At 44.1% G+C, this 62,829-nt stretch overlaps 1 protein-coding gene and 2 pseudogenes across 3 annotated transcripts; 1 reads left to right on the top strand and 2 right to left on the bottom strand.

Annotated features, from left to right (window-relative positions):
* Positions 1-1,834: 1,834 nt before the first annotated feature.
* LOC310772993 (centrosomal protein of 135 kDa pseudogene) lies at positions 1,835-4,846 on the bottom strand (annotated as a pseudogene). The gene has a single exon. The product of its transcript is annotated as a centrosomal protein of 135 kDa pseudogene (transcript).
* Positions 4,847-12,309: 7,463 nt separating this feature from the next.
* Positions 12,310-13,212, bottom strand: LOC310772992 (nucleoside diphosphate-linked moiety X motif 6 pseudogene; annotated as a pseudogene). The gene has a single exon. The product of its transcript is annotated as a nucleoside diphosphate-linked moiety X motif 6 pseudogene (transcript).
* A 9,927-nt stretch (positions 13,213-23,139) lies between these two features.
* abcb6a (ATP binding cassette subfamily B member 6 (LAN blood group) a) lies at positions 23,140-50,587 on the top strand (the record flags this gene model as incomplete). Its single annotated transcript, XM_083633407.1, has 20 exons — positions 23,140-23,309; positions 23,826-24,343; positions 26,896-27,036; positions 29,737-29,926; positions 33,144-33,236; positions 33,907-34,099; positions 34,739-34,860; positions 36,028-36,137; positions 37,046-37,111; positions 40,752-40,877; positions 41,444-41,520; positions 42,098-42,161; positions 42,286-42,371; positions 43,773-43,830; positions 44,059-44,163; positions 46,009-46,183; positions 47,110-47,222; positions 50,010-50,104; positions 50,258-50,326; positions 50,431-50,587. Exons 2-20 carry the CDS (start codon positions 23,828-23,830, stop codon positions 50,585-50,587), a joined length of 2,556 nt encoding a protein of 851 aa, XP_083489533.1. The 5' UTR covers positions 23,140-23,309; positions 23,826-23,827.
* Positions 50,588-62,829: the final 12,242 nt, after the last annotated feature.

Below are 62,829 nucleotides of genomic sequence, written 5' to 3'. Positions count from 1 at the left end.
TTTGATTAATAATTAGTGGGATATGTTTTTTTTCCCACAATCCACAAAAAAGGTGTAGGGTACATGCTGGGATAGCTCGAGACGACAGAGACAAATAATGTTACATCTTTAAACTAGCCTGTTTTGAAAATGTAAGGCGTATAAAGTACAGATATTTGTGTTAAAATATAGGGAGTAAAAATAAAAAGTTAGAAAAATTCATACTAATAAGTTCGTTATTTATGGAAGGGGTCACTGGAGGAAAATAGGGGAGGGTGATGCTTTTTAAAATTTACTCAGGGAGGCTACACTGTTATTAATTTGAGTCCAGAGGAGGGTCATACAAATTTGAATCGATCAAATATATAAAATTTTATTTTATCTATTCATTTATTTTTGCATTTCGGAATTCAGCAACTATACCCAACGACACCCCTCCTTGCCAAACTTTTTGGTATGACCCGGTGTATCGTTTCTCATGTGGAAAAAAATAAAAGACTCAAGTTGTCGTTGTCGATATACTGTATGTAGCCTTCAAGCGAGAGCGAGGGAGAAAAACGCGGGTTCGGCACCTCAAATTGAGTTATAATAAACACTGGCTATCAAAATACATCATTGTTAATACCATCGACATAAAGATGGATGCCATATCAGATCCCTTTTAGTGAAGCCGCAGCATGTTAGATCGCCGCTCTGGCGATCTAACAGTTTCGATGCATGAGATAAGCATGTCGGGTTTGTCTAATTAATGCTCGTCATTCCTGTAGGGAAATAAGGCTTGAGGACTGAACTCTTAAATTTCCAAGAAAGAAAAACAAACTCCTGAATATATGATGTCAGGGGGAAACTGGAGAGCTGCAGACACGCCTGTTGGATGAACGGTGGATGGCGGCAGTATCAAATCAATTGGCAACTTTGATGATATTTCATCTGCCGGTCTCTTCCTGCGCGTAAAATACGGCTCCCCTGATCCAGTGGCTTTGATCTCTGTTACAGCCCCCGAATGGCACGCTACAAGCTGAGAATATGAACTTTCATATTGCTATAACACTCGACTCGGCGTGAGAATACATTCACATCGGCAACTTCGCAAAAAAACAGTATTCGTGTTATGGAACATCTCTAGCCTATCAGCGGCCAATAACGATGCCACTACGACAACTGAGCCAAGTTAGAGAAAGCGTGTTGTAAACCAGAATATACTGGACGGGACTATCTAACGGAGAAAACAAAACAAAAATGAAACATCCGAGCTGGAGAGGTTATGTTGTGGATGCGTAGTGTGCATGGAGCGCTGCACTGGCTGCCTTGACCCAGACGTGAGCGATGCTTCGTTTCAATTTCGTGGCCAGATGTGGCCTTTATTATCTCATAGTGCAAGTCCAGCTGTTTATGTGCTTTAATTGCCTAATTTTGTCCCATGCGTGATGCCCTAGCTCCATGATTTTACTGAACAGAATTGTTTCAAAAGCGAAAATAGTATAACATTTGTTCAGGGAGGGTCAATCACATTTTTCCAATCACTTGTGGAGGGTCAAGGAAATATATTTTTGGGTCAGAGAGGGGCCACAGCTTTTTATTTCAGAGCGCACCAAATCCCTCCAGTGACCACCCTTCTAAATAACGAACGGTCCCTAAAAAGTACAGATACCTGGAAATCCTACTCAAGTACAGTAACGAAGTATTTGTACTTAGTTACTTTCCATCTTTGCATTCAAGTATAGGGCTTTGGACGGACACATTAAGCCAAGTGTTAATACCAAGGGATATGCAGGCCTTCAGAACTCATGTGCAACACGAGACTTCAAACAGGCCTCTAGAGGTTTCTGACTCCACTCATCAATTGCATCGATTGCTAGTCTGTGAAGCTCACACTTTTCTCTGACGATTTATCAGTGAAGCGATGGCGGCGGATGGACTGTTGTGGGGAGGCGGCATCAGGGCTGAGAGGGGAGGAGCTCCACAGGGAGGAGGAAGACACACCCTGTCTGTGCATCTCTTTCTCACTCGCAGTCAGGTGGGTTTGGGACTCCTTGTGCCAATTGGTGGAGCTAAGTGTCTCCAGGTTACGAACAGTCAACCTCTCACTGGCCAACTGCTTCTTCAGTAGCACTGCCTCTGACTGGACATCCTCTAGTTCTCCTGTGACCCTTTCCAGGTCCATGCTCTTGGAGGTCAGCTGGCGTGCAATGAGCTCCTTGCCAGAGTCCAGTTTGATGCAGAGTTCTCTGACGGCGGTCAGCTCAGAGACTAGAGCGGCTTTGTCCGCCTCCAGTCGGGACATCCCTCGAACCAGCGATGATACCTGGGACTCATATGCCTGAAGGGCCTGCATGTGGTGCTGGATTTCTCTCTCCTGGTGGCTGACGGTCTCGCGGAGATGCCTGCGTTCTGTGTCTGAAGACACCAGCTCCAAACGTATGGAGTTGTCAAAGTCTTCAGCCTGCTGCAGCTTCTGCTCCCGAACCTCCATCTCATTGTTGGTCATCCGGAACCGCTCCAGCATGTCCCTGTTCTCCTGCTCCTTTGCGGCCATCAGTTTCTCTATTCTGGACACCTCAGAGATATAAGAGTGAACCCGCAACTTCAGCTCATCGTTCTCATGAAAAGCCTCTTCAATCTTTGCGTGTACAGCTTGGTTCTCTCGGGTCATTGCGGCCAGGTCATCCTGCAGCCTGCTGTTGTCTCTGAGTGTGATCTCTCTGTCTCTCCTGAGTGCAATCAGCTCCTCCTGTGAGGCATCAAGCTGCCGCCTCAGACTGGATATCTCCCTCTCACGGCTGTTCAACGCTTCCTTCAGCTGAGCTAGCGAGTTCTTCATGTTTGTGACTGTGAGTCTCACATCTTCAAGAGTCTTTTTCTTTTTTGATAGCTCCTCCTGCAGCGCAACCAACATCTCAGTCTTCTGATCCACCTCATTGTGCAGAACATCTTTCTCCCTATCCAGGTCAGAAATGGACTTCTGAAGAACAGCCACCTCCGCCTCGTGATTGGAGCCCTGCCCACTCAGTTCCACTATGCTCTCCTCCAGTTTCTCAATTTGCTCATGGGCAGTATGCAGCTCATTCATCTTCACAGACAGTCTGTGTTGGGTATCACACAGCGACTGCTCCATCTGCTCCAGAACCTTCAGCTCCTCCTCCACAGCATCCCTGCTCTCCTTCAGCAGACACACTTGTGACTGCAGGTCCAGTCCCTCCTGCTCCAAACTTTTATTGGCATTCTCCAGGTGTAGGATCCTCCTCTCGCCTTCCTGTCTCTCGGTGAGAGATGAAGTCTGGGCAACCTTTAATCTCCCCATAAGTGTGTCTCTTTCAGAAGTCATCTGTTGGAGTTCAATTTCTCCCTGTTTCAACTCTTCCTTCAACCTCAAGATGTCAAAAGACATATTTGTAGTAGTAGATTTGGCCTGCCTTAGCTCCTCTTGCACCTGTTTTAACTGTGCTTTAGACTGGTCTCTCTCAGCATTGACGGTCCTCTTGTAGCGCTCAGTCTCCTGACGGTAGAAATTCCTCTCTTCCTCTAGGCTCTTGACAAATGCATCCAGGCGTGATGGGGAGCACTGCTTTCCACAAACACCATGCGTAGCACGCAGGGTCTCTAGCTCCAGCACCAGGTCTTTGTCATTTGTCATCATTTTCTCCATTTTGTCCTGCAGCCTACTTTTCTCTTCGTCCACGAAATTCACCAGTCCCCCCATTTTCTCATTCTGCTTCTTGAGTTCCACCAGTTGGTCCTGAAGACGGTCTTTTTCATAGGCACCTTCAGACTGTTCCCTTCCTATTTTTCTGATAATATTCTCCAAGTCCTCAATGGTTTTCTGTTGCCTCCTAAATTCTTTTTTCATTTCTTGCAGTTCCATGTCAGCAGTTTCCAACACCTGCTCCTTGTCCATCTCTAGCTGTTTGGCGAGGTGGTCTATGTGAGTGAGCTCTTCACATAATTCCTGGTTCTTTAGAGACAGATTAGTCACTTCAGTGGAAGCATCCCGCCCCTTCTGCAGCAGCCCCTCCACTTTCTGCTCCAGTGTCATGTTAGTCTCCTGCAGGGATTCAATCTGAAGGTTAAGGTGGGCCATCCGGTTCTCATTGATGTTCTCAGCGTCTTGGGAGATGACATCATGAGGATGTCCTCCATCAAGTGCACGATTCAGACGCTCTATCTTTTTGTCTCGCTCTTCCACCTGTGTGTTTAAGTGTGCTATAAAGCCCTGAGCATTTTCCAGCTCCAGTTTGACTTTTATGATGTCTTCCTGTAGCTCATTGATCCTTCTGTCTGCCAACAGGTCATCTATGTATGGTTGATCAGGCTGCAGCGCGTGGTAAGCAGAGGTAGCAGAGGGAGGTAGAAGCTCATCAATCTGCATTCTCTCCCGTCTGACTGGAATGCTGCTCTTTCTTCCACCTGGTGTCTCCACCACAGCTGGAATGTTCTGCAGCTGATGGAGGCGTTCAGCTGTAGCCTGGCTATCCTTCTCCAGACAGCGAACCTTCAGATACTGATTATTTAAAAGCTTCAGCTCGGATGTCTCAAGATCCAGTTTCGTCTGGAGCTCGCTCATCTGGAGAAGCTTGCGCTGTAGCTCACTGTTCTCCCGGACCAGCCGGACATTCTCCGTCCTGTAGGGCTCCAGAAGGGCAACAAAGTTTCGTCTTTCTTTCTCTCTCTTTCCTGCTGACAGTTTGGCATCGTGCAAGCTTTCAGTTGTGTGGACCAGATCCCTGAACAGTTTCTCCACTAGTGGCACTGTCTCACTTCCCAGTGACTGCCGATACCCCAACTGGTACAGACGTTTCCTCAAATTGATGAATTTCCTCTCTGCATTGGTGCTAACGTTAACCTTGCTAACGTTAAGTTCATTCAACATCACTAACAAAGACCACCACCCTTGGGGCAGTTGTATATACCGAACCCATCGTTTGACAGGATGGCCGTGGCCACAAGGGGCCGATGACATCACAATTGCTCGAGTGACATCACCAATGATGTCACAATGTCTATATGACATCATCAGTGTTACAAATCACAATGCACAGAGCCATTGTGACATCATCAGTGATGTCATAAAATCTTTCTCTACCTATGCTGCATTCATGTTCTCCTTGGATGGTTCTATTTTCCGAGCTGGCAAGTCTTCCAGCATTTGACAAGTTCTTCTGACATTTGTGTGTCCATGTGCTTGTGGTGTCAAAATGATCGGAATGTGTAAACCAAATCACGATTCATGCTAATAGGTAACTTTTCTAACTAATCAAGGCCACTCGACATGGATGGCAACTGTAATACCATAATTACAAATCACGTGAGCAAAATAAAATGTTTCTTGCCACCAACAAAGTATATCTACTTTTGTCCGGGATGTTTCTGCCTCTATGGTTTCTGCATAATGACGTCAAGTCGGTAAGTCATCTACCAAATGTTCGAGTTGCTGAGTTGTTGCGACTTGGGCATCGGTCACGGGAATTTTCCCAGTCGGGGTCTCATTTTTCCGATTACAGCTCATTACGCACGTGCTTATCACTCACTGATGACATCACTCAATGATGGCATTACTCGAGTGACATCACTGGTGACATCACAATTGCTCGAGCGTGAATGTAGAATATACTCCAACCCACAGTATGACATTATGACATCATAAGTGATGTCATCATTGATGTCGCAATGTCTATTCATGAGTGAGATCATCAATGAGTTAGGACATCACTGATGATGTCACAATGTCTGACATCATCAGTGTCATGTCACAAATCACTTACGCAGAGCAATCAGAATCACTTTCATTGCCACAATATTCAAGACTACATTATGATAATGCAGTATGCAGCCTAGCGGTCATATCAATATTCAGAGATGACATCACTGATGACATCATCACCGTTATCCATTCCTGACTCAATGAATGACTGACTCACCCTAAAACGCCCTCTCTTGAACACGTGCTGCGCAAGTGATAAAAACACATTGCAAGTGCAGTCCAATACAATATAGTGTTAAGGCGATAGGAGTGTTAGGTATAGGCATTAAATATGTATTTACAGTCCAAGTTACAGTAAATAGGCATTAAATGGGAATTTAATGCCAGCTGTCAGCTGTCAGCTGTAGCTTGACAGCGAACCCAACCCACAGTATGACAACATCATGACATCATAAGTGAGGTCATCTCTGATGATCATCATTGATGTCGCAATGTCTATGCATAAGTCACATCATCAATAATTTATGACATCACTGATGATGTCACAATGTCATGGCACAAATCACTTACGCACAGAACAATCAGAATCAGAATAACTTTCACTGCCACAATATTCAAGACTACTTTCTGGTATGCGGTATGCAAAAAAACTAAAAGACAAAAACAACATTGCAAGTGCAGTCCAATACAATATTGTTAAGGGGATAGGAGTATTACGTATAGGCGGCATTAATGTATTTACAGTCCAAGTTAAATAGGCATTTACAGTACAAGCGGTGCGCAATGTAGCTAAGAGTAAAATTGAGTAGAAAGTTCTGGTAGTAGTAGCTATAATACTTTAATGTAATGAGTGTAGCCCAGCTGCTGTTACTGTAAACGTATGATGGGGGGTCTCATTGGGGGGGATTAAAATGTGATCAGGGGGTAGTGGGGGGGGGGGGGGGGGTTGTAGGAGTCCTTAGTAGAGTAGATGAGGCTTTCGGGCCTTGTTGATGAGGCTGATGGCAGTTGGGAAGAAGCTGTTCTTGTGGCGAGAGGTTCTGGTCTTGACAGACAGCAGTCTCTTGCTGAGGGTGAGTATTTCAAAGACTTTGGGTCTGGGGTGGGAGGAGTCGGCCACGATTTTACGAGAACGCTTCAGTGTCCTGGCAGTGTGCAGGTGCTGAAGGGATGGCAGGCTACATCCGATCACCTCAGCACAGCGGATGATTCGCTGTCTGTTCATTGAGAGTGGCAGGAGTGTACCAGATGGTGATGTCCATCGAGGATGGACTCAATGATTGAGGTGTAGAAGTGCACCATCGTTGCCTTTGGCACTTTTAATTTCTTCAGCTGCCGCATGAAGTACACGCTCTGTTGTGCCTTCTTGGTGAGAGCTCTGATGTTCAGCTCCCATTTCAGGTCCTCATGATGGTTCCCAGGAAACAGCAGGACTGGGGAGTCACACTAGGGGGAGGGTGAGACTATGTTCCTCTAATCCACAATCATCTCCTGTCTTTTGAGCATTTAGGACCAGGTTGTTTTGACTACACCAAGTCACCAGATCGACCTCCTGCCTGTATTCTAACAGAAACCCAAAAAGTGTTTAAATCCACAAGAGTATTGTTAGATTCCTCCACAATGGAAAGGGCAAGGCTGTAGATACGAGCGTACTCATTACAATACTGTTCATGTGAGCTTTCAGGGCATAAATAAACAATAAATAAACTTGAGGTTTAGCAAACAAATTGTGACATTAACATGAAGGAAACACTTGGAGTCAGTGATGTATTCAATTCAGATAAAACAGCCAAAAATGAGTGACTTTTATGAGATGATTAATTTTGTGATTAAACCTCTTAAAATGTCATGGCAGGCCGAGCAACTTTCTGGAATGTTAATGATTAGTGGTTAACTAACCACTGACTGAACAGTGCAATGTTTGGTTTGCTGTAAAAACAACTCCAATGCAACTATATCTCTCTAAGTGCATACATGTTAAGTGTGAGAAATCTGATCTGGGGCAACCAAAACCTATAGAAAAATTAAAACACGTATGACGGAGGCCGGGTACTTTGCGCGGCCGACACGGGTTCGAATCCGACCCGAGGCCCTTTGCTGCATGTCATCCCCTCTCTCTCTCTCTTCCCACCTTTCCTGTCTGCCTGCTGTCCCCCCCCCCACACCCCCCCCAAAAAAATAAAACCATTTATGTCTTAGATGGGTTTCAGACAAGCTTGAACGCCGTAAAAACTTCCAATCATTGCTTAGAGCCACCAAGTCATTCGGATGTTTTTCCGATACAATATGAATGCAGCATATTGCTTGTTCAAACCTTGTTTCTTGTCAACAATGTAATAATCATACTAATAAAAAACAACGATAAAATACTGTTGAGCACTGAAAATGTGTTGTGAACTACAACTGCCATAATTCTGGTCAGACATCTGGAGGTTTCGAGTACCGTTCTGCTGTTGTATTCTGAGCATTATTTGTGCATAGAGTACCGTATATAAAAACTGGTCTATTGTTGTCATGATTCCCGCTTTACTTTTTTCTTGTCCCGTCTCAAATACGTACTGATTAGTAGGCTATTAATGATGAGTTAATTAATGATTAATGATCCCAAGGGAAAATCCAACAGGGATCCTGTTACCCACAGGACTCCCAAAAAATGTCAAACTCAATTAGCAACCATGTCTATAAAGGGCAGTTTATATAGTACAGTGATTTATGATGGTCACCAACCATGATCATTATGCTATTATCATCGATGTCCATGATAACAGAATATGATGGTCGGTGGCGACCGCCATAAATTGTTGTACCCTTAACACGGCTAGCCATGTTATGCTAACCCGTACAGCGCTGATGCGTAACCCGTACAGCGTTGACGCGGTAGTCTACGTGCACTCTGAGGGCCAGCTAGGATTTTAACGTCGGAGGAAGTTGCCTGTGGTACAGCTGGTTAAACATCCCCGAGTAGACGGCAGGAAGCTCCTCCATCGTGAGGTCGATGTTGTCGAAGCCCTGGTCCAGGCCGTGAAGCAGGAGCCTGGCTACGCAAGTGGTGATGGGCGTGGCTTTGTCGGTCTTGGCGAGCGCAGAGAGGTGCATCCACTCGCAGCGCAGACACTGCATTCATGTTCTCCTTGGATGGTTCTATTTTCCGAGCTGGCAAGTCTTCCAGCATTTGACAAGTTCTTCTGACATTTGTGTGTCCATGTGCTTGTGGTGTCAAAATGATCGGAATGTGTAAACCAAATCACGATTCATGCTAATAGGTAACTTTTCTAACTAATCAAGGCCACTCGACATGGATGGCAACTGTAATACCATAATTACAAATCACGTGAGCAAAATAAAATGTTTCTTGCCACCAACAAAGTATATCTACTTTTGTCCGGGATGTTTCTGCCTCTATGGTTTCTGCATAATGACGTCAAGTCGGTAAGTCATCTACCAAATGTTCGAGTTGCTGAGTTGTTGCGACTTTGGCATCGGTCACGGGAATTTTCCCAGTCGGGGTCTCATTTTTCCGATTACAGCTCATTACGCACGTGCTTATCACTCACTGATGACATCACTCAATGATGGCATTACTCGAGTGACATCACTGGTGACATCACAATTGCTCGAGCGTGAATGTAGAATATACTCCAACCCACAGTATGACATTATGACATCATAAGTGATGTCATCATTGATGTCGCAATGTCTATTCATGAGTGAGATCATCAATGAGTTAGGACATCACTGATGATGTCACAATGTCTGACATCATCAGTGTCATGTCACAAATCACTTACGCAGAGCAATCAGAATCACTTTCATTGCCACAATATTCAAGACTACATTATGATAATGCAGTATGCAGCCTAGCGGTCATATCAATATTCAGAGATGACATCACTGATGACATCATCACCGTTATCCATTCCTGACTCAATGAATGACTGACTCACCCTAAAACGCCCTCTCTTGAACACGTGCTGCGCAAGTGATAAAAACACATTGCAAGTGCAGTCCAATACAATATAGTGTTAAGGCGATAGGAGTGTTAGGTATAGGCATTAAATATGTATTTACAGTCCAAGTTACAGTAAATAGGCATTAAATGGGAATTTAATGCCAGCTGTCAGCTGTCAGCTGTAGCTTGACAGCGAACCCAACCCACAGTATGACAACATCATGACATCATAAGTGAGGTCATCTCTGATGATCATCATTGATGTCGCAATGTCTATGCATAAGTCACATCATCAATAATTTATGACATCACTGATGATGTCACAATGTCATGGCACAAATCACTTACGCACAGAACAATCAGAATCAGAATAACTTTCACTGCCACAATATTCAAGACTACTTTCTGGTATGCGGTATGCAAAAAAACTAAAAGACAAAAACAACATTGCAAGTGCAGTCCAATACAATATTGTTAAGGGGATAGGAGTATTACGTATAGGCGGCATTAATGTATTTACAGTCCAAGTTAAATAGGCATTTACAGTACAAGCGGTGCGCAATGTAGCTAAGAGTAAAATTGAGTAGAAAGTTCTGGTAGTAGTAGCTATAATACTTTAATGTAATGAGTGTAGCCCAGCTGCTGTTACTGTAAACGTATGATGGGGGGTCTCATTGGGGGGGATTAAAATGTGATCAGGGGGTAGTGGGGGGGGGGGGGGGGGGTTGTAGGAGTCCTTAGTAGAGTAGATGAGGCTTTCGGGCCTTGTTGATGAGGCTGATGGCAGTTGGGAAGAAGCTGTTCTTGTGGCGAGAGGTTCTGGTCTTGACAGACAGCAGTCTCTTGCTGAGGGTGAGTATTTCAAAGACTTTGGGTCTGGGGTGGGAGGAGTCGGCCACGATTTTACGAGAACGCTTCAGTGTCCTGGCAGTGTGCAGGTGCTGAAGGGATGGCAGGCTACATCCGATCACCTCAGCACAGCGGATGATTCGCTGTCTGTTCATTGAGAGTGGCAGGAGTGTACCAGATGGTGATGTCCATCGAGGATGGACTCAATGATTGAGGTGTAGAAGTGCACCATCGTTGCCTTTGGCACTTTTAATTTCTTCAGCTGCCGCATGAAGTACACGCTCTGTTGTGCCTTCTTGGTGAGAGCTCTGATGTTCAGCTCCCATTTCAGGTCCTCATGATGGTTCCCAGGAAACAGCAGGACTGGGGAGTCACACTAGGGGGAGGGTGAGACTATGTTCCTCTAATCCACAATCATCTCCTGTCTTTTGAGCATTTAGGACCAGGTTGTTTTGACTACACCAAGTCACCAGATCGACCTCCTGCCTGTATTCTAACAGAAACCCAAAAAGTGTTTAAATCCACAAGAGTATTGTTAGATTCCTCCACAATGGAAAGGGCGAGGCTGTAGATACGAGCGTACTCATTACAATACTGTTCATGTGAGCTTTCAGGGCATAAATAAACAATAAATAAACTTGAGGTTTAGCAAACAAATTGTGACATTAACATGAAGGAAACACTTGGAGTCAGTGATGTATTCAATTCAGATAAAACAGCCAAAAATGAGTGACTTTTATGAGATGATTAATTTTGTGATTAAACCTCTTAAAATGTCATGGCAGGCCGAGCAACTTTCTGGAATGTTAATGATTAGTGGTTAACTAACCACTGACTGAACAGTGCAATGTTTGGTTTGCTGTAAAAACAACTCCAATGCAACTATATCTCTCTAAGTGCATACATGTTAAGTGTGAGAAATCTGATCTGGGGCAACCAAAACCTATAGAAAAATTAAAACACGTATGACGGAGGCCGGGTACTTTGCGCGGCCGACACGGGTTCGAATCCGACCCGAGGCCCTTTGCTGCATGTCATCCCCTCTCTCTCTCTCTTCCCACCTTTCCTGTCTGCCTGCTGTCCCCCCCCCCACACCCCCCCCAAAAAAATAAAACCATTTATGTCTTAGATGGGTTTCAGACAAGCTTGAACGCCGTAAAAACTTCCAATCATTGCTTAGAGCCGCCAAGTCATTCGGATGTTTTTCCGATACAATATGAATGCAGCATATTGCTTGTTCAAACCTTGTTTCTTGTCAACAATGTAATAATCATACTAATAAAAAACAACGATAAAATACTGTTGAGCACTGAAAATGTGTTGTGAACTACAACTGCCATAATTCTGGTCAGACATCTGGAGGTTTCGAGTACCGTTCTGCTGTTGTATTCTGAGCATTATTTGTGCATAGAGTACCGTATATAAAAACTGGTCTATTGTTGTCATGATTCCCGCTTTACTTTTTTCTTGTCCCGTCTCAAATACGTACTGATTAGTAGGCTATTAATGATGAGTTAATTAATGATTAATGATCCCAAGGGAAAATCCAACAGGGATCCTGTTACCCACAGGACTCCCAAAAAATGTCAAACTCAATTAGCAACCATGTCTATAAAGGGCAGTTTATATAGTACAGTGATTTATGATGGTCACCAACCATGATCATTATGCTATTATCATCGATGTCCATGATAACAGAATATGATGGTCGGTGGCGACCGCCATAAATTGTTGTACCCTTAACACGGCTAGCCATGTTATGCTAACCCGTACAGCGCTGATGCGTAACCCGTACAGCGTTGACGCGGTAGTCTACGTGCACTCTGAGGGCCAGCTAGGATTTTAACGTCGGAGGAAGTTGCCTGTGGTACAGCTGGTTAAACATCCCCGAGTAGACGGCAGGAAGCTCCTCCATCGTGAGGTCGATGTTGTCGAAGCCCTGGTCCAGGCCGTGAAGCAGGAGCCTGGCTACGCAAGTGGTGATGGGCGTGGCTTTGTCGGTCTTGGCGAGCGCAGAGAGGTGCATCCACTCGCAGCGCAGACACTCCTGCGGGCAGAAGTCGATGTGGAAGGTGAGCGGGCTAAGTCGGCAGATCATGTACATGTCGGACATGCCGAAGGCGTCGGGATGGTTGTGCTGCTGCAGGATGCTGAGGAGAGACCTGAACTCGGAACGAACGCCGGTTTCCTCGAACACCTCACGAACCGCAGTGGCACAGATATTTTCTCCTGGAGCGGACAGGCCACCGGGGAACTCCCAAGCATTCTTCCTCTTGTTTTTGTCTTGTACGACGAGAACCTTTCCGTTGGACTCGTCAACAACTGCACCTGCCACTCCAATCTGGTGAGTTGCAAATCCAGGCAGCATGCTGTCCCCCTCTCCCAGCCAGAGGGCCAGGATGGCGCGCTCGTGTCTTGCATGGTGGAAGGTGAATCCGTGGACGGAGGCGGCGGCGGCGCAGCGGCTCAGGGAGATGGGGACGTGAAGCCACACTGCCACCGTCCCCTCCACTTTCCACCGGTCCAAGGAGATTTGCAGTAAGTTGCTGAATGAACTTTCGCTGATGTCCTGTGGTAAACCGCTGTGAGCCAGGTCCACTGTCACCCCACCGAATCGGTCCACTCTCCCAGTCAGAGCGCTGCTTCCCTCGGCTCGGTGCGGTGGGGACCGATTTGAAAACGCACGGACCGTTGTGTGTGCGGGACAGTACGCCTTGCTGCAAAGCTTGCTTCTCATCAATTGTAAAAGTCTGACACCAAAGGCAGCCATATACCTGACTGCCCACCACACCTGTTTGTTCTGTAGGCACCGGTTCTACTTTGCAAAGGAAGGATTTATGAGATAACTGATGACATCACAATTCAGTCTATGACATCACTGATGATGTCACAGACATACAGACATGTGTGCATTACATCACTGATGATGTCATCATCTGTGTTGTTATGGCATAATAATATTACGGACCATCTGTCCATCCGTCCGTTATGGCACAGAACATCTGTCCATTATGGCACAGACCATCTGTCCATCCGTCCGTTATGGCACCGACTACCTGTCCTGTGGGCCCCAGCCCCACAATCGCCGATCGGTGGCCAGAGCGATGATGTCATTGTCATCATTGTGGAGTGGTGGCCAGTGGTGACTGATGATGTCATATTAGTAAGCAAACACAATCCATCAACTGAGCATGCAAACACCCCGACTAATGATGTCATACCCACACTGATGATTGTAATGCCCCACACTCCCGAGTGATGTGACTGATGATGTCATGTCCCACAATCATCAAGTGGGCCAGTGGCGACTGATGATGTCACAATGTCTATGACATCACGGAAACCCAACCTGGAAAACCTGCACCGCTTACTTCTCACTTGGGTGCAAGTATCCAAATTCTCAACTGTTGATTTGATTTGCTATATCACACATGGGCAAAATACGGCCCGCAGGCCACACAGAATTGAAAAACAAAACAAAAAAACAGGGCACCTGAACACATCATGCAAGATACCCGCTGAATAAGTGTCCAAATGTTCATGTCATTCTGGCCAATACTCCACTTCTGTTATAACATTTCAGTCTGGAATATGGAATAGGCTATCTTTCAATAATCTTTATCAATAAAAGGCTAAAAGTAATCTCATGTGTAAGAAATTACTGTTTTACAGTCATTTCTTGCGGCCCTGGGCCCTGGGGCCTGGGGCAAAATGTGGCCCCAGGGCCCGACTCAAAGAAAGACAAATGACCCCCAAAAACTCAATAAAAGGCAGAATTATGTTAATAAATCTCATCTGCTACAGCCATTGGATTTGTATCACTACTATAATAGGGGATTAACACGTTCACTGCCAATGACGAGTTGACTCGTCAAACACAAGCCAACCGTTCACTGCCAATGACGAGTTGACTCGTCAAATTTTTTTTTTTTTTTTTTTGACGGTGCTACGTGGATCAATGCCCCCCACGTCTCCTATAAAAATATTGGAAGTATTGAATGTGTATAATCTATTTTACCGACCAACTAAGTGGCGACAGTGCTCTCCCGACAGAGAGAAAGCCAACCAAAAACAGCCGCGGGAGGAAGCCATTCTCAAGGAAATGGCTTGGCGATTTTACAGTCATCAGTCACCAGACTCGCCCGAGAGCGGCCGCGCCAGCAGCAGCACACCGAGAGCGGAGAGCGGTGCTGGCGTGGGGGATTGCAAATTTGCATAATAGATTATGGGTGAAACACACTTTGAAACACCCGCAGAAAGGCCAGAATCACAGGGTTTTCGGAATGCGTGCGGCATTCCGAAAACCCAGAAACGAAAGAGCCTCATTCTCATACTGTAGGCGAAAACGCTTTCACGCTGCTGCACACGGGCGCACAACGGTGGGGGGTTCCAAAAATAGACTGGGTGGGCAGCATAAAGCCTAGAATCGCACAAAGCTTCATCAAAGCTCTCAACCGAAAATCCAAGAAACGATTGAGCCCCATTCACAGTCCACACTCGCCACACTCGCCGACGAGGGGCCGCCAGAGAGGGAGGCTGCTCACTGCTCAGACAGGCAGGAGAAACTGGCTTGTGACAAACGCCACCAGACACGCCCACGGAGGGAGGAGTTTGAAGGAGAGGGTGTTCAGAACTATATTGTTCAGATGTCTGATCTCTCACTGATGCCAAAAATAAATTGTTAAAGTGACTGTTCTGCCTGTTTGATTGAATTTCACAAAACTGCGATTATCTCAGCTTCCTGTCTCAGACGCTGAAACCATGCTGTACTCAACGGCTAATATCTACATAACTACTAACTCTACAAACTAACTCTTTTAGACAGAGAAAGCACACATTCTATTAGTACTTTTGTGAACTTTGTGTTCACAAAGTCCAAGCAGAAAATTATCCTCGGCTCTTGTAAAATGAGCCAGAATCCTCAAAAAACGGCTTGGCAGAAGCTACCTACAGTAAAAAAAAAACGGCTGGCAGTGAATGTGTTAACAAGAAATTACCAATCACAATGGGAGAGAGGGTTAAAAATAGGGAGACTCCCGCGAAAATCAGGAGTGTTGGCAGGTATAATCTCCAATGTGTGGCCCTTCGCTTACTTGATGTAAGTCAGTATGGCCCCCAGGGGAAAAAAAATTGCCCACCCCTGTGCTATATAGTCCACTATAAAATACCCACATTGCAGTGCGATTTCTAGTGAACAGCCAATGTACCCTACATTTTCTCCCATATACCACAATGCAATGCTGCGGGGTTTACCAAAGGAGAAGAAGATTGAGGTAGTGTGTGAAACTCGTTTGATCATACCCCCAAATAGTTCACTATAATGATAAATGTAGTCATGGGGAATTGTGAGTGAGTGAATGTGTGAACCATTCCGAACACGGCTGTCTGACAGATTAACCCACAAACTGACTGCTCTGCTGGGACGCCGATGTGGTTCGTTATCTCTTGCCATCTACTCTCTCCCTCTCTCTCTCTCTCTCTCTGTCTGTATGTCTGTCTGTCTGTCTGTCTCTGTCTCTCTCTCTATCTGGAGGACTGTGGTGAGTTCAGCTCAGTGGCAGTGGAGTGAGTCCCTTTGTGTTTTGACAGGAGCAGATCTTATCCACGGCGCTCTCCTCTCCACAGTGGGAGAAGATGGCAGAACCAGCAGACTGTCTCAGTGGGCTGGCTGGGGCCGGACGGCTCCTTTATAGGCCATCAGAGATATAAATACAGTGTGGAGCCCAGTGGGCTGAGTGGGAAGCTCATTCAAACATCTCCGTTAGTTAGGAGTCACCGATCCCACGTGCTGCCTGGGGAGCTGCCTTCACATCATGACATTTCCCATATAAAGATTTTAGGTCACATATTTGACTCCCTATGCAACAGACTGTAAAATGTCTTTTCATGCCAATCGTTATTTATTATCTCTTTGGGAAAATGTGATTAAATCCAGGACATATAGCTGATAGATCAATACAGAAATGTCCAATCGCTCTCACACAGAGGCAAGTACGTACAACAAGAGCCAACTATTAAATAGGCAAAATGGTCTCAGACGAGCCTTCTGTTTCTGAAAAACTTTATGAATGGAGAATCCCCGTTACCCTGCAGAGCGCCATCAAAATGAGTATCAAACAATTAGTCTGGGAGCTAGACCATATGGCAAAACCAAACAATTAGCATGCATATGTTTTCTATAGGCAATTTTGGATGTGATTTTGACTGTGGGGTAGATGTTTGCACATAGACTTGTCTCTTGACATAATAGACACAGCAATGAGTGCAACGCCATGAATTCAGATGACACATGAATCAATCCATATGCCTGCCTGCATGTGATGATGAAGCATCACACTCACAGGTTGTATCAAGAGGTTAAGTGAGGAGACTCTATCATTTGATCCTCATGGAGAAATTAGGTGATTGCAGCAGCAAAGGAAGGTAATATGATTCACCAGAGAAGAAGAAACCTAATATAATCAGAAGAATCAGTTATTCATCTTTATAAAATGGCTCTCTCAAATCAAGCAATCTGATTGGTTCACAGCCATTGTATAATTCCAGTAACCGAGTTCAATAACCCATGGCCATGGGTTATTGGTTGCCATGGCAACTCTCTTACTAAGAGAGTAATAATAAGGCTTACCTCAAATGACAACGTAGGGAAAAAAAATGGCGGAGACAGCTGTCAGATCCTTGTGAATCGATCTTCGCTTATAACTTTACTAATACTTCGCAGAAAATGATGTTTTGTACAAGAATAGATGCGGGCTAATGTCTTCTTTGCAAAAGAAAGGCTGTTAACTCCGCATTTAACCCCGCATTTAACCCCGTAACGTTAGTTGGTGTCGGGCAAGCCAAACAGCTTTCTCCTGATCTGCTGTATGGAGGGTCACTACTGCTTCAAGTCTTTGTACAATGAGTCATTATGGACGCATGATGGCGCAACTCTCTTACTAAAAGGCTTTGAAAACAAAATGGCGGAGACACCTTTCAGATCCTTGTGAATCGATCTTCGCTTATAACTTTACTAATACTTCGCAGAAAATGATGTTTTGTACAAGAATAGACGCGGGCTAATGTCTTAACCCCTCTCTCGCGCGCCCTCACTCTTAACCCTGCATCTCTAAATAAGACGTAACGTTACTTGGTACAGCTCTGGTGTCGGACTTTGCAAAAAGCTCTCAGGTTCGCAGCAAGCGCCAGGATTGGCCAATGTCGACTTCAGTCTCCAGAACGATCCAATCAAATCACCCGCAGGTCTATCTTCTTGCTAGAGGTCCCGCCTTACAGTAGTGTTTCAACTGACTCTCAGAATACCATGCCAGTCGGACTTATAGTGTTATTATTATTATATTATTATACTTGGAACCCTTTTATAAAAGCAATATAGCACTCGAGCAGCGTGTGTTGTGGAATATATCCCCCTGCTCAGTTGTTATCCCACTCGGCCTGCGGCCTCGTGGGATAACAACTGATCAGGGGGATATATTCACCACAACACACTTGCTCTCGTGATATATTGCTTAAGTGTAGCTCCTGTAAGGTCACATTAAACATAAGGAAAGCACAATATTAAAAACTAAATAGCACAATAGCTGACAGGAAATAAGCTAGGTTCCAAACTGTTCCCTAGCAACACAATTCTGTGAAAACCGTCTATATACTGGACATAAATGCGAAACTTGTTTTCGCTCCCATTTCTCACCAGTTGACATAAGACTTTTTCTATGAGCACAAGAGGTGTATTTATCTGAGATTTTCTCCACACATGTGTTTAGGTGCACCTGATCTACTATGAATCACCTCATTCAATGGAAAAGGAATTGTTTCAAAATGTCCCCATTCTCTTCGATGGAGTTGTACTCCACCCCGGAGAATGGGGACATTTTGAAGCAATTTCTCTTTCCATTGAATGAGGTGATTCATAGTAGATCGGGTGTTAAATCTGTGTTATTGAGCACTTCTGCTTTGGACAATATAATCCAGGACAGGTGTGGCATATATGATGCTGATGGAACTGCTTGATTATTGCACAGGTGTGCCTTGGGCTCCTCACAATAAAAGGGCACGCATGTGAACTATCTTGGCAAAGAGAGAAGTGCTCTTTCATTTTCAACTCGTGAAGAACGGTTGCAGAAACAAAAGTGTTGCGTTTGTATTTTTATTCAGTATATGTGTGGTGGCCTGCAAAAAACCCTTCACATGGTGGTAATTTGACGCTTTCATTTTTTTTTACATTTCCATAAATTAGAAACTCTGCACTATATAACTTCTTGAATGACTGACTGATAGCTTGCTCAGATCAAAAGTTATGACTGTTTTAATGTTATGTGTCTCAAGGTAAAACGGGAGAAAAATGCCTTTAAACATTCAACCACGTTGTATTTTCCACAGTGGCATTCCACCAAAACCATAAAAATAAAGACTTTCCCCTTTGTTTTAGGAAAACAATTAGGTAACGCTTTATATTAAGGTTCTATTAATAAGCATTAATTAATAGGTAATAAGGCTCTTATAAGGTGCCTATTAACACTATTATTATGTTAATAATACTATATAAGTGTTAATAATCGCATTATAAACATATTTATTGGTTGCTAAGACATTTATAAGCACTTTATAACCACCTTTACTAGCTGGTTTTGTTACTTTATTAAGCCTAATAAATAGTTTGTTATTACCGTATTAGCAGTTAACTATGCACTTATTAACAGTTAACTATGCTTTTTGCAGGTACCTCATGAGCCCATGCTCACTTCCTGGATAAGCGATGAAAATTTCAGAAAGATCCAAGCGTCGGTTCCAGAGTTATTCAAGAAAAACCTCTTATTGGCTGTTTAGAAGGCTCTGGGAGGCTTAATTTGCATTTTTGTCCCATCATGCAATTCTACCCCTCTTAAGCCCTTTTCCCACATGCGCTTTGTACCGCAAAATGACCGGAAGTGGTCTAATGCCTGCATGTGGGAAAGGCGCCGTGCCGGTATAAGCGCGACCCCGTCGTCGCGGCCATTTCACCAGTTTTGAGCCAGTCAGAAGAGCGGTATGCCGCGATAGGCAGACAGGTGAGAAAGGGGTCCAGTCATTTTCCGCTATCAGTGCACACAGTAGACAGTCCAACACCAAATACACAGCTGATTGTTCGATATTCCCCTGGTGTTGCGTACCACCAAAGGACTATTGCCAGTCGCAAACGCGCTTCCAGTGGTTTTCGCCACCGGGTGATCTTGTGTGTTAGTGCGGGTCGGACCAGACTCAGCACGTAGTCGAACGTACACCGGGACATGCGAAAATGACGCTTCCATTCCACGTCGTCAAAATTGTTCAGAGCATCTTCCCAAAATAAATTCCCTCCTGGTCTCTCTCGCTTCCAGACGGCTCTAGTCTCACGCAGCAGCGCAGAGGTACATAACACTGTCATGATCTGTCCCCGGTTTAGTCTATCTTCATATTCTGCACGATGTTGAGCGGAGAAGACTGCGAACATGAATCTGTTTCTGTTCGCACGTATATCCCTTTCCATTTTCGCCTTAATTTGTCTGCGTCGCTGTCTACGTTTGAGGAAAAAGCGCGTCAGCAATATTATCAAAAGAGTGGACGCCGGCTCCATGTTTGTTTTTTTTGTTTTTCTGACTGGCCTCAGTGGCCTGCAGCACAGACCCCAGGCCACTCTCCCCCGCCCCCCGCCCCACCCCACCCCACCCCCCAACATACCGGCTATTTGACGATAAGATTCCCACATGCAAACGCTGAGGTGTGAAGGGAAATTCAGGGAAATGTCCGATATTGACTTACAGGTAATTTTCCGGTACGCATGTGGGAAAAGGGCTCCAGAGACACAAAACCCTGAGTGAAACACACATCTCTCAGAATCATTCCCCTGGCCGTTTGGCCATTCAGACATCTGCCTCCATTAAGGCAGCATACTGTAATAAGTGCATAATAAAGGATTTCTTAACCTTAATAAGGCACTGTTCTCGCTTTAGATCCGGTACCTGCAAAAAGCATCGTTACCTGTTAATAAGTGCTTAGTTAACTGCTAATAAGGTAATAACAAACTATTTATTAAGCTTAATGAAGTAACAAAACCAGCTAGTAAATGTCGTTATAAAGTGCTTTTAAATGTCTTATAAGCTACCAATAAATGTGTTTATAAAATGCGATTATTAACACTTATATAGTATTATTAACATAATAATAGTGTTATTAAGCACCTTATAAGAGCCTTATTACCTATTAATTAATGCTTATTAATAGAACCTTAATACAAAGCGTTACCCTCATTTTCAATCTTCTTTGGCTCATTGCCAACAATGTGCAGCAGCGACACGTGCATCGTGAAGGGTTTCTGCAGGCCACCACGCATATAAAGAAGTAATACACAAGTATAAGTAGAATAAATGGCATATAGAAAATAAAAAAAATACAAAGACCTTTTTAAAACGGTGAATGCGCATTTGATTGCTTTCACCATAGAATCGTAAACTACATATCCCACCGAATCGGAGTAATTTCGACGTCAATAGAACATACAAAGGATGTCATCTTTCAATGAGGAGGAGGCTTCAAGTCGAGAGCCTTTTCCCTCGTTCTGTAAATGCAGGCGTTGGTTCAGCGTCAAAAGAGATGGAGGACGGGAATCAAAAGCCAGCTGTCGCTTCTGTCCTTCCTCAATAAGACACTACTCCAAGGGGGTGAAAAGGGCGGCAAGCACAAGTGTCTGATGGAGTGAATACTGTACAGTATGTGTGTATAAGGCATAGAGAGAGAGAGAGAGAGAGAGAGAGAGACACTGGCTGGGAATGGGAAAAGGGGACAAATCTTATCACTTAGAGCCTTCACAATGGGCATAAAGAGCTGCTAATCTGCTTCATCTCCCTGGTTCTTTTGTGCAAGTGGAAATGGACCTTCTGTCCATCAGCTGCTTGTCACCGCGCTCCTTTGTCGCACGGTGGATGTGATGGCCTGTCTGTCACAGCCCTCATCTCTCTCCCCCTTTGTGGGCCGTTCTACCTCAGCGCCCAGCGCACAGCGGGGGGCCCAATAAGTCCTTTAGTAGGTGCGTCTTTTCTCTCATTCAATCGCACCTTTTTTCTGGGCTTCTCCTTCCTCTTTGTTTGCTTGAGGCCACCTGACACACACACACACACACACACACACACACACACACACACACACACACACACACACACACACACACACACACACACACACACACACACACACACACACACACACACACACACACACGCGCGCGGCCGCTAACAGGAGGGATGTGTGTGTCAATCTAATCCCTTGATTTGAGTTAGGAGAGAATATCGGCGGTGTTAGGAACGCTACGTCCAATCTCATTAGTAGCCTACTTAGGAGGATCAATAAAGCGTCTGGTTTGGGCTGAATGCAGTTTTCTTTGAAAGGACTGGTGGTCTCTGTGAATTCAGCTCTTACCGCAAGCTCACTGGCGGATGACCTTTGACCTATAGTTTTAATACTCACAAGTCACCCGTGATCTATTGTGTGGATGGAGGGGTGGTCTAGTGTCACTCTAGAAACTGTTCCTCACTAGTCTCTCGGAGTCTAGTTCCTCACTGGTCAGCATCCACCTTGCTGAATTGTTATTATTTATTTAGGCTACCACCGACTAAATCGGTTCCCACCAGTGCAATTCGATTTCAACAGAGAACCATGTGCATAAGTATACTCAATTTTTATTTTCTATATGTCACTTATTCTACTTATACTTGTATATTACTTCTTTATAGACTGAATATAAATGCAACACTTGTTTCTGCTCCCATTTTTCACAAGTTGAAATGAAAGATCTAAGACTCTTTCTCTGCACAAAAAGGTTGTTCTCTCAAATTTGGTGCACAAAGTCGTTTAAATCTGTATTAGCATTTCATTTCTCACAGGTGTGGCATATCCAGATAGAACTGCACATTTTATGTGGTCATAGGGGTGGTTTATAAACTATACTGTTCATGAATCATTCATTTTGGCAGTCTCTGACTTCCTCTTGTTATACCTTTGTATTTACTGCCATCTACCGGTCATTATTTGATATTGCAGGTTTGAGTTTTCTCAAAGCCGTGTGGTTGTGTCAGTAATCACTCAGAGATATGGCGAGCAGTACAGGTGTGGTCACTGCTGTGTGTGTTGTTTCATTGGGTAAGTGATGACAAGACACGTACTTTGAGTGTGCTTGTTATGGTTTTCTGTCAAGCAGGTTTTCTTGTTTTCTTTCTGTTCCCTCGTTACAGGTTGGAGCCAAGGAACCTATAAGGAAGGAAGAGAGACTGGTGTTTCAACTTTGATTTGGTGCTGGTCCAGCTAGATTAATTAGACCTAGATCATGATACATGACCAAATGGGGCAGGTCCGTGGATGCTGGTGGAAGCATTTCACAATCAAAGGTGAAACGACACGGATGATGGTTTTGGATTACCCCGAACGCTGTGACGTGGGTGATGTCTTATCCTTCTTTTTTAAGAGTCCTTGGTTAGAGTACAACTCTGTTGTCTACCTCCGGGGGGCGCTCGTGTTCAGGCCATGCAGCAGCAGTGTTGTGTTGTGTAAAGTGTCGATTGCCGAGTCATGGATAGGTGCAGCTCAACAAGCGCGCCACAAGGATACTATAGTCACTGGCGGAGCAGGGGACACAACAAGATGACAGCATAGATGACTGGCAGCTAAATATCACACTTGCCCGATCAGCGGTCCGTTTCGTTTGTAACTGTCGTTGACTCGTTCGTGTTAAAACTGTGCATAATAGCAAAGTAAGCTAGGCGTTAGCGGACTTGCTAGCTTTTGCAGTCACCTCTGTTGCTGAGAAGTTGAGTGTTTATCGTAGAGGTGAGTTAAGTTCACATGGCCGCCTGGGCAAGCTAACGTTGCCCTCATATCTAGACTATCTGAAATGCTTGTCGACACTGGTTTTAAACACCCGTATCGTCACTCCTTCCTCTTTGTGGTGTTCAGTAACAGCCCTGGCTGCCCTGCCCTCCCCATTCAGCGAACTAAATGTGGGTCGATAGTGAACCATGACTCAAGGACTAGCTAAACTTAGCGTATGTCCCTGAAGTTCACAGCCCAATATAGCAGGGCAGAAGGCAGCACAAGGCTGCCATGCATGTGGCTGGGTACTGTGGATGCAGACAGGGACACTTGCTCTGTTTGGAAGAGAGTCCATCTATCTCACCTATTTTCCATCATAAAGGCGGCCCCATTCAATGTTTTTCACTGAAAAATGTTACAAACCTAACATTTTTCACTTTCTCTACTCTTGGGAAATATGCTCTGTGTCACTTTCCCACTTGTCTTATATCTTGTTTCCCTTGAAAATGTATTGCTGCCTCTCCCCATGTGCAGCCATGGTGTTGGTGCAGAGCTACTGTGAAGCCAACACCTCCATTTCCCAGACCTGGCTGGATGAAGGCATCTCCCCCTGCTTCTACTTCACCCTGGTCCCCGCCGTCCTGCTCACCGTCGCCTTCTTCCTGGGCACCGTCCACTGCATCTGCTACCAGCGATATGGCACCGCCATGGAGCCCAAGTTCATCCCACGCTCCCGCCTGTACGGCCTCCAGCAGGCCATCTCCGTCCTCCTCGTGGTCCAGTTTGTGGGCGGTCTGGTGTGGCGGGGCGCGAGCGGAGCGGAGCTGCCCGGCTACGTGGTGCTGTATGGCTGCTTCTCAGCATCTGGCTGGGCCTGGGCCATAGCCCTGCTCCGGCTGGAGAGACGTAGGGTCCTGGTGACGGACCGGACGAGGGGCCACAGCATCGTTCTGCTGCTGTTCTGGGCTGGGGCCTTCGCAGCAGAGAACCTGGCCTTCGTCTCCTGGTATAGTCCTCACTGGTGGTGGGGGCTTGCCAACGAGGAGCAGCAGGTGGGTGAGGAGATCCGGCCTCATTTAAGATTTGGGTTGGGTGTCATTTGGATTTTAAACGATTCTTTCTGATTCCAATTCTGCTTATCGATTTCGGTTCTTAACGATTCTCAATTCCAATTCTTTGAGGGGGTGGGGTCAAAACAGGTCACATGCTTATTTCACTGATATTTTTTTAACCATTACACGAGTCATATTCATATTATCATAACATTGCCTGTCATTTAACTTTTGTAAACATCAACAGTTTAAACAAAAAACTTTGCATACAATTTCAAATTATTTTATGTAGCAGTGCATGTCCACCACTTAATATGCTTTGGTGGGAACTCAGATTTCAAGTTTGTTCTGCATGCAAAATTTGTTTAGGAATCAATAAGCTGAATCAAAATGAAAATTTAGATTCCTTTTGGAGTTACAATTCCTTTGCGATCAGAATTTTGGAACCGGTTCTTGATGCCCGCCTAACCCTATTTAACCTTTTCTTGTCCCAGTCAACCATCCAACTTGCCATTCCAGACTGTGCCATGTGTTTTCAAGGCTGGAGATTGTGGAGAATCCTCTTGTCTCTCTGAAAGACTTGACAGGATTTGTGTCAGCAGGCTGCTGCAGTCAGATCATATGCAGTGCCTCAGTGTAATCGTTGCCCTTCTGTATAGTGCAGTTCAGTCCTAAGTCAAATGTTTATCTCCGTTCCCGAGGATCAAGTTTCGTTCTCATGTTGATTCAACACCACACTGATAGGCAAGGCAGGTTTATTTGTATAGCACAAAGCCAATTCAAAGTGCTTTATTTATTTATTTAACCTTCACTTATTTGATTGAGGATATCTCTTTTTGAGGATGCCCTGATTACAGCACAATCACATATATATATATATATATATATATATATATATATATATATATATATATATATATATATATATATATATATATATATATATATTTACAGAAAACACCTGCAATGACGCTCCTAAGTCTGCCAAAAGAGATCTAAATTGATTAAGAGGGACCAGCCAGCAATAAATAAAGGAAAGGAGCACACAGACATAAAAAAAAAATGACAAAGTGAAAAAATGAAAAAGACAAAGTTAATGTAAAAGAACAGGCAAAATGCATTACATTAAAATAATTAAATCAAGTACAATAAGTAAAATAAGTGGCGTTACTTCTTTTACTTCTTGGTACTCTGGTCTGTTTGCCGGCCTGCCCGGACAAAAATATGTATAGTATTGAGAGTAGTCACTCTCCTACTGGTGACACTGTCAACCAGTACAAAATAGTTTGCAACTGTGCATTACCTCTACAAAGATAATCACAACTCAAAAACACCCAGGTCTGTTTCCTGGCCTCACCGGACAAAAATATGCATAGAGGCAGAACAATAGACACATCAGCTATAAGCAATTACAATTGTACTTTTTTTTAAATGCATAATGATAAACTCCACTCCCTATCAGTTTTATTTACACGTCATGGTGCCTGCTGCCTTACAGTTTATATCTTCACAAATCTCGATCGAGTGCAAAGGTTAGTTTCTTAGCAAAGTGGGTGTGCCATTATTTCATTGCGTCTCAAAGCGGTGCGTGCTGTGTCATGCCAAGTCAAGCTATGTCTCCACACCTGGAAAGGGGAGGGGGGAGGGGGGGGGTGGCATGACAAGAATGCATGACTCAGCAGCAAGAGGACGCCTGGGGTTAGATATGCTGAGTCACTGCCTAGTCAGACGCTGACCTCCAAAACACTACAGTATTAACCAGTCAAATCACACCACCATCTGTTGCCCCGCCCACTCTGAGTCAGCTAAAGTAGAGCCAGCTTGTTGCCAAACCTCTCAGCAGTATTCTGTGTTTTATGTGGCTGTTTCTGCCGTAATGTCAAATTAACTTCTATAATCTACTGCGGTGGTTCTCAAAGTGGGGTCCGGGCGGGGACCCCCAGGGGTCCTTTAGTTTTGGGGGTACCAGGGGGTACCAGGGGGTCCCCATAAAAAAGGTGAATCATTTATTTTCATTATAATTCCATCTATAAGTAACACAATAATGGAATGTATGACTATTTTGGTCATGGGATTCATACACTTTCTGTAATAAAACATCTAAAAGCAAAAATCTTATCAGATGGGGGACCCTGCGACAAAATCTTATCAAATGGGGGTCTGTGGTTTTTTTGTTGGCTAATTTGTGTCAGTTTAGGGGTCCTTCACATGAACACGTTTGAGAACCACTGATCTAACTGTATTCAAGCCATTTACCCTATTTGGTATATTTTATCATGGGTTACTCAGAGTTTTGGTCATTCGTTGTTTATTATATTCTCTGTCTAGATAAACAGATAGAGCCTAATTGGAACGAAATATAATCCAATTACTCTAATCTTGATGAGTTCATGTTGTTTAGTCATTTTTCTCATACCTCTTCTGTATGAACTTCATATCTTCTCATACCTCTTCTGTATTAGGTTCATATCTCTCCTCTCCACAATCACTTCCCAGTCCTGCGACGTGGTGTCCTTATTAATTTTGCTTTGCTATCTGTGTGAACCCCTCAGGTGCAGTTGGCCCTGTGGCTGGTGCGCTACATCGGCACCGGGCTGCTCTTCTTCATTGGTCTAAAAGCTCCCGGGTTGCCGCGGCGACCGTACATGCTGTTAATCAACGAAGACGAGCGTGATGTCGAGCACAGTGGACAGGTAATCTCTCTCTCTCTCATTTTTCATGTCTCTACTGTAAAGAAAAATAGGCCAAACAAAAATATAAATGCATTGATGATGGCGTCTGGGACGACGCACTGGCGGGAATTAAATCTTGCTCCGTTAACTCTAGGCTCCAACTGATCCAATTTAAAAGTTATACACAGACTGCAGTACTCTAAAGCCCCGAAACACACTGGGAGCGCGTCAATTTCTGCCCCTATAGCGCACTGCAAGCATCAGATCTGAAAGGTATACACCACAGAATGACAGAACCATCAGTATTTTGGGGGAAAGGCCACTAATTTGTATGTAGGCACTAGGCAGGCACAATGACCGATGGAAAAAAAGGCTTTGAGTGCCTGTCATTCAGAGGCTGGTGGATCATCCTACCTGTCTGCCGTGCAGAGGGGGAGAAAAAAAAAGGCAGCGCTGCAGGAGAAAATGATGCAATCATTCTGTCCAACTTTCACCAATCTAATCTCATCATGACATCCAAGGATAGGCTATATTTTGCTAGCCGATGCGTTTAGAACATTATTCTCACTTTGTAGTCTTGCTATAGTTAAAGGAACACTCCGCCCATTTCCAACCAGCTTTGTATCATTAGAACATCAGTAGTATATCAGAAAACTGTAAACGGTTTTGAAGTCTGTCATTTCATTTGACAGTTATTGAGTGTTAAAGTGTGGACCAGTGACATCACTGGTCCACACTAACTCAAATTAATAACTCATTAACTCAAATCAACTCTCAATAACTGTCAAACTAGATGAATGATGAATAGTTTGACAGTTATTGAGAGTTGATTTGAGTTAATGAGTTATTAATTTGAGTTAGTGTGGACCAGTGATGTCACTGGTCCACACTTTAACACTCAATAACTGTCAAATTAAATGACAGACTTCAAAACCGTTTACAGTATTCTGATATACTACTGATGTTCTAATGATACAAAGCTGGTTGAAAATGGGCAGAGTGTTCCTTTAAGCAATATCACACGAGAGGGAGTGCTGTTGTTGGCTAATATCGTCACGGCTGTGATTCGGTCGTAGGCACGAGGCCGCAGCCCGAGTGACGAAGATAATCACAGCTGTGACGATATTAGCCAACAACAGCACGACCTTGAGTGTGCTATTGCTTTTATACAACAGTTCTATTAAACAAAGCTGATTAAAAAAATGACAAAAAGCTGAGAAAATATATGATTTCTCTATTTATTCCTCCGCCAACAAAAATAGTCCCCTCAGCTTTCCGCTACCAGTTGCCGATGTAAAAAAAACGAAATTCTCCTTTAACTGCAGGCTGCATACTTTTTATCATACACATTGATTTGCAAGTTTCCATTTATTGTACAGCCAGTAAAATAAGAGTCTGGTGAAGGCATGTTAGTTATGTTAGGAAATAAATCCATCTTTGCGCTGTCGGTAGCGTAAATGTTACGCTTTGTGAATGATGTTCAATGTAACGTTGCTGGTGTTTGTTTTGTTGATTAGAGCAGCTGTGAAGTGTTTTGTTGATTAGAGCAGCTTTGAAGCGGAGTGATATAGCCTACCCTACACACAGTGAAGCGCCAGTGCTGTTATCGTGAAATATCAGCACTGGTAGGATCCCTCTTGTCCAATCAAATCGCTCGGCCGGAGCTAACTGTTGTATAATGTAGCGTATTTACATGCTTGCTGTATTTAAACTGCTGTGAGATTTGTTTGAGGAGCATAGCGAGACAATCGGGGATGGAAGTGGGCAGAGAGGGGGGGGGGGGTGGAGCTCAGAGCGCTTTGGTCGCTGCTGGAACCTCATTTAACGCTCCAAAATTGAAACAGCTTCTGAGTACGGGCGTCAAGGCAGTTTGACGCGCGTCAGAACTCTCTTGGTGCGCGTTCGGCCGTTTAAAACAATGGGTGGGCTTCAGAACGCGAGCGTCTGACGCTCCCTGTGCGTTTGGGGCTTAAGGCTAAACTGCACAGAATCTTTCCAGATCATTCTTCTTTATTTAACAGGTGCAATGGTACTGATGATACCCTGATCCACCATTTTTGGACTTGTCCAAATCTCCATAATCTTTGGTGTCTCCAATGTTTTTAATCTTACTTTAACACCCTGACCCTGAAACTACTCTACTCGGGAGTCGGGCACTCTATAACCATGCAAACCACACAGCCTTGGTATATGTCATGATACACTGTCATTGCCAAGAGATGCATTTTGAAACTGTGCAAATCTGACTCTACTCCTAAATTCGAGACCTGCTTAAGCGAATTGCTGAGCATTTTACACACAGAAAGACTGAGATACAAACGGTCTGGCAATAGCCCCTTCTCACGGGGGCCATTTTGTGTCGGAAAAAGGCAGGGTAAACACAGGTGCAAGCAAAACACTAATGAGGGTTCAAACTTCCATGAGTGGAATTTGGAAACCCTCATTAGTGTTTTGCTTGCACCTGTGTTTATTCTGCCTTTTGGACACAAAGTGGACCCCCGTGAAAAGGGTCTACTAAAGGTCACGGCGTGCAATTGGCAGGCTAACTGCAGGAATGTCCACCAGAGCTGTTGCCTGTGAATGAAATAATCATTTCACTACCCAAAGCTGTCTCCAATGACTTCTGCTGCCTGCAAATGGAAGTTGTGACTCTGAGCTTGTGTTTATGACACGGTTCCTCTCCTCTGTGTAAGTGTTTGGTATCGTGTGTGTCTCTCCCAGCCCCTGTTGGGCGGAGCAGAGCTGAACCAGTCTACCTGGCAGGGTTTCAGGAAGAAGGTGCGTCTGCTGCTTCCCTACATGTGGCCCCGGGGCAACGTCTTCCTGCAGCTGCTCGTCCTCCTCTGTCTGGTGCTGCTGGGCATCGAGAGGGTTATTAATGTGTTTGTGCCCATCTACTACAAGAATATAGGTGAGAAACGCACCTTCTGTCAAACCATATGCACTCAAACTGTAAGCTTCTCAAGTGATGGGGACCTCTTTCTAGGGTCTGTCAGCCCATGAGAAAACTACTTATTGCACTACTAACGAGCCTGACCCTACTAACGAGCCACCCTACTAACGATCCGCACTACTAACGAGTCTGACCCTACTAACGAGCCACCCTACTAACGAGCCTGACCCTACTAACGAGCCACCCTACTAACGAGCCACACTACTAACGAGTCTGACCCTACTAACGAGCCACCCTACTAACGAGCCTGACCCTACTAACGAGCCACCCTACTAACGATCCGCACTACTAACGAGTCTGACCCTACTAACGAGCCTGGCCCCCAAGAAGAAACTGCTGGTTATTTCGTCAATATGGAATGCAGGTGAAAAAAGCTCAAGAGCTCCTGCTCACTTCATTTCAGTTGATTAATAATAATAAATTGATTAGATTTATATAGCGCCTTTCTAGACACTCTAAGCGCTTCACATATCAGGGGAGGGAACTCAACTCAACCACCACTGATGTGTAGCACCCTTTATTACCCATGATTACCTATGTTGTCATTACCTAGGTTATGTTTTCACCCCCGTTTGTCTCTAGGATAACTCTAGGAACAAGTTCTTCACGCAGGGATACTCAACTTGCTTTGCCCGGGGGCCCACTTTCGTGAAATGATAGAAGGCCAGGGGCCACGGCCAGTTAATAAACAAACAATATGCATTTTTCTGTAGCGGATTGTAGGTTTTTGGGGTGTCAGCCGGAGTTTAGTCTGACAATGTTGTGCACACCGGATAGGATAGTTAGTTAGGTTAAGTTAGTTAGTACATGCATAAGTGCCTGGGTAGCGAGCAGACGGCGGTATTTGACAATTTAGCAGCTAAATCATAGATTATTGAAAGATATTCCATATTCCAGACTGAAATGCTATAACAGAAGTGGAGTATTGGCCAGAATGACATGAACATTTGGATACTTATTCAGCGGGTATCTTGCATGTTGCGTTCAGGTGCACTGTTTTTTTTTTTTTTGCAATTCCATCGCGGGCCACACAGGGGGCGCCGGCCCGCAGGCCGCAAGTTGACTATCACTGTCTTAACGGATTTGTACGAAACTTTGTAGAAAAGTAGGTCACGGGCCAACTGCCTTCCAGACAACAGGGATCCTTCGGAATTTCTGACCTCCTACTAGAAAAAGTGCAGGTGGGGCCACTGGCCAGTCACAACGAGGCGCATAACATCCATTCCAAACGGATTCACGTAACGCCACCAAACTTTGTAGAAAGGTTGGTCACGGGCCAACTGATTCACTAAACTTCCACATATTATTGCCATATCATCCAAGTTGCTCAAATGTGTCTCAGTGAGCTCAGCATAGACACAAGAAGGAACATCTAATTCGCATAAACATACAGCGCCCACGTATTTAAAGAGTCCTGGTGGTTAAATGACACATCTACTGTATAGTACACTATCCTGGGTTTGAATCCAACCCTCCTGTCTCTACTGTGAACTATCGAATTAAAACAAAAATGCCAGAACATAATCTTAAAAATACAAATGAATGGGCGTTCAGGTAGTGCCAGCGGTAGATTCCCTGCCTACCTACACGAGGGTCGTAGGTTCGAGCCCCCGTGCTACCTCCGGCTTGGTCGGGCGTCCATACAGGCACAATTGGCCGTGTCTGCGGGTGGGAAACCGCAGGTATGTGTCCTGGTCGCTGCACTAGTGCCTCCTTTGGACGGTCTGTTCGGGGGGAGGGGGGAATAGTGTGATCCTCCCATCCACTACATCCTGAAACCCTCGCTGTCAGGAGAAAAGCGACTGGCACATGTATCGGAGGAAGCATGTGCTAGTCTACAACTCTCCCCAGATTGGTGGAGGGGGTGTAGCAATGGCCGGGACAGCTATAACCTTTTGAGGCTCGTAGAGTATAATTACCTACCATCATTGGTATACGATGTACCAAGTTGTCCATAAATTAAATCATAAATTATGTAACCTTGTTCCGATCTGCCTTCCCCTGCACACCTATAACACTAGAGAAAAACACCTAATCACCGGGGGAAAAAACTAAGGTTAAAATGCACCGGCCTCAGTGTTGTGTGCAGGTGGACCGCAGATCTGGAATGAGCTTGATGAGAAATTAAAAATGTCATACTCTGTCTCCACCTTTAAGAAAAACTTAACGAAGCAACTTCTATCTACATATGATTAACTACTGTTCACATAATAAGTCGTGTCTATAAATCTCTTGTCTTGATTTATTCCTACACTGTACCTTAGATTCCGATGAGTGCCTGAACGTTAACTTTTGATACGTATTACTGATGTATTTAAAATGCTAGGATTGTCTGTTGTTGTATGTCTCTCTGTATGTTATTACTGTATGTTTGTGTTGTATGTCTCTTTGTATGTTCTTACTGTATGTTTGTGTTGTATGTCTCTTTGTATGTTCTTACTGTATGTTTGTGTTGTATGTCTCTTTGTATGTTATGACTGTATGTTTGTGTTGTATGTCTCTGTATGTTATTACTGTATGTTTGTGTTGTATGTCTCTCTGTATGTTATTACTGTATGTTTGTGTTGTATGTCTCTCTGTATGTTATTACTGTATGTTTGTGTTGTATGTCTCTCTGTATGTTATTACTGTATGTTTGTGATTAATTGGGCCCCCTCCTAAAAGCTTTAAATAGCTTCCTTGGGGCGACCCTTTCGCACACACCCTGCCTCAGTACTGAAATGCCATGAATACTGTAATGTACTAAATGATGACGATGTGTGTGAATTCAATCAATCAAGGGAGAAGACGGGGAAGAGCCACAAAAAACGTGTGTGTGTATAAATATAGATATATATATATATATGTATGTATAATGAAAAATCACAAATCAAGTGCCTAGTGGCTTGTAGCACCCAGACCCATCAAGTTCAACACCTGTGCTGCCTCAGGATGGATGCTGAGCAAGCCGAGACTTCCTGCTCACGACAGCACATCGCCGTCTTCCTCAGAGAGGAATATAAATTGTCTGGGTGTCAGCGGACGCCTTCAGACCTACCCCAATCTCATCCATCTTGTTTAGCTACCTGCCTTATCTTCTGGCTGAAAACATGAGCACCCCTCCCCTCTTGTCTTTTCCCTCATTGGCCTGTCTCTCTGTCTGCCTGTCTGTCTGTCTGTCTGTCTCCCCTCTCAGTGAATCAGCTAACTGACGGCAGCAGCTGGAACACTCTGGCCACTACAGTGTGCGTTTACGTCCTGCTCAAGTTCTTGCAGGGCGGAGGGGCAGGTAGGTCCGCCGCACCAAATCACATTAACATGACTTCTTCAGTCTACCTTTGACTAGGGATGCAACTATACCCTTAGTGTATATAGCGTTAAACCACGTTGAGTTCTAGAAAAGCGCTATATAAATGCCATGTATTATTATTATTATTATTATTATTATTATAATTATTATTATACACTCTGCTCACGATTCGATATGATTCACGGGACTGAGTTCACAATACAATTTTCTCACGATTGCTTTAACAAAATGAGATTGCAGACAAATTATGACTGAAACCGATGCCTTTTAATTATTTCTTACACACACTATATTTTCTTTATCAAATGAAAGAATCCCTTTTTATTTCTAAGGTAGGGTATAACTGTAAAACACAAACTTTGCAATTAATGCATATTTCCGTAGCTTTGTAAAAGAAAAACGGGGAAAAGCATCTGGATGTATTGTTACATTACATCCAGGGTGGGAATTTCGTCATTTTAGGGTCATTTGGCCTTTGGCGTTGCAATTCTTTTTAAGGCACAAGGCCACATGTCAGCTAGGGCACAAAGGCCGTTGCTCTATTGACATCGTGAAGAGCGATTTTTCTGAAATCTGTTAAAATAATTAATTAATCCATAATTCCCACCCTGATTACATCCCTAACTTTGCCTTTGTCTCCTCCTCCCAGGTGCGTCAGGGTTTGTCAGTAACCTGCGCTCGTTCATGTGGATCCGGGTACAGCAGTTCACCAACCGCGTGGTCCAGGTGCGTCTGTTTGGCCACCTGCACGCCCTCTCCCTGCGCTGGCACCTGGGCCGCAAAACCGGCGAAGTCCTGAGAAGCATAGACCGCGGCACCTCCTCCATTAACAGCCTGCTGAGGTAGCATCTGTGAATGAGTTTCGTTTGTGTCTCACAGCTGTCAGATAAAAAAACAACAAAAAAAAAACAGCCGAGGAGAGAGATTAGATGCCGTATTTACAAATTGTTCTGCATTTTCTTCATTGGTATGATTTAAAAAATGAAAGAGTGGTCCATTTTCCCACTAAATAATGAATACCACTACTATAGGTTGAGGCGATGTCTCGTCGTAGATGCCGGGTTAGCTGGCTCAGCCTGGCTGGGGGGCGTGGTCAGGGTGGGGTAAATCTCCCGTTCTATCCATTCAGCAAAGTTAGAATTTAGCTGCTAGCCCAGCCCAGGCAGACACGATCGGGGATTCAACCACCGCAGTAAACGCACATCTGAATAGACGTCTTGTGTTCTGCTCTAGAATCCCCCAAAACTGTAGTTAGAGCCGCAGCACCTTCCTTTGGTGAGTCAGCCCATTGAGATATATGGGCGGTTTTACCCCACTTGCGCGTCAGCCGTAAAACATTTTGTGGGCGTTCCCACACATGCCGACTGTCTCTATTGCTGAACACTTACAGCAGTTCCTGGACCTCCTGAATTTTATATAGATACGTATATATATAGATATGTGTGTGTCAAACTGACTTAGCTATCCCTTTCTCTCCACAGCTACATAGTGTTCAACATCTTCCCGACCATCGCTGATATTATCATCGGCATCGTATACTTCATCACTTTTTTCAATGCCTGGTTCGGCCTCATCATCTTTGTCTGCATGACCCTCTACCTCAGTGAGTAGTGAACGCTCAACCACAGACATCCAAACAATCTATTCTCTATTATATAGATATTATATTCTCTATTATATAGATATTAGATTCTCTATTATATAGATATTATATTCTCTATTATATAGATATTATATTCTCTATTAAATGGAAATTCCGTCATTATCTACTCACCCCCTTGGCGATGGAAGTTCGGGTGACGTTTTTTAGTCCACAAAACATTCCTGGAGTTTCACAAGAAAACAGATTTACAGCATCCTCTTAAACAACTGACGTAACTGGTGACCAACTTTCAAACGTAAAAACAACAACCGTAAAAAAAAAAAAAAAAAAAGACTCCCTACTGCTCGTCCGGTGTAATCCAAGTCTCCAGAAGCCCTGAGATTATACCAAGTTAACTTGAAATGACGTCATTTTTTACACACTGTTTTTAAGATGAAAATCTTCCACTGGAGCTGTGAGCTAAAAGTCGCCTTTTCACTTTCACTTTGGGCTCACGGCTACAGTGAAGAATTCAAGTCAACTTGGCATCTCGGGACTTCTGGAGACTTGGATTACGCCAGAAAGTTGGTCACCAGTTACTTAATTTGAGTTAGTGTGGACCAGTGATGTCACTGCTCCACACTTTAACACTCAATAACTGTCAAATTAAATGACAGACTTCAAAACCGTTTACAGTTTTCTGATATACTACTGATGTTCTAATGATACAAAGCTGGTTGAAAATGGGCGGAGTGTTCCTTTAAGTTTATTAGGAGAATGCTGTAATTCTTCCTGTGAAACTCGTGTGGACTAAAAAACTTCACCCGACCTTCCAGCAGTAGGGGTGTGAGTAGATAATGACTGAATTTCCATTTTGCGTCAACTGTTCCTTTCATACAGAACATTGCAGCCATAGGTGAGAGGGAAGTTGTATACGAATTAAAGCCATAACAAATTAGTGTACTACATCCTATGAATCAATTTAAAGAGAGAACACTTAAATTGGCCATAGGCCTAAATACAACTTGGTTATTATCTGGGTAACACTGGCGCATATTTACAGTAATGTTCATTAATGAGCATTAATGCGATCCTTATGTCCCTCAAATAAATAAATAAATTAAATAAATTAAAGTTCAGTTCTGATTGGAATGACTCATGATTATTGCCTGCTGGTCCGTCCCCCAGCTCTGACCATCATCATCACTGAATGGAGAACCAAGTACAGACGAGACATGAATCTGCAGGACAACGCCGCCAAGGCCCGGGCCGTGGACTCCTTGTTAAACTTTGAGACGGTACTTTGAAGGTTCTGTTGAGACGCTACTTTGAAGGTTCTGTCCTGTTGATTCATTGCAAAATGACCCTACGATGCTTCAGGATGTCACACTTAGTGTTATAGAATAGAAATTGACAGTCAAAAGGTAAACGGTGAACCACTTGAAGAAAACCACTTGTGATCAGAAGATGGAGCCAGGAGTCAGAAGTCGTCTTATATGATGTATTTGACATAGATCTTGGCCAAGAGATGCACTCTTGCATATTCACGAATGGATACACAGGCGTACATGCCATGAGCAGAAAGTCAAAGATACTTATAGTACACACATCAGATTACAGAAGTCTTGAAGGCTACTCTCTAGACTCAACCCATCTGTTATTCTGGCCCTGTAGACGGCATAGTGTCAGGGTGACAGGGCACGGTGTGAGATAGAGAGGAGCTGCAAATGTAAGGTACAGGTTATCTAAATATTATGTCTGTCTGTGTATGTATGTACACAGGTTATCTGAATATGACGTCTGTGTATGCACAATAACTATGTGTAACTTAAATGAAAATGTATATGAATATATTAATAACTAGTGCTTGTCCAAATCTTTATCTTTATCTTTATTGTTTATTTGAGCAGGGACAGTACACAATAAACATATTGCACCAGAGATAGCTAAGAGCTAATTTGCAAATTTGCATCTGTAGTCCCTGGGCACACAGAGTCCTGTGCGCACACAGTACATATCAAATACAGAAATAAAAGAAAATCCTAGTGTCTAAACAATCAATATACATGGTACAAAAAATTATAATACTTACTATTAGTAATATATAACACATAGGTAGATAGCAATCTCCTATTAAATAAAGGCTAATGTGATTTACATTTTTACCTATCACTTAGTTTGGCTTGTTTTGTCTCCTCCTCAATAGGTGAAGTACTACAATGCAGAGAACTATGAAGTCAGCCGTTATGAGGACGCCATCCTGAAATACCAGGTACGCCAAGACTATCAGCCATCGGCCATTTTCTCCCCAATGTTGAATTATACTGACCTGACGTCATCGTCACTTTGACATAGACTAAGCTATTCAAGATTCACTTTAGCCACAGTAAAGTAATTGGTTTACAAACGAGGAGGTTCACTTAGTGCAAGTATGCAGCGCAGTGGTCACATCTCTGTGATGATGTCACATCACTGATGACATCATCACCGTTATCCATTCCTGACTGAATGAATGCCTGACTAGAAGGGGACACGCGAAACCGAGAGATTTTAGAACAGAATGTAGGTAAACGGTGGATGAAACTAGGATAGTGTCCGTGGGAAAATATCAGCCTGTTACTGAGCCGGTTGTGAGTTTCCTGGGCGGGTGAGTGATAAAGTGATATGATGCTAACATTGTGTAACATTATTTAAGGGATAAGTGAGCAAATCATTAAGCAGTTTGCACCAGGGTTTATTTTGCAGTAATGTCTGGCTCTGTGTAGCGATGTCGACGGTTAACCGTTAACCGGTTAACCGCCGAGAACGTCTTTGGTCGGTTAAGCATGTCGGTTAAACGGTCAATTTCCATGTTAACACATTCACTGCCAGCAGTTTTTTTTTACTGTAGGTAGCTTCTGCCAAGGTTTTTTTTTGAGGATTCTGGCTCATCTTTCAAGAGCCGAGGATTATTTTCTGCTAAGATTTTGTGAACACAAAATATCTCAAAAGAACTAATAGAATGTGTGCTTTCTCTGTCTAAAAGAGTTAGAGCAGTTGAATACAGCATGGTTTCAGCGTCTGAAAATTTAAGCTGAGATAAATGGCTTTTTGTGAAATTCGATAGAACAGTCACTTTAACCATTTATTTTTGGCGTAAGACGTCAGACATCTAAACAATAGTTTTGAACAGTAATTTCCTCCATAGCAGCAGGAAACCCCCCTCTCCTTCAAACTCCTCCCTCCGTGTGTGTTCTCCTCCTCCCTCCGTGGCTGCAGCGGTACAAGCGAGGCTCTGCCTGTCTGTGCTGCCTGGCTGCTGGCGGCCGCTCTTTGGGCGAGTCTGCATGGGGCTCGTTCGTTTCGGTTGTGAGCTCAGCTGGAATGAAGCTGCGTGCGATTGTGGGCTTTCTGCTGGTGTTTCAAAGTGTGTTGCACCCATAATCTATTATGCAAATTTGCAATCCCCCACCGCCAGCTCCCAGCGCGAAAGCGAAAGCGTTTTCGCCAATCCATTTTACAGTATGAGAATGGTTTCCTCGCGCGTTCCCCTGCAGTTTTGGCTCGGCTTTTTCTAGTCTGGAGAGCACTGTCGCCACTTAGTGGGTTGGTGGAATGGGTTGTACACGTTCGGTGGCTCCCATATTTTTATAGGAGACGTGGGGGGCGTTGATCCACGTCCCACCGTCAATTTTTTTTTTTTTTTTTTTTTGACGAGTTGACTCGTCAACGGCAGTCAACCGTTGGATTTTTTTTGACGAGTCAACTCGTCGACGGCAGTGAACGTGTTAATTTGCATATAACAGTGTTGCCAATGTGGCGATTCCCCCCCCTCCTTCGTGGTCAGCAATGTAACATAAGTATATTAAATGATGGGGCAAGTGTTAATCAAGCTAGATTTGGAAATAAACACATGGTTAATGTTGATTTTATCTACCTGATGTCTGATCAAACGCATTCCGCAGCGAAGCACACACACAGCTGAACACCTGCTGCAGTCACAGTGAAGTGAGAGCACTGACTGCCCCGCCCCTCTGCTGCTCCTGTCTGAGCACACAGCTCAGATGTGCTCGGTGACCATTTCAGAATGATTAACACACCCAGCGAAACAATCAGCTCATACATGTTCTATAGTTTTGTTAACTCCGTGTGTGCTGTCAGCCTGTCATTACTTTTTCTTCACTGTCTCAACTCTCTCCCTCCCTCTCTGCAGTGCATGTTCATCAGGCACACGCATGCATACGCTCGCACTCAATGATGAAACAGTAGTTTTTACCGTGTTACAAAACTGCAGACATGAAGCGGTCGAATTGACGATTGAAAAGTATCAATTAACGTTAGTCTTTACTGTCCAACACATGATGGCAGTTCGGAGAAATTGTTTCACAACAAGAGACTGCGTGCGGAGTGCGGACTCGTTTTTATAATGTTGTGGAGCCCTGCAAGACACAGAGAGCACAGCCCTCGTTGCGTGTGTGAAGAGAGAGGGAGAACGGGTGAGACAGAAGCAAACTATTTTTTGCAGATCTCAAAAGCAGGTAAACCACTGTGGAATTAGTGAGACTATTGCTAAAAGAGAAGATACTGTAGTGATGCGCACTTTGTCAGTGCGCCCTCGCCGCAGCCTGGGCTGTCGTCCGCTCAAACAGTACTTCACGGGGCGGCTGCGTGACAATTGACGTGCCCTTAATATGCAAAGCGTGCAGCTCTAAGCAGTATAGCCTATCGGAGGAATGTTTTTGTTTAGATGGCTGGAGGATTCAACTTGTCTTCTCGTTTTGTTAATGTGTTTTTTTCTGCTTGTAGATGTAAAAATAAATGCTTTCTAATGAAAAGAAATCAAGCATTTGTTGTGGTAATGGTTTAATGGGGCACAGACAGTCAAATAGCGCATTTTAATCTTCTCGGTTAACCGACACTTGTCGGCTAATGAGGGTCGGTTGTCGGTCAAGAAAAATTATGATTTTCGACATCCCTAGCTCTGTGTACATTATTCAACGTATTACTGCTTACCAAAGACATTGACACAAGCTTAAGTCATTTACAACCTTCTGCATAAAATAAATACCGTAAATAAGATTAGAAATATCAGTAGGACTGCAACCATAGAAATATCTGCAGCTGGCATCTAGAGTAGACTGACATACACTCCAGAGCTACACTGACAGAAAAGTAACCATGGCAATCTAATAAAATGTAACATAGCTGGTGCAAAGTTTTCTGCTCTGTGATTTTTTTTTTTATGATTATATTAATATTGGAGCAATCTTCCATGTTTATCCTCCTCATAAGATAAGTGTTTGTCTGCAGTAACCACGCAGTAATGTCTTGATGGCACAAGGTGTCACTAAGTCAATATGATTAGAAATCAACAAACTACGTGATGTGGAGTGATATGATTAGAGGTGAAACAGTGGCCTGTTATTTCTGGAAAAAAAAACTGTGAATGCCTTCTTGTGCCAAGCAGATTTGAGTATTCAACAAAGCTGTACAGTGTAAGAAGTGAATTTAAACAAAACCGCCTCATGGTTTGAAATGATCACCTCCACCAAGGAGGTTGTTTTCGGTGCGCTTTGTTTGTTTTTGTTTGTCTGTTAGGAGGATTACGGAAAAACTACTTGACCGATTTTCATGAAACTTGGTGGAAGGGTGTGGCATGGGCCAAGGAATAACCTGTTACATTTGGGAGCGCATCCAGGATTCGACTCATGCAATAATCGCACACACATAAACCAATAACAGCGGGCCTTAGCGGAGGTCTGCGCTCAGAGTGCCCAACTAGTTTGCTGCTTTTACACCAGGAGAGGCAAAGGAGCCTTAAACTCTCAGCCATAAGCGTTCAGTTATTGTGTGAGGAGGCGTCTGAAGTTTTCACCAGACCATACATCCATGTTTCTAACACTTCTATCGCTCCGTGCCTCGTCCTGTTCCAGGTGTCGGAGTGGAAGACCCAGGCCTCCCTGGCTTTCCTCAACCAAACCCAGAACCTCATCATCGGATCGGGCCTGCTGGCCGGCTCCCTGCTCTGTGCCTACTTTGTCACCGAGGGAAAGTTTCAGGTACTCAACACAGAGAAATGTCTCCTATGACATGTTTTACTTTTCTAGAAGACTTTTATTTTTTAGCATGCATAATTTCTCCCCCATGAGTGTATTATCAGTCCAGTCGTCAGCCACCAAACAATAATTTTGAAAAGGTTTGATGAAATTTTGACCTTGTTACCCTCTCTTTTTTCCTCATTTACTCCTACTCTACTTCTATTCTGTTAAAACAACTTTTATCAATGAATTTCTAGTGAAATCAATACTTTCCCCTGTAGTTTTATTGGTAGAAATGTGAAGAACAAATAATGCCAGTTGTCTCCTTTTAACCATGAAATACATCCTCTGTTCCTTTGTGGGGTCACGATGCAGTCCTACTGTGTGCTAAGAAAGGTGGTGTAGCAAATTATGGCATGAAAACAGAATAAAGTGTATAGGTAATATTTAGTTTTTATATTTGAAAAAGTTTGATCAACTGATTGCAATACTGTAAACACAGTACTCACAAAGGCAAACCTAAGACAAAGAATCAGTCCAGAATCGATAAATTCTTACATGAATCCATTTTGTTCTGACACCCCTAGGTAGGAGACTTTGTTCTGTTTGGCAGCTACATCATTCAGCTGTACACGCCCCTCAACTGGTTTGGAACCTACTACAGGTAAGACATGCAGAAATGTGATATGCTGCTTTTTGGTCAATTAGCTTTCAGTTCATTCAGTTTTGGATTTTTTTAATAGAAAGGTCTAATCCATATGTGTCCAACTCAAGGCCCGGGGGCCAAATCTGGCCCGGCACCTCATTTTATGTGGCCCGCGAGAGCTAACAAAGAATAAAATTTGCGCAATACAACTACCGGTAGTTATTTCTAACAGTTGTAGGCTACTAGTTGTCTGCCATTATTTTTTCCCTATAATTCTGCTTTCAGAGCAATAGTTATATTAAGTTAACTAAACACCAATAATAATCAAATCAGAGCCAATTATGTAATATGAGATACCGTACATTTATATTGTGTTACATTTACAATCGGCCATTTGAGGGCAACCATAATGCTGATGTGGCCCGGGATGAAATTGAGTTTGACATCGAGCTTTATCATTAATATATGATCATATCATAGTTTCAATTTAGATTTTGAACTGATGGAATTGAAAGTGGATTGGCCCCAGTCTTGTAAGATAGAATTTACAATAATCTTTTTTTAATGAAAATTATTATGCTGTTTTCCACTGCAGAATGATCCAGAATTCTTTCATTGACATGGAAAGCATGTTCAAACTATTTGAAGAAGAGGAAGAGGTACTTTTGAAATAGACCAATATTTGGTCTTTGTATTCACTTTTATCACCGTCTTATGATCTGTTAAGTTTATTATTTTGTGTGTGTGTTTGTTTAAACATTGTGTGTTTGTTTCCTTATGCAGGTGAAAGATGAATTAAATGCTGGCAACCTTGTTTACAGACTGGGAAAAGTGGAGTTTGAGAACGTTTACTTCAGCTACACAAACGGGTTGGTTGACATTTTGTTTTGGATGAATTTGATGACTAGGGGGTGAAAGGGAGCACTTCTGTATTTGCCCATGCTAAGAATGTCTGGAAAGTTATTGTAAGCCCAAGGATGATGTCCTTGCTGGTATATAACCAAGTGTTCAAATCTGGCAGCAAACGCTAGAGATTAATTCCACCACTGTCAGGAGAGAAAGCCTTGTGTGTCAAATTGGCTGCATATGATAAGGTGAAACAACCAGGAAATATGTATTATTGAGTAGGTGCAAGTTACAGCAGTTAAGAGGAAGCTAGGGTTTGGTAAATGGGAACAGATGTAGACCAGCAACTTTGGAGTCTGTCAGAGATGGACAACATCAGCCTCAGACCCAGTGTTGTCGTCCAACACTCAACGGACTGTTTACTTTACAGAGCTCACCGTGTCAATGGAGGCGGCAGGAGATGAGGCGTAGGAAAGGAAGACGCTTGGCCTACATTGAGTTACTTTTGCCTTTGTTGCTGTGGAGGCGCAGACACATCCACTGCTAGCTTACTCAGGGAGTTAGCCCTCGTTCACACGCCGTACGCCAATCCCACGCTGGAGCTACGCAGCGCTATGGCGGTTTAATTTCGGCGTCCTCATTAACCCGGCGAGACCGTTCACACCAGCCGCACGCCACGCCACACTGAAGCTACGCTGCAGCGATAGTTTCGGCTTCTGTTCTATATTTCAAGCGTGCAACGCGCTGCACCTGAGCTGCCTGCAGGCATGAAGTCAATGCAAGTTGTGAGCAGGGGAAGGAAGGGCAGCTCAGAGCGAAAGGTGTTTCTGGTGTGACCGGTTTAGCGCGGCACTCGGCTTCTGTTAAGCGCTGCTTCTGAATAGCGCCTGGTGTGAACCAAGGGTAAGAGATTACACCAAGCCATAAAGGCAGCTGCTGAAGTCTGTCTGGTTAGAAAGAAAGAAAGAAGTTGGGGTCCAAAAGTATGGAAATCGGTCTCATGACCAAAACATATGATTGCATAACTGAAGTTTTTGTTCTGCTTGTATATTGTCTTGCATAATTAAACTTGTTGACACTGACATCTGAACTGCTGATCAGGTTGGGTCACTCACTTTAGCCTGTTACTGTTGTTGAGAGTGAGACTTGGAGCTAATTAAGCGTGATGTGAGCTAGTTGTAAGCCAATGCGTAGAATAGGGTATTGTAACTGTTAAGGTGGCTCTGGGATGCCAGAATTGACTGTATAGGCCTAAATTGATTAGAAGGTCCAAGCTAGGTTTTGACGTGCAGTAGGTACTCGCCTAAAATGGCGGAAAGGATAGATTTTGATCCTGTGCAACAGTAAACTTTTGTTTTTTTACTTCATTTTTTCAAATTGTTTTACACGACTCATAATCCTACATTTCGTTGACTGTTCTATAGGAAGGAGATTCTCCGAGATGTGTCCTTTACTGTACTTCCTGGACAGACGGTTGCCCTGGTAAGGCGCTGAGGAACGATAGACCCTTCTCACGGGGGGCCATTTTGTGTCGAAAAGGCAGGGTAAACACAGGTGCAAGCAAAACACTAATGAGGGTTTCAAACTTCCATGATTGGAATTTGGAAACCCTCGTTAGTGTTTTGCTTGCACCTGCCTGAATTGATTCTCTTTTAATTGAGGCCATAGTAATAGGTCTTACATACATGACTCGTCTGCTCATCTCCCCAGGTGGGCCAGTCGGGCTCTGGTAAGAGCACCATCATTCGACTGCTCTTCCGTTTCTATGACGTGCAGGGAGGCTGCATCCGCATTGATGGGCAGGACATATCCAAGGTAATTGCAGAGACCTTTTACTATAGACACCCCGACTTCCAGGCACTTTCTGTATCTGTGCCACAGAGGGTTCACCACCACTGCCATGCCCCCTTAGGAGACTGGTCAGCCAATGAAGTTTCATACCATTTGACAAACAGCCAATCACAAGCTGATAACCACGGCCATTTAGGACACCGGAAGAATTCAATTTCTTACAATTGGCGGAGCCTGGAGTGGCGTGTCTCTAATATTAAAGGTCTCTGGTAAGCGCTTGGTACCAGAGCTAGTAAGTGAAAGTCCGTCTATGTATCGTGACTCTTAGAGGTAATAACATTCGCACTACTCCAATATGTAGTTTAACAGTTCAGTTCAATTGAAATGAAAGTGTTATTGGCTCTGTAAGAGGGATTTTACAATACAAATGTACAATAAAGGCACAGTAAAAGCACAAATTGCCACAGTATATATGGACAATGATCAGTTGACAATGATCAGACAGGGACTCAATAGCTTAATATAGTGCGGCCAAATTTCAGTCATCCGGACGGGAGGGGTTACTGTGTGGGTGTGTTTTCGTTATTTGTATTAATATTATCTTTATTATTATTATTCACTATTATGTCACCATGGTGTGACATGGTGTGTCACACTTTGAGGAAAAAAAGTAAAAAAAAAAAAATCTGTCATCACTGCTAATACAGGCATCAGGCTCCACATAATTTCATGTGCAAATTTCATGTGTGATCTAATCGCAGTGCGTAAGTGAGGCCCTGGTTATTTTGCTCTTGAGTTCACCAAGAGCCTTTCATTAACTCATTGAGTGCCAATGACGTCGATCGACGTCAAAGTAAATAGTGACGTAGAGTGCCAATGACGTCGATCGACCTCAAATGCGTTTTTTGACGGTGGGACGTGGATCAAAGCCTCAGGCATCTCCTGTACAAATATTGTAGCTATTGAAGGTGTATAACCTATTTTACGGACTCATTAGGTGGCGACAGTGCTCTCCAGATTAGAGAAAGGTCAGGAAAACAGCAGGAAAAAGCCCCGTGATGAAAGAGAAACCGCTCATGCTGCAGCCAGAGCCATATAGATTGCTCTGGCTGGAGCTGACGTTGGCTGCGAACAGCAGTCAATCCGCGCCCACAACTGAGCCTCTCTGTCTCTGCTGTATAGTTTCTCCACACGATTAGCCGCCAGAAAAGCAGCACCCGACGCCGAAGGGCCAAACCATTCTCAGCAGTCCGGTTTGGCTTTTCCGTGTCGCGCTGGGAGCCGGCGCACAAAAACGGAGCACTCCGAAAATAGACGCTGGGTGCGTGAGGCTGTGTTTTAGTGTGGGGAGGAGTTTGCAGCTGAGGGGGGGAGAGGGGGGTGGGGCACGCAGGGCACCACACAACTACACCACGTCACTACATCAGAAAATATTAGCTTCAGACTCAGTGAATGTGCTTGAAATGCTTATTTCACAAAAGGCGGAATATCTCAGCTTCTAATTTGAAACGCCTGTTTTTGCTCAAAACATCTTCTCCGGCTCATAACTAAAGAACGGAAAATGGTATCAATAAACTTTTTTTTGCTGATGATACAATAGTCTCCTCGTTCTTTGTGCGTGTTCGGTGTTTACATAGTAATATCACACAATATTCTGTGGGCCTCGAGAAATCACTGAAAACGCTCTGAAACTCTGGCACTGGGAGCGTCCGTTCTCCAAAAGTGGCTGGCACTCAATGAGTTAAGCTCCGTTTGGGACTCCTGTGTTTTTACAGGTCTCCATCACTGCACTAGTCACGTGACAAGACAGGTCTCCATCACTGCACTAGTAGTCATGTGACTTTCCTCTCTTTGTCGTTTTCTCCACAGGTGAAGCAGACGTCTCTGCGAGCTCATGTGGGCGTGGTTCCCCAGGATACCGTGCTCTTCAACGACAACATCCGGGACAACATTCGCTACGGACGCATTTCTGCTAGCGACCACGAGGTGGAGGAGGCTGCTACAGCTGCTGACATCCACGATAAAATCATGGCCTTTCCTGAAGGTAACACACATTAATCATACATACTTTATCATTCACCCTGCTGCTTCAGTCACCATGGTGACTTTAAAGCATCTTGTCACTTGTAACTGCTTATGAAACATTGAGGCCATTTACACCTGGCATTAACATGTGTTTTCTGTCATCAGATTGCAATCAGATTGTGCTTTATCCCTTGAAATGTGTAAACACCCCCAAAACGCATTTTAGAAGGATTGCAATCTGATCGGCCAAACCACCTCCGGAGGTGGTCAGGCATGCATTGTGTACACATTGAACACAAGTGTAAATGCAATGTGTCCTCTCAATCTGGATACAGCAGCTTTATGCGGATTGAGAGGACACCCATTTCTGCCATCACTCACAATTGCAATCTAATGTGGTCAAGTACAATCCGATTGCAATCTGATGGCAGAAAACGCATGTTAACGCCAGGTGTAAATGGAATCAGGCTAATGTGGTCAAGTACAATCTGATTGCAATCTGATGGCAGAAAGGTGTAAATGGCGTCGATGATGCCTCACATCTTACCTACAGTACAAAAGCAAATGAGGCCATCATCGAGGAGATCAGCGACTTCGATCTAGTTTTTCTAAATGCCTGTGCGCTGATCGGGCAAAGCGTTGTACTTTTTGTTTCCGGCCGGCGGGTGAAGCAGTGACGTCGGCCTTATGCAGTAAATCAAACAGCGGGGGAGGCTTGGTGCAGAGGACGGGCTCCGACAGCCCGCTGGAGACAGCATTCTGGGCGAACCAGTACCCCTTTTGTCCACAGGCGCCGCTACAATCACTACGAAATGAAAGTTCCTAAAGACCCATATCAGGCTTTTCTGTCTAATTATTGTTGCTTCGCGGATTTAGTGGATGGTCATAGTCATCTGAAGAATGTAAATCTTAAATGATAACTAAGATCTCCCATTATGCTGGCAGGTTATGATTCCCAGGTGGGTGAAAGAGGTCTGAAGCTGAGTGGAGGGGAGAAGCAGAGGGTGGCCATCGCCAGAACCATCCTCAAAGCACCACAGATCATCCTGTTGGATGAGGTAAGATGAGAAGACTCGGAGCATGTGACTGTCCCGACATACAGTATTATGGATATAGAGCTCAACAGTCACGTGACTTTCCGAGATGTTTCCAGCCCCGGGAAGAGAGTTCCACATTCATTTTCTCCATAGACATTTTGAAAAATCCTTGTATAACGAGTTTTAAGGCTGGAACCAAGCCAACCTGTGACCTACTGGATCGTGAGTGACCATAAAACATTTCACTTGGAGCACTTGGTTTGGTTCCAGCCTTGGAAACATCACGGAAAGTCACACGACTGTTGAGCTCTATACTGTATATAAATATACGTGTACTGTATATCATTCTATTGTCTGTCCACTTTGTCATTAGGCCTTTGGGCAACTTTGCCACATCGCTGGCCTGTTGACAAATTATTAGCCATGAATTTTCTTTTGCTCAGCTTTTATTATGCCTCCGCCGGCTATAGCCAGGCCGGAGGCATTATGGATCCGGGTTGTACGTCCGTCCGTCCGTACGTATGTCCGTCGGTACGATGTTCGTTAACGCGATATCTGAGGAACGCCTTGACGGAATTTCATAAAATTTGTCTCAAACATCGACTTGGACTCGAGGATGAACTGATTAGATTTTGGCGGTTGAAGGTCAAGGTCACTGTGACCTCTCAAACGCCATTTTCCAGCTTGTTAACACGATAATCAGGAATGCCTTGACGGAATTTCATAAAATTTGCCTCAAACATCGACTTGGACTCAAGGATGAACTGATTATATTTTCAAAGGTCAAAGGCCAAGGTCACTGTGACCTCTCGATCGCCATTTTCAAGCTTGTTAGCGCAACATCTCAGAAATGCCTTGACGGAGTTTCATCAAATTTGCCTCAAACATCGACTTGGACTCAAGGATGAACTGATTATATTTTCAAAGGTCAAGGTCACTGTGACCTCACGAATGCCAATGCCAAGTTCGTTAAAGCGATATCTCAAGAACGGCTTGATGGAATTTCTGCCAATTTGGCTCAAACGTTGACTTGGGCGCAAGGATGAAAGGATTACATTTTGGTGATCAAAGGTCAAGGTCACTGTGACCTCTCCAACGCCATTTTCAAGCTTGTTAACGGCATATCTCAGGAATGCCTTGACGGAATTTCATCAAATTTGCCTCAAACATTAACTTGGCCTCAAGGATGAACTGATTAAATTTTGGTGGTCAAACTTCAAGGTCACTGTGACCTCACGAACGCCATTCCCATGTTGGTTAACGCAATATCTCAAGAACGGCTTGATATCATTTCTTCTGATTTGGCTCAAACATCGACTTGGACTCAAGGATGAACTGATTAGATTTTGGTGGTCAAAGGTCAAGGTCACTGTGACCTCTCAAATGCCATTTTCAAGCTTGTTAATGCGATATCTCAGGAATGCCTTGACAGAATTTAATCAAACTTGTCTCAAACATCGACTTGGACTCAAGGATGAACTGATTAGATTTTGGTGGTCACTGTGACCCCTCGAATGCCATTTTCAAGCTTGTCAACGCAACATCTCAGGAATGTCTTGATGGAATTTCTTCGAATTTGCCTCAAACGTCCACTTGGACTCAAGGATGAACTGATTACATTTTGGTGGTCAAAGTTCAAGGGCACTGTGACCTCACACACCCAATTTCCAAGCTCTGTAATGCAACATCTCAGGAGCGCCTTGACGGAATTTCTTCCAATTTGCCTCAAATGGCGATTTGGACTCAAGAATTAACTAATGGCGGAGGCATAAGTCCGCATTGCGGTCGTTCTAGTTGTAAATTAATTGGCGTTCCTTCCTCTATTAACTCATTGAGTGCCAAGGACGTCGATCGACGTCAAAGTAAATAGTGACGTAGAGTGCCAAGGACGTCGATCGACGTCAAATGTGTTTTTTGATGGTGGGACGTGGATCAAAGCCTTCTGCATCTCCTGTACAAATATTGTAGCTATTGGATGTGTATAACCTATTTTACAGACCCATTAGGTGGCGACAGTGCTCTCCAGATTAGAGAAAGGTCCGGAAAACAGCTGGAAAAAGCCCCGTGATGAAAAAGAAACCGCTCATGCTGCAGCCAGAGCCATATAGATTGCTCTGGCTGCAATCTGACGTTGGCTGCGAACAGCAGTCAATCCGCGCCCACAACTCAGCCCCTCTGTCTCTGCTGTATAGTTTCTCCACACGATTAGCCGCCAGAAAGGCAGCACCCGACGCCGAAGGGCCAAACCTTTCCCTGCAGTCCGGTTTGGCATTTCCGTGTCGCGCTGGGAACCGCCGCACAAAAACGGAGCGCTCCGAAAATAGACTGGGTGCGTGTTAGGCTGTGTGTAGTGTGGGGAGGAGTTTGCAGCTGAGGGAGGGAGAGGGGGGTGGGGCACGCAGTGCACCACACAACTACACCACGTCACTACATCAGAAAATATTAGCTTCAGACTCAGTGAATGTGCTTGAAATGCTGCGTTTCACAAAAGGCGGAATAACTCAGCTTCTAATTTGAAATGTGTCTTTTTGCTCAAAACAGCCTATCTTCTCCGGCTCATAACTAAAGAACGGAAAATTGTATCAATAAACTTTTTTTTGCAGATGATAGAAGAGAGTCTCATCGTTCTTTGTGCGTGTTCGGTGTTTACATAGTAATATCACACAATATTCTGTGGGCCTCGAGAAATCACTGAAAAACGCTCTGAAACTCTGGCACTGGGAGCGTCCGTTCTCCAAAAGTGGCTGGCACTCAATGAGTTAATCAACTGAGAATATTGTTTCATTTTTTGATACTGTGTCTCTGCAGGCCACATCTGCATTAGATACACAGACAGAACGCCACATCCAGGCCTCACTGAGCAAAGTCTGTGCCAATCGCACAACAGTTGTTGTAGCTCACAGGTAAGAGATGCAAAAAATAATAAATAAATAAAATCCATTGTATTTGAGCTTTTCATTTTTTCACAGCAAGAAAGTCTAATCCACTCTTTCAGTTTTGGCATGGGTTGCATGGGTCATATTTTTATTTATATTTTAATTTTAATTTTTTTTTAGGCTGTCCACCATCATTGGAGCAGACCAGATCCTGGTTTTGCATGAGGGGCAGATAGCTGAGCGAGGAGGGTAAGTGCGCCCTTTTGATTTAAGAGTTTGAGTGGCATTGGCAACCCGTACAGTATACCCTGTTCAGGTAACTGTAAGTGACGTACATTCTCTCTACATCCAAGACATGAGGAGTTGCTCCAAAAAGGCGGTTTATATGCAGACATGTGGATGAACCAGCAACAGGCCGACTTGGATTCCTCTTCCGACACAGAAGCCAAAGATCGCAAGTCTGAGAAACTACAGCCGCCATCAGCCTCTACAGGCGACCGTGGCCACTGAATGTATTTCATTTTTTTACTTTTAATTTTGTTTTTTTTATTCTAAATCAAACTGACGGTGCATATACTGTACCTCCCATAGAACTCTACGTTTTGACTCCCAACTTGTGAAAAGTTGATGTATAAGAGCGCTCAATCAGAGGAAGTAAAAATGTTATTTATTGAGTTTTCCAGCTCAATTTGTGATGAGAGGCATGGAGGGAAGGTACCTTAACAAAGGGCAAGTGCTGAGGGGAAAAAAACACTCTGGTAAGTGTTTGAATGCCATAAAAGGTTTTCTTTGCACAATAAGGTATCAGATGTCATAATACAATTTGATGTGAATTGTAATGTCTTATTTCTGATGTTAAATAGTGATATTTGATCTTCTGTGCTGTAGGCAGGAAGTGAGACCTGCTGGTTGGGCTCGTTTAGACGACAATGGTCTCTGCATGAAACGGCAAACTTTTCTTGCGGCTTGGCCTTTTCGATCCGTGTTCAAACGAAAACGTTGCGATAACGATCCTCGTCGTGCGGATGGATCGCGCAAAAACGAGAGAGTTGGTTAAGCAGCTCTCTTCCTTAACTCATTGAATGCCAATGACGACAGCTGTCGTCAATTCAAATACTGACGTAGAGTGCCAAAGACGACGATTGTCGTCAATTGCGTTTTTTGACGGTGGGACGTGGATCAATCCCTGATACATCTCTGGTACAACTATTGTAGCTATTGGAGGTCTATAACCTATTTTACAGAACCCTTAGGTGGCGACAGTGCTCTCCACATAACAGAAAGGCAAGGAAAAAACAAAGAAGTCGTCGTTATGGAAACGGAAATCGCATCGCATCCGTATGCATCGATATGCTGAAGCACGTTACTGCAGCTGTGCCTGCAGCAGCCAATCTGCTCCCACAATTGAGCCGCTCCGTGTCGGTTGCGACAGCACATCCGCACATCCACACCGTGGAGTTGTTATTATTCTCAACTGGAAGCATCGTTGCCGGTGACAAACACACGCGGAACGCTGTAAAAAAACTGGATGTTGCGCACCCTTCACTGTGCGCACAGCAAACTCAGCAGAGAGCCACCACAGACAGGAGGAGGAGTGTGCAGTTGAGGCGAGGCGGGGCGGGGCGGGGCGGGGGGGGGGGGGCACGCAGAGCAGCACGCAACACCCAGACAGACCCAGGCAGCAGGACAGGATTGACAAACGCAAGCCAGAATATCCGATGCCCACCAGCAGCAAATCAAGACCAGCAAGAAGCTGCAACCAGCAGCGCACGCAGGGGCCAGCGCTGCTGGTTGTAGCTAAAAATATTATTCTGCCAAACAAAATTCCCTGGCCTAAACTGTTTTATTGAAGGAAATTATTTTTGAGGTGTGACTACATTAGAAAAGATTAGCTTCAGAGTCAGTGATGTGCTTGAAATGTTTAATTTCACAAAAGGCCAATTATCTCAGCTTCTAGAAAAAAATTGCTGTTTTTGGATGAATCAAGCTATCTTCTCCGGCTCATAACTAAAGAACGGAAAATGGGATCAATAAACTTTTTTTTGCAGATGATAGAATAGAGTCTCATCGTTCTTTGTGCGTGTTCAGTGTTTACATAGTAATATCACACAATATTCTGTGGGCCTCGAGAAATCACTGAAAACGCTCTGAAACTCTGGCACTGGGAGCGTCCGTTCTCCAAAAGTGGCTGGCACTCAATGAGTTAAGTGCTACCTTCCGATTGCCTTCCTCTGGTCTGGTATTTATCTCGTGGAGGGCCAGGAGCAGCTTTCCCTGACAGAGGTTGCAGGGTTTCTTCAAGGTACAATTTGATTGATTGATTGATTGATTGACATCTTTATTGATAGTGATGACATATATATACAGTACATACACAGACACACCATTATCAAAAGGATAAAAACGCAATAAAGCTGGGAGCTTATTTCCATTGCGGTCCTTGAGGTGTCAGTGTGAGATATGAACTGGTGAATTAATGTATGCGTGCGTGTAAGAGTGTAAGAATATAAGTGCATGTTTTAAAGTGTCAAGACTATGGGGGATGCGTGGGTGTGTCCACCATGCAGGGGATGGAGAAAAACAGGGGGAGACTAAAAACATAATACACATAAAACCCTAACCCACTAAAAACATAATACACAAGAAGCAAGGGGAAAAGTAAAAACATATTGCACATAATACACAATAGTGAAAACAAAATAAAAGGCCTAATGAAAACAGTCAATAAAATATGTTAAACCCAGGATCGGCTGCTCCTGATCCAGCTCTTTACAGAGGCTTTAAAAGATGGCATCGATAAACTAGTCTTAATGGTTGTGGGCAGGCTGTTCCACAGCACGGCTGCTGTGTAAAGGAAAGAGCTCTGCCCTATACACCTTTTACACCTGACTGGGACAAAGTCGGTGGAACTTCCCCTCGTGGCGTGGCCGTGCATAGCCCGGTAGCCGGTTGGGGCTCTGTAGAAGAGGCGGCGAGGTTGACAAACAGGGCCGCCCGCCGACGTGGCTGGAGAATCTTGTAGGGGCGCGGACAGGCCCAGAGCAGAAGGCAGGCCAGCACGGGAGGTACCCAGCGACAGTCAGAGCAGGTCAGCCGGCGTAGCTGCTAACTGCTAGCTTGGACCCAGGGCTACAAACAAACCCAGCCAAGCTAGCAAGCTAGCCGTTCGTCCAGCGATGATACAAGATCTAATCCACAGGCGTCCGCTTTACTCTCACGACAATGTTTGATGATGATGTTGATGGTGGCACCGTCGCGTGGTCTGGTAGGGCCTCTGGGGAAGGTTCGTTTGGAGGGCGGGGTGGGATGGAGCTCTGTGTTAGGGATCCGGTCCCCTGCTGGTTACAAATGGTCTGGTAGGGCCTCTGGGGAAGGTTCGTTTGGAGGGCGGGGTTGGGATGGGGCTCTTAAGGTTTTGAAGCTGGAGACTGGAGAGATGATGTGCTGATGCCCTACAGTCTATGTGCTGATGTGGAGAGAATAGCCTTGGTTGCTGGCACACGGCTTTGCGGTGTGTGTGTGTACAATGGGCTGCTTGATTTTTTTTTTCATGCACAGCGCCAGCACCGTTTGTTCACCTGGATCCACTCTTTGAGCTGGTCTTTGGGGAGTTTGGAAACATCTCGCAGTAGGCACAGCAAGCTTTACTCTTGGGTTTCGTGTTCGGGGGACTCTCCTTTCCTTACTGCTTCGTCCAGTGGTTTGACTGTCGAAAGCCCTGACATCACGATCCATAGCCGAGCCATTCTGACAGATCACGTAGAGCAGTCATACTCAACAAAAGATTTTTTTTTTTTTTTTTTTTTTTTTTAACAGTGCACCTCAACGCAACATGCAAGATACCAGCTGAATAAGTGTCCAAATGTTCATGTCATTCTGGCCAATACTCCACTTCTGTTAGAACATTTCAGTCTGGAATATGGAATATCTTTCAATAATCTATGATTTAGCTGCTAAATTGTCAAATACCGCCGTCTGCTTGCTACCCAGGCACTTATGGATGTACTTAACCTAACTAACTTAACTAACTATCCGGTGTGCACAACATGGTCAGACTAAACTCCGGCTGACACCCCAAAAACCTACAATCCGCTACAGAAAAATGTATATTGTTTGTTTATTAACTGGCCCCTGGCCTTCTATCATTTGACGAATGTGGCCCCCGGGCAAAGCAAGTTGAGTATCCCTGACGTAGAGTGTGGGCAGACCCAGGCTCAGGGTCATTCTGACAGATCACGTAGAGCAGGGGTGGCCAAACTACGGCCCGTGGGCCAACTGCGGCCCGCTGCCCGTTTAAGTGGCCCACCATGAATTTAGAAAAAAAAAAAAAAAAGCTAAAAACGTTTTTCCATTTTCTATTTTAGTTGAAAATGAAAAAAAATTTAAATTAAAAAACGGAAAAACAAAAACAAAAAAACTGATTCCCCCCCATTTCATTTTTTCAATTTAAAACAATTGAAAATGGGTTATACTTGAGTACCCTGACCTGGTCTATTTATTTTTAAACATTTTGAATACTGAATGAATGTTTAATACTAATGTTATGTTAAATTGTCTGTCTTAACTCATTGAGTGCCAATGACGACAATCGTCGTCAATTCGATTAGTGACGTAGAGTGCCAATGACGACGATTGTCGTCAATTGTGTTTTTTGACGGTGGGACGTGGATCAAAGCCTATTACATCTCCTATAAAAATATGGGAGCTATTGAAGGTGTATAACCTATTTTACAGACCCATTAGGTGGCGACAGAGCTCTCCAGATTAGAGAAATGTCAGGAAAACAGCAGGAAAAAGCCCCGTGATGAAAGAGAAACCGCTCATGCTGCAGCCAGAGCCATATAGATGTATGGCTCTGGCTGGAGCTGACGTTGGCTGCGAACAGCAGTCAATCCGTGCCCACAACTGAGCCCCTCTGCCTCTGTCTGTCTGTCTGCATAGTTTCTCCACACGATTAGCCGCCAGAAAGGCAGCACCCGACGCCGAAGGGCCAAACCATTCTCAGCAGTCCGGTTTGGCTTTTCCGTGTCGCGCTGGGAGCCGGCGCACAAAAACGGAGCGCTCCGAAAATAGACTGGGTGCGTGAGGCTGTGTGTTAGTGTGGGGAGGAGTTTGCAGCTGAGGGGGGGGAGAGGGGGGTGGGGCACGCAGGGCAGCACACAACTACACCACGTCACTACATCAGAAAATATTAGCTTCAGACTCAGTGAATGTGCTTGAAATGCTTCATTTCACAAAAGGCGGAATATCTCAGGTTCTAATTTGAAACGTCTCTTTTTGCTCAAAACAACCTATCTTCTCCGGCTCATAACTAAAGAACGGAAAATGGTATCAATAAACTTTTTTTTTCAGATGATAGAAGAGAGTCTCATCGTTCTTTGTGCGTGTTCGGTGTTTACATAGTAATATCACACAATATTCTGTGGGCCTCGAGAAATCACTGAAAACGCTCTGAAACTCTGGCACTGGGGAGCGTCCGTTCTCCAAAAGTGGCTGGCACTCAATGAGTTAACCTGTTGGCACAGGACAAATAGTGCTCCAGCCTAGCTAAACATAACATAAGCATTGTGCATCTTGTAAAAACATATAACCTGGTACACTTATAGCTGAAGAAGGCATACAAAAAATGGATATGGAGCCATGAATTCGGAAAAAGAGAGGTTTAGGTTGAGGTTTAGGTTAGGCTTATATAATATGAACATCACAGAGCATTGGAGATGTAACATACATGTATGCACAGTAACCAGATACACGGTGTTAAGTGTATCTTAAGAGTGTATAAGTGTGTGTAATAAGAGTGTATAATTACTCTTAAGAGTAATCATCATCAAGAGCATCATGCAAGAGTAAAGCTATACATACAAATGTATTGACTAGAAAGTCACTACAGAAAGTCACTAAAATACACCCCAGAGGACTTCCCCGGAAAGAAACATAATCAAATATAAAACCACACCAGCAAAGCTATACATACAAATATTCAAGGATGTACATACAATGCAGTACGCACAATGTACACATGATGTACACACAATGCAGACATAATACACAGAGTACCACCAGAGGTGTCTACAAGGGTATTAAGTGTGAGAACACAGTTGTTTCTCTTTTAACCATGACTTAATACCCCTGTTAAAAACATCCTCTTGTGTTTTCAAATCAGTAGGTAGACTGTTCCATAGTTTTGCACTAGTAGAAGGAAAAGCAAACAAAACCTGAAATCAGTGTTTTAAGGCTAATTTCTACTTATTTTTTAAAGAATTCTACCCAAAAAGGAACTCTTTAGTTCAAGTGAATGTCAGTAGGAAAGGGGGGGGGCTCGTCTACGCTAACCTTCCGCCGGTCCTCCAAGTCAGACTTGTTACCGACCAGGAGAAAGGGCACGTACTCCTCCCCCTTCACTCGCAGAATCTGCTCCCTCAAGTCTACCGTTGCTGCAAACGATTCCAGTTCTGTGATGAGTTAAAAACCATAAAAATAGAGCATCCCTCATGAAGACATTCCAACAAATATTCCCACTTCACCAAAGATAGCAGTTACTTATCGCCTTTTCCTGCTCTGGTTTTCCCAGTCTGTCACAACAACAAGCCCCGCCCCTTTCACCTTTTGACCCCCCCCCCCCTGCTGCCTCAAATCTGACCACTACTGCCCACAAACAGGGAGAAGGTGTGAAGGAAAAGGTGTGAAGGAAACACTATTGTGTCGTTTCTTTCAGAAACTGTCCTCGTGTAAAGGGCCCCTAAGTCTCCAAAAACACGAGGGAGAACTTTATAAACCATCGGCTTACCCAATTCTCGTTGCTTATCGAGGGCCGGATATCTGGTCTGATATCTGGCTGCTCTCACTTGCCGCGGAAATATAGTTAGTTAGTTTTTTATTTCCGTGTCATGCCATTTCTGGCCCATCCCACATGGGATTACAAGACACTATCACACCAAATTATATATAAACATAACATCCGGTTGTACCTCAATATACAAACAAAATAAACAAAGTATATAATATATACACATACGCATGTACATATACATACACATATACACACTTACTGTACATAAGCCTGGAGGGAAATATAAGCCTGGAGGGAAATATAATGCATTATTAGGTCATGCTAAAAACAACATTTCATCTTATTGAGATTGCACTGTTTTGGCAACCAACTCACAGTTAACTTTGTTTGCCCCCCATTCATGGTCTCCACACATTATTGGCTTGTTTGCTCCCCATTCATGGTCTCCATCATCGCAGCTCGTGGAGCAGCAGCTGGGAGAGGCAGAGGAATGCAGCAGCCATCTCAGAGGGCCGATAGTGGACCATGTCGTAGTCGAGCAGAGTCGACTCCATGAAGTACTTGGCCAGCATGTGTGTCTTGGAATCAGCCTAGACAGACATTCCAACAAATATTCCCACTTCACCAAAGATAGCAGTTACTACTTTGGCCGATTTATGCCCGATTTACCCCTCCTGAGAATCTGAGGAGAAATCTGGCCTGGCAGCTTGCCAAGCTTGGTTGGGCCCGATTGTTTCGGCATAGATTATCTTGTAATGTGGTGAGCGGTTTGCAGATCCAATCTTAACCCTCCCGAACTGCTCACAGCCTCATCGAGGCCGTCCCGATCATATCAAACATGTTTGATATTTAGGACTGAAAATCTGCACCAATAGCCTACCTACATCATCCTGCTGCTGCGCAAGACTCCCGTCATTATCGTTAATTGACGCGGCTCATTTGATGCGCGTCAATTTCTGCTCCTATAGCGCACTGCAGGCATCAGATAGGCTACCAAATACCAACAGCACAGAACCATGAGTATTTTGGGGAAAATGTCACTAATTTATATCACAATGAATGACCAATGAATAAAAAGTTGTTATACCGTAGTTTTGAGCCCCTGCCAGTCAGAGGCTGTAATCTCCTACCTGTCTATCAGGCAGTGTGGGGGAAAAAGGCATTGCTGCTGCGGGAAGCAATCCAGTCTATCCAAACTTTTGCCGATCTGATCTCATCATGACATGCAGCAGGGGAATATATTTTATATCCGCATTCTTGGCCAGATTTGATCTTTCATCTCCAAAAGCTTGAGCACAGTAAAAGCACAGGATTCCATTGACTCCTGCGCTGTAGTGGAGCCAAGGAAATTGATGGTACCACTTGACTTGGAATCGTAGGGATATTGTCTCATATCGATCGCAGGCCCCTGAATTGAATTGAATTGAATTGAATAGAAATTGTATCGTGGCAGACATTGTGGTATCAGCAAATATCGTATTGTTGCCTAAAGCAGTGGTTCTCAAATGGGGGTCTGGGGACTCCCAGTGGTCCGTGGCACTTTGCGAGGGGGTCCGCGAAAAGTTTTCAGGAAAATAAAAACTTTGGCAAAAGCTTAATAGTTCAAGGAAAATATGTTATGCTTTAAATCTAAAATGCTTCATGGATTACATTCAAATCTAACAAACCTATCAATTTAAAAGTCAAGCACGTAACCGTGGAAACAATTAAGCTTAGCCCATCACAAATCAGAATGAGGGGATCCCCGGTATATTTTCGATCTTGTAAGGGGTCCTTGGCTGAAAAACATTTGAGAACCTCTGTCTTAAAGTGATGATGGACTGCCGTATCTGAGTAGTTACTTGAGCCACAGCCAAGGGGTCGCGCTGGTTGTCTGTGTCCGGCCCAGTGGCCCACACGCCGGGTATGGGAAGTCCTTGACCCCGGCGCTATGGAGAGATTCAAAACACTATCAGTACATGGCTAAAAAACACAGCCAAGTTAGTTTACTGGAGAGTAACCCATTGTTTGTGTACGTACCCGGTGAAGGCGTGGAAGTTTGGGGAGAAACGACAGCCGTGGGACCGCACTGGTTGTCTGTGTCCGGGCCGTGCGGCTCACACGCCGGGTAGAGGCAGTCCTTGACCCGGCACTACGGAGAGAGACGAAACACATCAGCACAGCTGCACTGCGTGAGTGTCTTGATTGGGGGGCCCACTGCAGCAAGCAGTTGACTAGTGAGTGGCGCTCGCCGCTCTGCAGGAATCAGGGGGCAGTGGCTGGGTGTCTGAGGCCGGCCATGGGGCTCACAGGGCGGATAGTGGCAGGCTGGGTGGAGAGGGGGGTGTCCTGGGTGTCTGGGGCCAGCCATGGGGCTCACAGGGCCGGTAGGGGCAGGCTGGGTGGAGAGGGGGGTGTCTGAGGCCGGCCATGGGGCTCACAGCCCATGTATGGGCGGTCTGGACGGTCAGTGGGTGTGGGTCCAAACTTTTGACGGATACTGTATCTATATATCTATATATATATATATAGTCTCACGGACCACAGTTTGGGAATCACTGATCTAATCAGTTAAGCCTCCTCCAGTCAGTTTTTCTATGAAAACGTACATAAGCGCTGAATAGTCTCATGTGATCATTTGCACCAAAGAACTTACATTGATAAGAACCGAAAGGCTAATACAGTAGCTTGTTGTTCCATTGCAGCATCATGACTGCAGGGTTGTTGTAAAAAAAACAGAAGAGCTTCGCCTCATGTCTTGATTGTCTGCGATGCAATCAGAATCACTTTTATTGCCACAGTATGCAAGTTACATACGAAGAATTTGTCTTAGTGTTTGTATGTAGCGTAGCGGTTACATCAATATACAGAGATAAAGAAGTAGGAAAGATAACTAAAAGACAATACAACGGAAATACCGGAAACGGTTATGCCACAATGTTGTTATAATATCAACAACTAGCCAACAAATATCAAAGCTGGTGGGCTTTATGGAAAGAGCATGACTCGAACTGGTTAAGTTATATCAAATTGGTCATTCAGTTGCATTTTACACCCACGTAGCTAACGGCTAATGCCAGAGGCTAATGCTAGCTACTTATTGTACAGTCTATGGATTATACTGTATGTCTATCATATGTCAGTCATCAAACCACTATTATGTCTGACATGTTTTTACAACAGCTTCTTTTTTTTTTTTACTTTGAGCACAAAATGAGGCTATTTGTCAAAAGAAATACTGGCGAACAGTGTGGCTAATCAACAGGTCATCATGACCACTGTCATGACTCACCAACACATGAAATATCTTAAAAATTACAATAGGGGGAGGGGGGCTTTAAAGGGACAGGCACCCCGAAATTTCCGAGCCTTTTATACACTATAGCCGTCAAGCGAAACGGTAGGAGGAAAGGAGTTCCCGCACGAAAAGACTGTTTCCAAAGCCCAGGTGAGCTCAAAGCCATCCAAGGAAAATACAGACAAGTGGTGGACTCTGGACGGCAGACTGGCCACCTACTGGCGCAATATGCACCATGAGGCCAGCATCCAAACAGCTGACATGCACGTCGCCGGTGTTATGTTGTATATTCGCGGCGCGCATGCCTATTAGGTTGAAAACGTAATAGCCATGCACGACGAAGTGGGGCCATGTCATCACAGTTTTCACAAGAATTGGGTATTGCCAGTTTACACAGTGACGCTAAAGGTGGCTTTTAAAAAAAGATTCCACTCTGGAACCCGGTTTCAAAAGTTTGTGTTTCCAGGCCGCCAAAACGCCGTTGTCATCTGAACGAAACACCAAAACGCAACAGAAGTTTGCCGTTTTATGCAGAAACCGTTGCCATATAAACACCCCCCTGAGTCTTAACTAACCTCAGCAGAAAAACTGCAGAATGTGTAGAAATAAGCCTGCTAAGCTCAGGAACAGACACTTATCACAGCTGGATTGTCGAAAAAAAATCTATTTTCTTTTCCCCTAACAATTTTTCTTTGAGTCTGATTATTTCAAGAGAGGAAAGGGAAAGTTGCAAGGAATAGAAATAAATCACCCTAATCACAGTCACCGCATGCTGAAGCAGGAAGTGACGTCAACTTTGGCTCTCTATAAGTTGCCAAAGTTGACGTCGCTTCCTGCTTCAGCATGCGTACCAAGGAATTTCATCCACCATTTTATTTTCCATAGACATTTCGTAAAATGCTTATAAAAATAGTTTTACTTGGTCAAACCAAGCAATTCAGCTATATTTAGAATCAGGAGAGACCATAGAACATTTCACTCTGGCTACAAAAACATTGAGAAAATATTTTCTTTAAATCCACAATTTCTTTTACGTTTTGGTCCGAGTGAAACGTTCTGTGGTCTCTTCTATAAATATAGCTGAACCGTTTAGGTTGAACAAGTAAAACTATTTTTATAAATATTTTACGAAATGTCTATGGGAAAATAAATGGCAGATGAAAATCTCTGGTACACAGGAAAGGACGTTCACTTTGGCTCGCTATTGAACTGTTGACTTTATGGGTGAGGAACGCAAATGTTGTATCCTCTTATTTAGCAGGTTTAAGACAGTTGGAGCACTATTACAAGCTGTCACTTTATTCAGTTTTGTTTTTATTCATGTATCAAGGACAGGAAATCACTAAGCTGTTGTCAACATTGTAGTCAATCTCTGACCACAGAATGAAACGTGACTGCTTTTACTCTTTTAATGAATTGCCTTTCATGTTATTGTATTTTTTTTGCAGCGTTATGTTTAAAGTAACTATTTAAATGCAGTATGTAAACCTGTGTATACCTTTGATCACCAACCTAGACTAGAGTGGGTGTGTGTGGATCAAGTCATTGCGTCTGCCTAAAATATGAGGGAAATTGTCCAGCAAATCAGTGACTCCTTGAGGTTTGCAGACTTGTTGGTTTATGTGTAAAAGCCATACAATCCACATCCGGAGAAGTCCGTTTCCAGCCAAGTGAAAGGCAGTAGTAGTTATTTTGACCTTATAACCCATTTTGACCTATAAAAGTGCCTGTTGGCACAGTTTTCAAAGTCTGAGACTGTGGGCCTCCCCTCACACAAAGCTTTGAAAAAAGCCAGCCCACCCTACACACACGCATACACTCTCTTAGCTTTCTTGTGTTGTTTCACTAGGTTCCTGGATGCAGGATCATAATTATCTTATCTGATCCCATCCCATACAGTAGACACTCAATAATTGAGCCAGAATAGCCTGATATTGCCGTTTTACATAGTTCAGACTGCACCGCACCACACCTAAAAAGTTCTGTCGTAAGGCATTTATTTGTTTCGGACTCTGGGAAAGTGGGGAAAACCGTAAGCTTACTGTATGTGAACTATCTGTTTAACCAAGCCAAACCAAGTTTAGGATATTATGTGATCTCCCTTTGATAACTAATGTAATAACTCATTTGTCTGCTTCTTTTCACTGAGCCTCTCCTGAAACTGTTTGGAGGCCCACCTCCTACTTTGAAAACCTCTAGCATAGAGAAAGCTTTGTTGAAGAAAATGCTGTTTTATAATTTGAGTAGGTCACTTTTTCTAGTTGTACAACTATATCACATGTGACTCCACATTGTCCTGGATGACATTTTGTAAATATGTTTAACTTTGCATTTCCAAAGAATAAAATGTGTGAATTTTTTTTCCATCTGTTTTTATTATTTTAATGAGAACCACCAGTGTTTCGGACAGAAAAAATAGCTTGTGTCACTATCGGACTGTATAATTATCTTTTAATTTGTGTGAAAATTTAACTACCTGGGTATTCACATGTTCAGACACGGGGGTGGGCCAAATTCTTCCGGGTCGTGTTAACACTTCCGGCAGTCACGTTTAAAAGAACGTCGAGGAAGAGTTGTCGTTGTAGCGGACAGTGCAGGGGGTAAAACAAAGAACGTAGCCTACTACTTTGAGCTTGGTACACAGCAAGCAAGCAGAGTATCCACTGTTAGCCAGGTCAGATAACG

The sequence above is a fragment of the Poromitra crassiceps genome (genome assembly GCF_964638095.1).
Source record: "Poromitra crassiceps genome assembly, chromosome: 3".
Lineage (NCBI taxonomy): Eukaryota > Metazoa > Chordata > Actinopteri > Beryciformes > Melamphaidae > Poromitra > Poromitra crassiceps.
The sequence above is the reverse complement of the archived record's forward strand: the minus strand, read 5'-3'. Positions and strand labels throughout refer to the sequence as shown.